At 35.8% G+C, this 72,089-nt stretch overlaps 4 protein-coding genes and 2 pseudogenes across 9 annotated transcripts; 2 read left to right on the top strand and 4 right to left on the bottom strand.

Moving 5' to 3' along the window:
• Window positions 1–7,999: 7,999 nt before the first annotated feature.
• Window positions 8,000–8,999, bottom strand: LOC121238425 (extensin-2-like). Its single transcript, XM_041135275.1, has one exon. It carries the CDS (start codon window positions 8,752–8,754, stop codon window positions 8,008–8,010), a length of 747 nt encoding a protein of 248 aa, XP_040991209.1. The 5' UTR covers window positions 8,755–8,999; the 3' UTR covers window positions 8,000–8,007.
• A 3,206-nt stretch (window positions 9,000–12,205) lies between these two features.
• On the bottom strand, window positions 12,206–15,733 carry LOC121239381 (ADP,ATP carrier protein, mitochondrial). 2 transcript variants are annotated; one of them, XM_041136633.1, is made up of 4 exons: window positions 15,530–15,733; window positions 13,386–13,895; window positions 12,929–13,303; window positions 12,206–12,755 (listed from the first exon to the last, which is right to left on the bottom strand). In XM_041136633.1, exons 2-4 carry the CDS (start codon window positions 13,872–13,874, stop codon window positions 12,459–12,461), a joined length of 1,161 nt encoding a protein of 386 aa, XP_040992567.1. In that variant the 5' UTR covers window positions 13,875–13,895; window positions 15,530–15,733; the 3' UTR covers window positions 12,206–12,458. The 2 variants fall into 2 exon arrangements, with proteins under 2 accessions (XP_040992567.1, XP_040992568.1); XM_041136634.1 differs by lacking the exon at window positions 15,530–15,733 and adding an exon at window positions 15,208–15,415.
• A 2,275-nt stretch (window positions 15,734–18,008) lies between these two features.
• On the bottom strand, window positions 18,009–20,315 carry LOC121239535 (annotated as a pseudogene).
• Window positions 20,316–23,849: 3,534 nt separating this feature from the next.
• LOC121239226 (copper-transporting ATPase HMA4-like) lies at window positions 23,850–32,453 on the bottom strand. Of its 5 annotated transcripts, none has more exons than XM_041136404.1 (9): window positions 32,121–32,453; window positions 31,106–31,389; window positions 29,675–30,420; window positions 29,059–29,530; window positions 28,799–28,966; window positions 27,047–27,301; window positions 26,137–26,259; window positions 25,388–25,873; window positions 23,850–24,623 (listed from the first exon to the last, which is right to left on the bottom strand). In XM_041136404.1, the coding sequence occupies exons 2-9, from the start codon at window positions 31,361–31,363 to the stop codon at window positions 24,201–24,203; spliced, it is 2,931 nt and encodes a 976-aa protein (XP_040992338.1). In that variant the 5' UTR covers window positions 31,364–31,389; window positions 32,121–32,453; the 3' UTR covers window positions 23,850–24,200. The 5 variants fall into 5 exon arrangements, with proteins under 5 accessions (XP_040992338.1, XP_040992337.1, XP_040992341.1 ...); XM_041136403.1 differs by having other exon boundaries at window positions 31,106–31,395; XM_041136407.1 differs by having other exon boundaries at window positions 31,106–31,395; window positions 32,008–32,453.
• Window positions 32,454–45,225: 12,772 nt separating this feature from the next.
• LOC121238230 lies at window positions 45,226–46,383 on the top strand (annotated as a pseudogene).
• A 4,944-nt stretch (window positions 46,384–51,327) lies between these two features.
• LOC121239206 (outer envelope protein 80, chloroplastic) lies at window positions 51,328–61,565 on the top strand. The gene is given in 17 exon segments (XM_041136369.1): window positions 51,328–51,833; window positions 51,836–52,366; window positions 54,233–54,326; window positions 54,475–54,557; window positions 54,731–54,828; window positions 55,034–55,103; window positions 55,810–55,903; window positions 57,313–57,394; window positions 57,522–57,557; window positions 58,655–58,808; window positions 58,926–59,066; window positions 59,320–59,390; window positions 59,526–59,604; window positions 59,680–59,795; window positions 59,915–60,062; window positions 60,539–60,608; window positions 61,181–61,565. Coding segments are annotated over 17 exon segments (2,292 nt in total). The 5' UTR covers window positions 51,328–51,563; the 3' UTR covers window positions 61,336–61,565.
• Window positions 61,566–72,089: the final 10,524 nt, after the last annotated feature.

Consider the following 72,089-nt stretch of genomic DNA (forward strand, 5'->3'; position numbering starts at 1 on the left):
TTTGAGGTAATAAGGCATGAGCCATTAAAGCGAGATCGATTTCAACAATATGCCGGTGTTTTCGTTCCACAGCCCCATTTTGTTGATGGGTGTGGGGACATGAAAGGCGATGATTAATTCCTTGATTTTTATTTAAGTAGGGTGTGTAGAGTTCGATACTCACCACCCCAGTCACTTGGAAGAGATAGAATTTTGGAATTAAATTGCAACTCAACATTTTTTTGGAATTGAACAAAAATAGAAAGAACATTGGATTTTTGTATTAATGGAAACCACCATGTAAATATTGTGAAATCCTCTAAAAAAGCTACATAGTAATGGTAACCTTCACGAGAAGGAACCGAGGCAGGGCCCCATACATCAGAATAAAGAAGCTCTCTTGGCTTGGCAACAGGCAGAACAAAGACTTGGTGGATCACGAACAGAGACTGGAAGAGAATATTGAGAAATAACACAATGAACAAGACGCAGTGAGGGGTGCCCAAGTCGAGAGTGCCACTGAGAAGAAGTGGTACACTCACCAACAAAGGCTTGATGTGTAGTCGTCGTAGATGGAGGTGGAGAAGCTGGAAAAGTGTAGAGATCATTATGAACGAGACCACGAAGAATAGGAGTCCCCGTCCTTGAATCCTTCACAATGAAAAAAGAATCATGAAACTAAAAAAAAACACAATTATCAAAACAAAATTGTCGGACAGAAATCAGATTTTTCGTTATGTTAGGAACATGAAGTAAACGTTTGAGAGTGAAAGAGTGAGAGGAAGAAGTGAACTCAGAATCACCAATGTTTGCAATTGGTAGTGCAGTGCCATCGCCTATACAGATCTGATCTGTACCAGTGTAGGAGTTGGGGTTAATGTTGAGGTGGGTGAGGTCAGAGGTAATATGGTTTGTGGCTGCCGTATCTGGGTACCAAGATTGGTCAGGAGTGGTTGTTGTAGTGGTGAAGTTCGCATTGAAATAACGAGGTGGTTCACTTTGAACTGCATGATCAAACCTATAATAGCATTTGATTGCAGAGTGACCAACATTTCCACATACTTGACAGGTAGGTTTAGAGTGGGGTAAGGAGGAGTTCTGGATGGAGGTATTGGGGGAAAAAGTATTTAACAGGTTGGGGAGTCCCCTGCCGCAGCCTCATTAACCCCCGCGATTATTACCACGAGTGTTACCTCGGCCACGATTTGAGGTAGTGAAGTTGATGGATAAATCTGTGGTGGGAGGTAGGTGAGATGAGTGAGAGAGACAACTCTCATTGGTAAGCAGTAAGCTGTAGATCTCTACAGGAGATAAGGGATCGACACGAGCAGTGACTGAGGTAACAAAGGCATCATAATCACTGCTCAGTCCAACAAGAAGGTAGGAAACAAATTCTGATGAAGATATTGGGGTTCCGGAGGCACTCATGGTATCAGAAAGGTGCTTGACCTTCCGAAAATAGTCAAACACAGATAACGAGCCTTTTTGGACCGTGGCAAGCTGGTAGCGAAGTTGGATGATCCAGGCATGAGATTGAGAGATAAAGAGCTTATCAATGGCTGCCCAGACCTCCCTAGCCATGGATTTACCAACAACTTAAGTAATCAGATTATCTGATAGAGAAGAAATAAGAGTGCTGAGGATGCTTTGCTCAGTTTGAGACCAAGCAAGGTATTCTGGGTTTGGTGTGGTTTGGTCTAGTAAAAAACGAAGGGGTGGCAGACTGGACCCATAGACAAAGTGAAACAATCGCTGGCCTCTCAGATATGGAACCATCTGAGCTCGCCAGAGAATAAAGTTATCAATGGTAAGCTTAACAGAAACAAGATGATAGAGATGGGGTAAAATATGAGAGGGAGGGGGAGGGGGAGGAGTTGGAGTAATAGGAAGGGAGTCATTGTCGGCCATAGAAGATGTTTGTCTATTGATGACTCTAATACCATGTAAATCAAAGATGCTCTGATAATATTCTGCTTCATTCATTTGTTTATGAACAGTGTACAAGACTCTATTTATTGACCAGGATTGCCGACACTTGTTCAGGAAAAATAACAAACACTTGACGTGCATAATTTTAGGGCTAGCTGAATAGAAATCGTTACAACATAAATCTCCTTTTTAGGTACAATCAGAGTAACCAAGGAATATTTACAATGAATCACCAACTGAGAATATTTACAATAAATGATTTCCAAAAGATTCTTCTAGCTTGGATGATTTGGATTCCACATGTGCTGCTGAGTTCGAATTGGAAATAGAATTGGAAGCTTAATCACTAACATTTATATATATTAAAAAAAAAACAAACCACAGGCATGAAATGACTTCGTTTGATGCCTGTGTTTTTTTTACTTAATAACAAATGACGAAACGACGCACGTTTCATCATTTGTTAAGATTTCCCCCCTCCCCGCGAGTTAGCCCCTTCCTTCTCAGTTCTCTGAATCTCTCTCTCTCTGAGTCTCGCTCACTCTAACTCACTACATCTCCGATTCTCCATCGCCATCGTTGTAGCCTTCCATCGTCGAATGTAAGAATCTTGGTTAAAGTTTTGATTTTTTGTTGATTTACGGAATGGAGATTGGATGAAGGATAGGGTTTAATTGGAAATGGAGGATGAGATTGTGTTTGTGCTGTGGAGACTTGATTGTGCATGTGGTTTGATGATTGATGAACTGATGTGTGTGAATATGTCTGTATAATTTTGATTTTTGTGGGTTTGTATTATGTAACGTGTTTTGAATTTTGATGATTGAATACATGATAGCGATTAAGTGGATCAATGATAGTGATTTTGTGGCTAAATTTAGGGTATCTGAAACCCTAAATTAATTTGGATTAAATATCCTAAAGATATTTGGATTAAATTTGAAAACTTTGCTTTAAAAAAAAAAAAAAAAAGGATAACCATACAAGTTGGCCCTTTTATATATATGGTTCAAATGCTAGTTAATATAGGTAATATTTCATATAAGATACACAATATATATTTTGTTCAAAATTTTTTTAAGTTTTTTGAGTTCAACTGGAACAATAATTTCTGGAAACAATAGTATTTTTTCTCTTTATGTTTTTGGATGGTAAATTTTGCAATATGCTTGAATAAGAATCGTAACGAGATAATGGTTGTGATACAAACTTCTGTGAATATAATGGCCACGAATTAATTTGAAATTTTGGAATAAATTATGAATAAATTATTGAAACTTGAAAGCATCAGTGAAAGCTTCTAACTATTTTTTGTTTGTTGATTTTTTTTTCTTTTTTGTTAATTTCATCTTACAACTCAAAATTATCACTTTTCCTTTTTATCAAATTGTTAATACTTTGATGTTAATTGTTTGACATGGTACTATATTTGCTATAATTTTAAATTTGTTGTTTGCTTGAGTTTATGGATATTTCGACAAATTCTAGTGCGAGCTTCCCTTTCCAAGCCCAGGATACCCTTAGCCCTACCACTACTCCTACTCCTACTCAAACTCTTGGCCCAACACCTACCCCTACGGAACCTTGCCCCGCCCCCAAGCCCAACAAGAAACATGCTTCCATAGTTCGGTCTCATTTCACCAAATTAGAGAGTGGTAACCCCAATAACACCAAAACCAAGTGTAACCACTGTGAAAAAATTTTTAAATGTCACTATAGGAAACATGGTACCTCACAATTAAAAGTGCACTTAAAAGAGCAATACAAAAAAAGTCTAATATTAAGATCATTACAAGAGAAGAGCCAATCTATGATATAAATTGGACTTAAAAAAAATGGTGAATGAGAGTAGTGGGGGTGCAACGTTGAGGGGTATACTAAGTACGATCCCGATGAGTGTAGAAAACACCTAACTCGTATGATCGTCATAGAAAAGCTACATTTTCAAGTTGCTGATGAGAAAGGGCTCCAAGCGTATTCTCACTACTTGGAACCAAGGTTTAATCTTCTTTCTCGCTAGACGGTGGAAAATAATGTTATAAAAATATTATTTGTCTGAAAAAAAGAAGTTAAGGGGTCAATTGATGGGTCAATTTATTTGCCTCACCACTGATACTTGGACATCAGTTCAAAATTTTAATTATGTCTTTAACTGTGCATTTTGTTGATGGTGATTGGACATTATACAAGAAAATCATAAAATTTTATCAAATCACCGATCACAAGGGTGAGACGATTGGGAAGGCCTTGGAGGCCGCAATAAAAGTGTGGGGGTTGACACGAGTTGTTATAGTCACAGTTGATAATGTATGGTCCAACGATGTCGCATTGGGACATCTTAAGACCTATCTTAAAGAGACAAATAAAACAATCATGGGTGGTGAGTGTCTGCATATGAAATGTGTGGTACATATTTTGAATTTTATTATCACTGATGGTTTGAAAGATCTTCATGACTCTATTGCTCGGGTTAGGACTACTATGAGATGTGTGAGATCTTCTCCTTCAAGATTGGAAAAATTCAACGTTGCTGCGAGATCTGTGAGCCTAACATTCAATAAGGGTCTTTGTACTGATATGCATACACGCTGGAACTCAACATTTTTTATGTTGGAGGCGGCCCAAGAATATAAGTTAGCATTTGCATTATTGGGTGATGAAGACATCCAATATGTAAAATATTTTGATGATCACAAAGGATTGGGAAAACCCATGGATGATGATTGAGAAGTTGTATCTATTTTCGTAAATTTTTTGAGATTTTTCTATGAAGTCACCACGACACTATCTGGCGCTTTGTACCCTACATCCCATCAATTCTGTTAGCAAATATATAGGGTAAAAGAATAATTAAATAACATGGTCGCATGTGGTCACATTAGACTGCGGGAGATGGTATTGATTATTAGGTTAAAGTACAACAAGTATTAGGGAGATTTCACTGGCTAATATTTTGTTATATGTAGTTGTTGTCTTTGACCCTCGATTTAAGGTGGATGACATGGTATTTGGATTGGAAATTGCATACGGGCAAGCATGGGCGGAGCATATTGCAGTAAGGGTTAGGGAAACCCTTGGTAGATTATTTGATGAGTTTACCATCTTGCGGGGTGGTAATATTGCAGCACCTACACCTACCCCCCACCAGTTCCAGAAGCCGAGGTTGGAAAAAGACTTAGATTGGACTATGGTGAGATGTTGGAGCAAACCCCCTTCATCTGGAGTTCTACAGAGGCTCAGTCAGAAATAGACAGATATTTGACAGTGGAGCTTCTACCACTGTGGATTCATTTCGGAGTTCATTAGCTCCTACCACTGTGGAGGCTTTAATTTTCACGCAGAATTGAATCACATGGACTCCAATTCATATTTCGAATGTTCTTGACTATAAGGAGACCGGCGTCGAGAATGAGAGTGGTGATCAACCTAGATCTGGTAATCGTGAGACTTGAATTTTATTTTCTTATTTTAATTTATTTATTTTCATTTAATCAGTATTAATTTCAAATTTAATTATTATAATGATACATGAGATGACGTCTACAGCTACCTCCGATGCAGTATGACTTTGTGTGTATTGGACCCACCATTGCCATGGTTTGCACAATTTGTCCCTTAATTGTTTTTTGCATTTATAATTTTATATAATATTTTAGTATATAATTATTTTGCTTGTATGTTTTTTAACTTTTATATTATCAATATAAATATGTCGAATCCTAATCTTAAGAACCCAATGATCTATGTTCATCTTGATCCCAATGACCCAATCTCATCTTGGTTGGTACTTTTAATATTTTGTATTTTAAAATTTTGTTTCATGTTTATAACTTTATAATTCTAATTTGTTTTATTTTTAACTTATTAATATTGCAGGATTTATAACTGTTATAATCTCGATTCTCAGTTTCACAGTAGTTGACACAACTTAGACTCAGTGAACTCACCGCCACCCCAAATTGATTAAATTTGAAATGTTATGATTTTGTTAATTTACAATTAATTGTAATGTTGCTACAATAGTTAATAATACAATTTATAATATTTACTGTTTTTAGATGAGTTTATAATATTGTTATAGTTTATTAGTTGTCTTAATTTATATAATTGTAAATTTGTAATAACTTAGTACTTTAGCAATGATTATTAGTTAATACTTGATAGTATTAGTTTAAACTTAGTATATAGTAAATAGTTTTATCTATATAATTTATTTAATTTTTTTCATTTTTAAAATATATTTATTTTTTTAATTAAATTATGGGCCCAAAATGACCCAAAAACAGATTTTGGGCCATTTTGGGCCCAGATAATTGAATTGGGCCGAAAGCCTAGTAGGGGGCGGATGCATGGAGGTCCATCCCTACACCCCGGGCAGCGGACGGGGTACCCTGCCTCCCATGGACAGGGGCGGGGTATGGAAAAAAATTCCCAACCCTTGAAGGTGTGGCCCCGCCCTGTAGGGGGCAGGTAGCACCCCTATTTTATGGACGCACCAAGACAGAATCACAAATTCCTGTTAAAACACTACGGCAAGAATAAAATCGATGCAAATAGAAAATTATTGCAGCAATTCTATTTGTGTCAATAAATAAGTCGCCGTAAAGACCATTTTTCTTGTAGTGACGTATAGTTAAATTTTAGTATTGTAGCCGTTGAGCGATTCTACTCTGTCGCTCAGAGTAGTCCCCTGCAAGTTACTGCTAGGCCAAATTCACCTTTTCATTTTTTTATTCATATTTTTTATCATTTTAAAATATTTTTAAAAAATATAAAATAAATATCAATACATTAATAGTCATTTCCTTAACTATTGAGTAAAGAAAAAAATTTTAAAAAAATTAAAATATATGAGGTGTCAAAATGAGGGAGCAAGTTGAGTAGACAAAGTAGTATTTTTTTTAGCCGTTGGGACTATAGATGCGCTCTGTTATTTCCTTCTGGTAAATAGTCCACATGTGTGTCTCCAAGTGTTTTAGAATCAACATGCTTTGTGTATAACAACAATAATAATAAGAAAACGGCCAAGATCTTTTGAATCAATTGGCAATATATTGATTTCTCACTAAGGGAACCAATGATCGAATCTCTCCTCCCATATATCAAATAATAATAATAATAATAATAAGAAAACCGCTTAAAGAAGTTAAGCATTCAATATATCAAATTATAGGCGTATAATTCCTTTCAGATCGAAATCGAGTATTTTCCAGGCTTACACATTGCTTACATACGAAAATGATACTGTGGATGTTCATACTTATGGATCACAAATTAAGGATATCCATTTCACTCTTATTATACATAAGGATACACTTGTTCATGGAAATTAAATACAATGCTGAGAACTTCAACCATACATAAAATCCAAGGACATTGGTTACTAGTGTAAATCAAACTGATTTAGGGGTTGGATTGAACTTAATGCCACTTTGGCGGTGGTGGTGATTTGTAATAATACGGGGCTGGGGAAGACTTGGATGGCAAAGGAGGTGATTTGCGGACATATGGTGGATATGCCCGAAGAGATGGGAAAGGAGACTTGAATGGTCGAGGAGGTGACTTATGGGAGTAAGGAGGATGTGGCCGATGGGATGGTGGAGGTGACTCGTAGACATATGGATGGCAAGGTACTGGAGATGGTGGTGGTGGTGATTTGTAAATATAAGGAGGTGGAGGAGATGGTGAGGGTGGTGGTGGAGACTTGTAGGCATAAGAAGGAGGTGATGGTGATGGTGATGGAGGTGGTGGCGATTTATAAACATATGGAGGCGGAGGTGATGGAGATGGTGATGGTGGAGATTTATAAATATAGGGAGGTGGAGGAGATGGTGAAGGTGGTGGTGGAGACTTATAAACATACGGAGAAGGAGGTGATAGTGATGGAGGGGGAGGAGACTTGTAAACATATGGTGGCGGAGGTAATGGAGATGGTGGTGGTGGAGATTTATAAACATAGGGAGGTGGAGGAGATGGTGAAGGAGGTGGTGGAGACTTGTATACATACGGAAGAGGAGGTGATGGTGATGGAGGTGAAGGCGACTTGTAAATATATGGAGGCGGAGGTGATGAAGATGGTGGTGGTGGAGATTTATAAACTTAGGAAGCTGGAGGAGATGATGAAGGCGGTGGTGGAGACTTGTAGACATACGGAGGAAGAGGTGATGGTGAAGGCGGTGGAGGCGACTTGTAAACATATGGAGGCGGAGGTGATGGAGATGGTGGTGGTGGGGATTTGTAAATGTAAGGAGGTGGAGGAGATGGTGAGGGTGGTGGTGGAGACTTATAGATATAGGGAGGAGGAGGCGATGGAGATGGTGGTGGTGGTGATTTGTAAATGTAAGGAGGTGGAGGGGACGGTGAGGACGGTGGTGGAGACTTGCAGAGATATGGAGGAGAAGGTGATGGTGATGGTGATGGTGATGGTGATGGTGATGGTGATGGAGGTGGAGGTGATTTGTCGACATATGGAGGAGGAGGTGATGGAGATGGTGGTGGTGGAGATTTATAAACATAGGGAGGTGGAGGAGATGGTGAAGGTGGTGGCGGAGACTTATAAACATATGGAGGAGGTGATGGTGATGGAGGGGGAGGAGACTTGTAAACATATCGAGGCGGAGGTAATGAAGATGGTGGTGGTGGATATTTATAAACATAGGGAGGTGGAGGAGATGGTGAAGGCGGTGGTGGAGACTTGTAGATATACGGAGGAGGAGGTGATGGTGATGGAGGTGGAGGTGACTTGTAAACATATGGAGACGGAGGTGGTGGATATGGTGGTGGTGGTGGTGATGATTTGTAAATATAAGGAGGTGGAGGAGATGAGGAGGGAGGTGGTGGAGACATGTAGACATATGGAGGAGGAGGTGGTGGTGATGGAGGTGGTGGTGACTTGTAGACATATGGAGGAGGAGGTGGGGGAGGTGGGGGAGGTGGAGATTTATAAATATAAGGTGGGGGAGGTGATGGCAACAGTGGAGGAGGAGACTTGTAAATGTAAGGTGGTGGAGGGGATGGTGAAGGAGGTAGCGGCGACTTGGCGACTTGTAGACATAGGGTGGTGGGGGTGACGGCAATGGAGACGGTGGTAATTTATACACATAGGGTGGTGGAGTAGAGGGAGATGGAGGGGGTGGAGACTTGTAAATGTATGGAGGAGGCGGCGATGGAGATGGTGGCGGGGGTGGGGGTGATTTATACACATAAGGATGAGGTGGTGGCAATGGATAAGGAGGCGGGGGAGAAGGTGACTTGTAATGATATGGTGGGTGCCCTTCATGCTTTGGCGGCAATGGCGGCATGTGTTTTGAGTGCGGTGGTGGTGGTGGTGAGGCATAAAGGCAAGGCTCATTTTTGGCAACCACAGTTGTGGCTATGAGGCAAAATGCTACAGCAGAAAGCAGTTGAGGCCAATGCTCCGAGCATCCCATTGTTAGAAGCTTCCAAAACTAATATCTTTTGTTGATGCTCTTATAACTCTCTGTATATACATGCAATCTGTGACTATAGAAGCTTCCAACGAACTATCTCAGTTCTTTTTTCCTTGAAAAAAGTCAATGAGAAGAGTAGGTAAGGTTCTGTGTGGCAAATTTAGAATTTAGAATTTAGAATTTAGAAGCACGTTCTATCAAAATCCAATCTGCATTTTTGTTCCCACTGCATGAGAAAACAGAAGGGATAGAAGGAATGAGAGGCACAAAAAGTCAAGCTGCAAGCTTGCTGTACAGAGACCTGTGTTGTTAAGACTTGGCCCCTTCATGCACACTGCATAGTTTTCCATCTATGCGGTGGAGTGTATGCCAAAAAATATTCCAACACATTTTTTTATGCAATACTTGATTCGCATTTCCCATCACTTCTCTACTTGTCCAGCCTTCGCGTCCATCTATATATATCTGTGTGTGTGTGTGTGGATGAATGTGGAGAAGCGTTTCTTGAAGAAGATCAGGCAGGGGACGAACCTCAGGGTATGTTCGATGAAGTTTCAAGTAGCCGCTTGAGTTGGACGGATGGATAGCACTATGGTTGAAATTGATATCACCAGTAATCTTTTGTAACAAGCTAATTCAGTATCTGGCATTAAATGGCAATCCCTTTTCATAAAAAGAACGGCTATCTCTAGAGGTGCACGTGTACCTTCACACCCTTTTCCAGTGAAGCCTAGTTAACATAATTATTTGAAGATATATTCTTGAAATTTCAAATTTCATGCTCCCCTTCCCTGTAGCTGTTGGGTGTACGATGTTTCTTAATGTACTATTATATTCGAAATTACTCCCTTTGTTTGTAGCTTTTGACCTCAATATGCTTAGTGTTACAACTCTGCAAACTTGAAGCCATAAGCCTGGTGACTGTTGCTGCCATGAGGCAGAGGGAGCACAAACTTGGCAGCTATCTGTTCGCGACTATCGGTCAATCACCGTTCCCGTGTTATAGTCATTTTTTCAAGTTTTTATTGGCTTCTTTAGGATGTTTTCTTGAATGTTCTTGGCTTCTCGTTGGCCTATTGTGTTTATTTGTTTGGGGTAAATCTTTCCTCTCTAGGCATGCATACTGGATCTGATTCAGAAAGATTCTGCAAAGAACTCTAATGCTCCAAGTCTCATACTTGCATTTCTGTACATTTGTAGCTCCCAAATTTCTTGGCTTAATTAAGTGTAATGTGTTTGCAGAGCTGTGGTACTTCAATTGCTTTCCAGGTGCTGTCCATGGTTAAGATTTTCGTCAACGTAAACACGAGGCTAGAGGGTGCAAACACGAGGCTAGAGGGTGCAAAGGCCTTCAGCAGTGAACTATGTGTAACTGCAGCACGGACGCACCTGAAGCTGACTAGCAGTGGTGTGTAATAGGAGCCTTTCTGTACTTTTCATATATGGGTAGAGTTTGTACAGAATTTTGTACCTTTCATACATGTGCCAGAGTATTTCTTTGTGTACATTTCATATTAGTCTTTCTGTAATTTTCATATAGGCAAGTTTTTCTGGGTTCAATGCTGTGCATAAAATAGGTGGCCCCATGGATTCAATACTGCGTAGTTAGTGTCAGTGATAGTTACAGGAACCTTTGTGACCAACTTCCTTTTCTGACTAATACATTTCCCTTATTCCTGCGTCCATATTCTACTTTTTCCTTCCTCCTAGCTTTCTGTCTTTCTGGTTATTTCAGTGCTGACTTGGATGGTAGAGGAGGTGAATATGGAAGTATGGAGGATATGGCTGGGGCAAGGGAGAGGAGGAGACTTGTAGTAGTAGGAAGTAGGTGGGGATGGAAGAAAACAAACAGCTGGAAGAAACGAACTCCCTCATCCAAAACAACAAGAGATCACAATTGACTGTTGGATGATCCAAGAATCAAAATGGAGAGTGATTTCTGCATGCGTGTATACTGTTCCCTGCAATAGACTTTGTTTCGGTCTAGCATTTTGTTTCATATTGCCTATGTATGATGATTGTAACCCAACAAAAATTTTCAGTACTTTGATGTTTTTAGTTAGTTGGATGTAAATGATACAGAGGCTGCTTAGAAGATGTAAGGATCCTTTCTTAATTTCCTGTGATGTTATTTTTTCCTACAATCATATAACATAGGTGGAATTTAAACAACTTATTTCTCAATCTATGCACTGTGATTCTAATGATTAGCAGGTATCTGCTTTTATAAGTTAAAGCTCAAAGCATTACGAACATGAATTAAATGCTGGGAACAAGTGAATGGCCTCTGATGTTTTGCTTCATGTATCCCCCTAATTCCTTCACACTTGTGCAGACATGCATAGACACATGCAAAGAGGGGGGAGGGGGAATTCAGTGAACCTTCAGTACATTGATTATCTGAGGCAATTTATATTTGAAATGTAGGAATATTTTGGCAAGACAACATCAATCCTGTTTACATGACCTGTGAGGTTAGAGCATAAAAGTCATTTTTCTGTTAGCATTGTGCATGTCTTGACGAATTGAAATTTAGTTTTTAATATTAATTAAAACACGTCCATTTCGATTCTAGTCTACTTCAGCAACACAAGGTCTCAACTGTCACACCTGTTCAGACTCTTGTGTCCGTCATTAATTTGAACTTTGTGACGATTCAAATCTGCATTACAATCCATGTGTCCTACTGTTTGACATAAGCATACATATAATTCCAGACCAAATAACCATCTAGGGTCAAACAAAACCTTGGATTGGGTTGCTGGAGTCAATGAAATTTATTCAAATTATGTTTAGTACACAAATGATATGGAGACAATGATCATCAATGTTCAGCAAAAGCTTCTCCCAAATTTGAAACTGGTAAAAATTCGAAAGGGAGCAAATTATAATTGCGTATGAATCAAAAACCAACAAAGTGAAATTGAGACCGCTTTGTCAACCAAGGACAATGGAAACAAAACTCATTCAAGAAGGAAGTAACCTTTAGGAGTAAAACTCCCCTAAAACTAAATTATTCAAGTGAGTGAAAATATGGCTCCTATCAAACTGAAATCAGAAAGATTTTCATCAACATCTATAGCTGCAATATGAGGTGGACATTCTCTTCGTTCACCATAATTATGCCCCACCAGAACCATACTTCTTACCTAAGAGGATCACCTGCAGCTTGTCATAACCTGCAAGCACACCAGCACCAGCAACAGCACGGAGTATATTTGCACCAGCTCCCTTAAAGAGAGATTTGGGACCCTCATTCTTGAGGATTTGAGAGAATGCATCAAAGGAACTCTTATACTTGACGGCTTCACCAGATGTCATCATCATTCTTCTACGGACAGTGTCAATTGGATAGGATGCAAGGCCAGCACCATTCGTGATTACCCAACCAAGAGCAAAGCTAGCGAAGAAACTATCCTGAAATCATCCAGAAAATATATGAGATAAAACTGCTCACCATCAAGTATAAAAATTTAAAGTTGAAAACATGGTAGGATAATGCCAAATCAAATGGTTTGACATAGAATACGATGACTCATTTATGTTACAAGAGCCGTAGTTGCAATGATTCCATAATGTAATCCACTAACCTGCAACTTTCCAGTCAGGATAACTGGCTTCAAAGAGTCATACATTCCAAAGTACAAACCACGGTAGACAATGATGCCTACACAAGAAATGTTGAAGCCACGGTAAAGGCCAGCAATACCATCAGATTGGAGAGTCTTCCTGTAAACATCGACCAAGCCATTGAATTGCCTCCCTCCTCCTCCCTTCTTTGCAGCCTTTGCATCATTTGCAAGACGGGTTCGAGCATAATCCAAAGAGTAGACAAAGAGCAGGGAAGAAGCACCAGCAGCACCACCAGACGCCAAGTTACCTGCGAACCATTTCCAGTACCCATCCTTGTCTTTCTTGAAGTTGAAGAGCTTCTTAAAGTAATCTTTGAAAGCAAAGTTCAAGGCCTGGGTAAGAAAACTATCGAAATAAGCACACTTCAATAGTTATCACTAAACTGAAGTGCTAGCAACATCTGAAATGGCAAACCTGTGTGGGGAAGTAACGGATGACATTAGCTGTGTTCCCTCTCCACAATGATCCAAAACCCTCATCTTTTATTGTTCGGCCAAAACAATCTCCAATTCCCTTGTAGGGTTCAGAGAGCCGACCAGCTTTGATCATCTCATCCTGGTTCTGGATCAAGAGCTTCACTCGCTCAATTGGAGCAGCAGCAGTTTTGGACACCGCAGCGGATACTCCACCCATAAGAAAATCAGTAGCGAAGCTGGCAAAGCCCTTCTCATTTGGGGCTTGGACAAAAACAGGTGAGGCTGCTGGAGAAACCAATGACAAATCGCTGGTAGCCCGGCACGCCTGAGTCATGGGATACTGTAATCCTGCATTGGAGTAATTTCCATATGCAAAATGCCTTTGATACAGTGCAGGCCTTTGAACATCTTGGGAACGACTGGAACTGAGATGGAGCTGACCAGCAAACTTTTGCATGACTGTTGGGTGCTGGTGCCTGTCTGCCATCTCTTCTTACAATTGAAACCACTGCAAGCCATGCCAGCATATAGAGGTCAGAGAGGACGAACATAGAAAACAACCAATCCAGAATGTCTTGACTGCCACAACCCATAAAATGGTTCAAACATTATATGCATAGTCATAAGAGAAGGAAGAAGAGATAATAAAATATACAGCTAAAGACGGTTAGTAGCTCAGCAACAGAAAATTAACAAGTTCTTTCTTTTAGCAGCCTACAGCACCAGCTAGGTTCTCTATTCTGTCCAAACGCTAAACCAAAGTTATCTAACAGCTGTTTCATGCGAAAATGGACACAGAATCTAAATGTTCTGTCATGGGACAAAGCAGCCTTATAGGGTCAATAGACCAACAAAAGCTCTGTTCTTTCATTTATAATTGAAATCTTCTCAAAATGCAAATTGGAAAGCCATGCCACTACTTAAAAAACATGGAGGTCTTCTTCCTCAGTTCATTTTTTTATATATATATAGTACTGTTCCGGTCAACTTTCTTTTTTATTTTCTGAATTTATGGTCAAGTCTCATTTTTGCTTGCTAACCGTTCAAAACAACAACTGTTTTTTGACAAACAAAGAAGATCTGTTAGCCCAACGGCCTAACACCCATAACGCATCAAATCCTGTACTTTCACCTTGAAGGAAAGAAGCACCACTTGATAAGGCAAAGTGATGGGCCACAGAATGCCTATAAACCAACTTTGTATATGAAAATAACTTATTCGTTCATATTGAGCCACTGATAGAAACATTGAGCCTAAACATCACAGAAATCCCAGAAAAGCCAGTTTACAAGGTGCTCTAAATATAAAAATCCGAACTGATTTTTTCTTAGGCCGCACGTCTTAACTATTTGGAAAAGCATAATATAACCCGAATCTTTAAAGAAAGAAACCAAACTAACAGCAATTTGACGTAAAAAATCAATCATCCATATTATTTCATATGCCTACTGTATACTTCAATCAATAAAGAAAAAAAAAAAGGCATTCTCATTCTCATTCTCAATCTCAATCTTACTATAGTAAATCTCTTACATCTATATTCTTAAAAAAAGTTCATTCCGCCATCCACGAAGCTAAAATGCATTACCCATCACACCAGATCGATGTTATACAAGCTAAACTTACTTTCAGAATAAAAAGTCATGGAAGCCATTAAATTCCAAGAAACAAAGAAAATCTCCAATCAAACATTTATCAGAAAGCCACAGCAATGCGATGTCAATAAACCAGTCCAAAGTCTAAAAAAATAAAAATAAAAATGAGCCTCCGATCCACAGCAACAAAAGCAACGATCATACGTAGATCTAATAAAACTAACCTGGGAAAAAGATATTCGAAGACTTGTGAAACCACAAAAAAATTGGAAGAAAAAGGAAGCAACAGATACGAGAAAACTCAGAAGAAAAAATAGAGAGATCCGAATGCCTTTTTCCGGGTTTATAACAAAAACGAAATAAGGATTCTACACGACAACATATAACAACCCGAAACTCCAGCCTCCTAACAAACAGAGACAGCTGCAGGAACAAAGAAAACCACAAATTTTCCATAACACAGACACAATTTCTAACCGACAGATCCGGTCCGTGCAAAAACATGCTAAAATCAGAGAGAGAGAGAGAGAGAGAGAGAGAGAGTACCAGTTCGCCTTCCTTGGATCTCGTAGTGTGAAAGGAAAAGAGGCAACGAAAGATGGTTTGAATGGCCGGGGCGTGCGTTTTATATAGGCTGAGAGACGTAAAATATTTTCATACGTAGAGGAATGATCGGGCGCGACACTGTTCACTGGTTGCGAAAGTGTATGTAAACCATCTACCGTTGTGATGGATCGTACGGTAGTGGATGGATGCTTTGACCATCTGTTTGCTGGTGGCCGTCTGCTTTTTGGAAATGTTTTACGTTTGAAATGTTTTGGGAAAAGAGTTGGCTACGACTTTTATTTGGAAACTTCTTTTTTTTTTTTTTTTTTTAATTTGATTAGCCAACTTTCACTTTAAAAATTACTTCTTCCAGGTTCTTAGGAAATGCTGTAATTTCTTTTCTTTTAATACTTATTACTTTCCATTTCTATTTTCTTTTTTTCTTTTTTTTTGCATATTCTATATTCTATATTTATTATGCATGAAACTCAAAAATAAAATTATATTTGTGCAGTGAATTTTGGAGGAAAAAGTTGATTATTTTTTTTTTTTGCATTTCTGACGTCATCAAATAACCTATGATCCAAAAACATAAATTTAATTAAAGGGAGGTTTAGATAATGAATTGAGATGAAAATTGAACATTAAAGAAAATATTGTTAGAATATTATTTTTTAATATTATTATTATATTGAGATTTGAAAAAGTTGGATTGTTTATTATATTTTGTATGAGAATTTGAGAAAATTATAATGATTAAATGGGATGAATTGAAATGAATTGAGGGACTTTTGTATCCAAACCGAGCAGTTTTATTGCAATACTTTTGACTCCCATGTAGATCAGATTGATATTTAATCAAATGCTGGATGAAACATAGAGTTAGGATTTAAATTGAAAGGACTTCTTGTTCCAAAAAATATAGAGGAAAATCATTCATAAATTTAAAAAGCCTCAAACATCAAGTAGACATGATGGCATCATATTCATGCACAACGTCGGTGAGAGAGAATTGAAAAATTCATGGCCACCATTATTGAGCTTGCCAAAAGAATAATGTTCACGCCATTATTACCTGTACAAACTTGCTGTCCCCACATTTTCCCTACACAGCCATGTTCTTCAAACATTAAATATATACATACATGTATATGTATATTGAATAACGATAGGATTACTACTTATCTATTATTTTTTTTGTATTTATTTATTTTTATTTTTTATTTTATTTAATAATTAAAGAAGTGTGTATTAGTAAAGTTATATATTTTTGTAATTTTTTTTTTTTTTTTGTGATTAAGGATGTTAAAAAAATACTTAAAAGAAAATAAAAAAAAATAAAAAAAAAAAAACTTGAAATGCACTTGGATAGTAGATAGGTAATAACCCTATCACTATCCATATATATTTCTTCTTCTCCTTTGTTCCACGGAGTTGGTGACAGAGCGTAGGCATTCTCCATATACCCTGCTAAACATCCCCTATATTATATATATGTATGTATGTATCTTCCTTAAAATACACCCTTAAGGCTGAGCCTTCCCAGATCGAATGAAATACTTGATCCATACATCATCCCACCGAACTCGCAAAAAGAAATTCTTGGAGATGGAATCATATATATTAGTCCTTGCAAAGATTTATTTTTGTGATTATTGGAGATTTCTCGTCTCTCACTTTGTATTTTTCTTATAATAAGGACCTATGCATTGTATTCATTTCGTTGATGGTAACAAAGATATAGCTATCAAGGCCATGGCATATTAGATGTGGACTCAACAGCCAAAACTTTCAATTCACCGTTGCATTACAAAGTCTTACAATCATTCATCCCAGCAATTTTTTCGAAGTCAGAGATCTCTACAACATCATCCCAGAATTTAGAATTTCTTTGAATGATCACAAACTGGCAAAAAACCTAGATTACCAATTTATGTAGACTCCCTACAAGACAGAAAACTAAAGCAGATATATCAAGGGTACCAAACTGCAATTTAGGTGAGAGGCCATGGCAGTGGGTCGCTGTGCTAGTATCTCCAGGAGTTTAGGTTCCATAGGTGAGTCTTAAGGGCTCTGTCGTAGAGTGGTTCTCCCGTCATTAAAAAAAAAAAAAAAAAATCAAGGGTACCAAACAGGCAATGGAATAAGGGAGGCAAACAACACATGAGTACAAGTTCACCAAATTCAAAAAAAGCAAATACAATAGCAATAGCAATGGTAGTAACAAAACCATGCTTCAAACACATCTCACAAGTAACCAAAAATCTGTAATCATCAAGAGTCACTGGTAAGTTTTTCTCATGATCATATAAAACTCATCCAACAAAAAGATGATAAGGGAACCAATAAATACATATATATATCATCAACAAATCCAATAATTCATCAGATGCCAGGTGTTCCTCTAACTTTTGAAATGGAATAAAAAGAGGAAGACTCAGGGGCGGGGCAGAAGTTACCTCATTCAAAAGTAGAAAACTGGAACCCAAAAGTTTAAAATCATATTACAACATCAATGTACATGAAGCTACATGGTCTAAACATGAGAAATCCAGTGGGAAAAAAAGGCTACGTGATTTAATAACAACTGCATAGCCAAAAGCTTCACATAAAGCATGATATCACTTATTTCTAAAATTTACCCAAAGCGATACAAGTGGCTCATAAGGTTAGTGTGCCTATGACGCTCTTAAGGGTTTAGCAGGATGTTGTTATACATGATTTCTAGCCCTTTTGCAAGAAGCTATTGACGCCTGCTCAAGTCAATGTGATCTCTTCCTTGCAGCCTGTCAATACCAACAGAAGTAGGGCCAATGGAGGCTTCTGACCTTCTGAGATCTATCTCCAGTTCCTTCTGTCTCAGTTGCAATACACTGCGCTCATTCTCTAGTTTCATCCTCTCATTTTCCAGCCTCAACCTTTCCAGCTCCCTATCTTTCTTGCTGCAGTATCTAAGCCACTTGAAACGTTGTTTCTCAAGCTCAAAAGCTTCTGCCTGGAAGCGGACTCTTTGTTCTTCGAGCTGCAACATCTGTCTCTTAATCCACTCTCTGCGCTCCCATAATGACTTTGTGGGGTCTTCAAAAATCTCAGCTATTTCGGCTTCAAAACTATCCAGCGCAACAGATTGTGACCAGAAATGGCCATCCTCTTCACTTACTTTTTCCCTCCCACTGAACTCCCCCATCCTCTCCACATCCCCCTCAGCATTGTTATCATCTTCATTATCTATTTCATCATCCTCGCTGTCATTATTTTCCTCAGCTTCTTCCACCTCTGACCCAGTATTGTCTTTTGAACACCTCCCAAGAGGTAAAGAATGGCCTTGTAGATCAAGATCCTGGCAATTGGGTATCCTTTGCTCATTATGGTAAGCACACATTTCTTTGTAAAACAAGTGTTTCGAGCTCAGTATCTTTTTAACATCATCCTTTGCCTTAGCTGAGAGCTGGGGCATTGAGTCCATAAGAGCAGGGTTCTCAACCACTCTACAGCTAGTTCCTCTGCCAAGAATATCATTCAACCTCTTGTATCTCTTGTTCAAGTCATTAAACTTGTCCTCACACTGCTGCGGTGAAACATGACAACCCTTGCTCATCATTATCTTGGATACTGTTTTCCACTTACCCTTCTTTTGTAAAATACCAGATTTCCTCTTGAGCCCCTCCCCACCCTCAAGCGTGCCATCATCACCCACACAAGAAACCACTGCTATAAGAAGCCTAACCACATCATCTGTCCATTTCATTCGCTGCCATGGAGACCCTCTCTTCCCCCCATCAACATTGTCCCCATATCCATCTTCTGTAAAACTCGGCTCATCTTCTTCACTCATATTGTTACTGTTGGGAGCATTAGCGGGGGCAATTGCCTTCCCTTTACTGAAATTCATCGACATGCATTTCATGACTGTGCCTTTCTCTTCCATAAGTCCAACGGGGGGTGGTGATCACTTTCAAGGCCACTCATCAGATTCATATGATGTTGATGTCTTAACGAGGGATGACCCAACTGGGTCTGTTGGTGCCTATGAATCGACGATTCAAGGTCTAATATTGCCCCATTTGGACTCGACATAAACCCACCTCCCAAACCTGAACTATCCATTCGTTGACACGATCTGAACACTTTTTAACTTTTAAGGCCCTCGTCTAGTGCTCATGGAAGGAAGGACCCGGAAAAAAATATTATGGATTATCAAGGAAACGATAACTGATACTTCACTAAGCCTGACAGAGTTATTTCGCTATTACAAGTTCATTCTTCCTTGATCAAAAACAAAAACAACCAGAAATCACAAAAACCAATATCCTATTTTCCTACATTTTATTAGCAATCAAACAAAGGGTCGCCACAGAAGTACCAATTCCATGAAACCCATAACAGATTGAACTCTATCATAACCACTCCACGCTTCCTCCAGCATCCATATTTAATATCAGCCAAAGTTAAAACCCCGAAACCAGATTTACAACTTTGAAACCAAATCAGAAAACAAGATTCAAACTTTGTATTTCTCCAAACTCCAAAGTCACAAATTTATCTTGAATACTACACAAGGAGTTATTAAGGAATTGGACCAAAGTTTCAGGAGAAAAAATAACTAACAACTAAGAATAAATGAAAGAGCATTAGATCTTTCAAGCCTACCTTTTGATGATCTACCAAAGGAAGTTCAATCAGAAAAGAGAGTTTTGTGTGAACTGTGAAATTGGTTAGAGGGAGACCAGGAAGTTGGGAACTAGGGACTGCGTCCTATGTTTTCAGATTGAACAAGGTTGGTGCTCGAAACAATAGATAAGCAACGTGTCGGGGTGCTGTTGGGCGGTGATGCGTGTCCGTGTCCTAAGAGTGGCGAACACACACTTTACTCGATAATAACTTTATTTTCTCTTTTTTTACTTTCCTTCTTTTTGGCAATGTTTCTTTCTTGAGTTCCTCGACAGACCGGGTATTGTAGTCCGTTTAACACCCACCAATCCAAACACGCCACGTTATCGCATTACAAGTTAAAGAAATGAGATCGGTCACATGGGATTGCTACTGAGAAATCAAAGTGTGAAACCTACGAATTTCATCTTCTGTTTTTCCCTTCACTCATCTAATATTAGAAATTTTCCTTGCCGCCAGTCGCAGTCAGACACCGTCGAGCCACGCCCAAACACCGTCGAGCTCCTGTTGAGTCCCTATCCAGACGCCGTTGAGTCCCTTCCCTCTCGATCATTCCCCCTCGATGATCATGCCTTGTACCATCATTTTATCTACTCTAGAGTCACGATCATTCAGACACGCATGAACAACATATACTATCCGTGTAGGCTGCTATTCAGATTTCAAGCTTTACTTCGGTTGTTGAGATAAAATGAATTCAAATCTAAGCATGTCAACCACATGTTCAAGTCATTTCCTAACAACAGCCACATCTAGGGGTGCAATTCGATCCAATTCGATCTGGTCCGCCAATCCAGGGAAAGGGGGGTGATGGATCGAAATTTTCAGTCCATCATTTTTTTTGGACCAGACTGGTAGCCATCGGTCTGGTCCGGTCAGTCCATTTTATCCAACCTATTTATTTTTTTATTCTTTTGTTTTTAAATAAAAAAAAATTATTTAAAATACTAAATTAAAATTAAGTGAATTATTAATTTAGATTATGTAACTAATTTAATAAAAAAATATTTTATATAGTCAATGATAATAAATTAGATGAAAATTACATTATTAACTTATATAATTACTATATATAGTTAATTGATATTATACATTAGTTAATTGATAGATTTTTATTTTTTATTTTATAAGTAGTTAATTAATAGAATATTAATTTGTTAATAACATATTTAAAATTTTATATTTTTAATAGTGATAAGTTAGATGAAAATTACATAATAAATTATACAATTATTATATAAATAATATTTTTTTTTAATTCAGTCCAGGTTGGTCTGGGGTGGGACACCCCTAAACGGGGACCGGACCAGACCTGACCAACTTCGGTTCGATCTTGATCGAACCGGTCAATCCGGTCAATTTCTCCAATCCAAACCAATCGGCTAACACCCCTACCCACATCAAATATAACTAGGATGGTCAAAATTTTGAGGTTACATCACTTACAGAGTTTCAACTTCTTGAAAAATGATGAGACTAGGATAGGGCTTCGTAGCAAGGCATGTTGGAATTTTCATAGGTTGTTCTAGACACAGCTTGTGAGTTATGCCAGCAGTTGTTAGCTGTTCCAAAGAGGGTCATGGGGTCAAAGCGTCGAGGAGAGATGGGATAGTCGAGAGAGGGTCACAAGGTCGAGGTGTGGAGGAGAGATGGGGTAGTCAAGGTTCCCGGTAGCCGATGGGAGGGAGGAACATGGGTTGGGTAGGGGTTTTACGGTCGATAGGAGAGAGTAGGAATATAAAAATTAATATAAAAATCGGCCCGAATCGGTGGAACTAATCCGGTCGGTTCTGAATCTCGATTCTATACTTTTTAGGACCGGACTAGACCGGTTCACTATATTATATATTTTTTAATTATTTTTAATATTATATATTTTTATATATAATAATATAAATTATAATTATATATAAGATAATGTTATTATAATTTGTAACATAAAGTTTTAATCTTAAACATGAAAATTTATTTGATTGTATCTTTTCAACATAATATATATATATAAATAACATTTTATGATCTAATAAATTCTCAATATATTCATTTTGATAAATACATAATACATTAGTAATACTAATATACATTAGTATATTAATTACATTTCTCTTTAATTAATTAATATACATTAGTATACTAATGTATGTTAGTATATTAATTACATTTATGCCTTAATATTAATACTATTAAAATCGAAAAATTAGACCAAATCGGTTTGGAAGGATAATCGGTACATAATCAATTTTTAAAAATACAAAATCGATACATACTAATTTAATCTTAAAATTTGTCTAAAACCATATCAAAACGGGCCGGTTATACCCATAAGAGAGAGGATGAAGAGAGAGGGTCAAGTGTAGGAGAGGACTGATAGGTAGTGATTCCCTTTTGCGTGTATGTGTCGCGTTCCCACGGTTAGTCTCATGGGTTGCTTACATGTCAATACACTATTAGAGGGTGTTATTTGGCCTGTAACGCTCATTCCTGCTAGAAGATTTTCTTTCCTGTTTTTGGGTAATATGTAAAGATTAATAAATGAGGAGTAAAACAAGAGGTTGGTAGCGAATTCCGGTTAAAATATCAATAAAAAAAAATAAAAAATAAAATTGTTTGGTTTTCTCAGTTTTTTAGTATGAACCAATGCATCAAAACAACTGATTCTCCATGAACAAGAACAATATGTACAAAAAAAAAAAAAAAAAAAAAAAAAGAAAAGGGATTGTTATCGAGAGTAGGGACCGAGCTGTAGTACTAAAATTACTGACCTTATCGATTGTAAATTTCGATTGTTGGTTGTCATTACAATCGACGAAAGAGACGAAACTGGCCAAGGTGGACACAGCAGGGACTAATTTAATGCTGATTTGTTTTGTTTCTTTTTTCTTTTCTTTTTTTGTTTCGTTTTCATCTGCCATACAGAAATAGATGATAACTATTTTCTTGCCTGTAAATCTGTATTAAGAATGGATAGAAAGTAGAAACCCTCCTAGTGGTACCTGCCTTGTTTATCTTTTTCCTCGTATCTCGTTTAGATTTAGAGATGAATTGAAATAATTTTAGATGAATTTAATAAAATATTATTTTTAATATTATTATTATTTTAAGATTTGAAAAAATTAAATAATTTATTATATTTTATGGAGTAATTTATAAAAATTATAATAATGAGATGAGATTAGTTAAAAATTATATCATATTTTCTTCTATCATTATTTTCCTCTTCCTAAAATTTCACACTCAGGTGCCTTCCATTCCCCAAACCTTCTTGACGTTTTTCAATCTTTTTTTCAGAAGGGAGTAATCATGAAATTTACATAAAAAAATTAATTTTTAATAGTAAATCTCACAAATTTTTTCAAAATAATTGAACGACACTTACACAACTCATGACTGCATCTAACATTACTCTTACAAAACTCGATTCCCAAACTCTGTCTAGGTTCTTTAGCTTTTTGTATATTTGTAGAATATTGTTTCAATTTTGTGAGAGGAGGTCCAGAGGATAACCACTTTGCTTTTAAAATTGAATATTGATTATTTATTCTTATACTCCAACTAGATTTTTTAATTTTAACAACTAAATAATCATATAAAATAGGTCATAGCTTACTTTATGATCAACATAAACTACATAAACTGATACTCCATGTACTTGATCACCACTAAACACAATTCATTGTAACATACCTTGACTCCTAAATAACTATATATATAGTTCACATCAACAAACTACCAGAATATAACTAATCTGTTGTCTGGACAATGCAGCGGTCTCTCGGTGCCAGATAATGCAGATACCATCCTCCACAACATACTAAGTTAGGAGCAATTTCAAGAGATTAGCCCACCTACTGAAAGAAATGCATAATATGGTGGGAAGAATAACTAGGACCTTATGCTTTTCTATTTACAAGTCCGGTTCATATCCAATGATCCAATATTGCAGCAGCAATGAGAAGTAAAGCTAAACATTCAGGCTGAAAAATAGCAAAAATGTGGATTTTCATGCAGACTTGGCATAGTGAGATTCCCCTTGAGTGTTCTGAAAATGTAAAGGCTTCTTATAAGACTGCAACAATAGAGAAGAACAAACCACACTAATGGATGAAGCAGCCATGCAAGCACCCGCAAGCCAAGGAGGTAACCGAATTCCAGTGAAGGGGAATAAGATTCCAGCAGCAATTGGCACGCCAAGGATGTTGTAGCCAAGGGCCCAAACATAGTTGAGCCGGATGCGAGACATCGTCTTTCGGGAGAGATCAATGGCCGTAGCTACATCTTCCAAGTTGCTCTTGATGAGAACTATATCAGCAGCTTCTATAGCCACGTCAGTGCCAGCACCAATTGCCATGCCAACATCAGCAGCCACTAAGGCTGGTGAGTCATTTATTCCATCCCCAACCATTGCCACATTCATTCCTTTCATCTGCATCCAATTCCAGTTCAACATGTCAAACAAGGTCATATTAGGCTCACCTTTCTAGAAAGTAACCAACTAGGCATGGGTAGGTTAGTAAGATCAGTCCAAACACGAGGCATTGATTCAAACCAAATCCCCTCACTTTTTCAATCATCTCGCATAAATTTACCAAACCTCTACAAACCACTTCAAGAACCACAGTAATTAAACTTTGGCTGATGGGTTTTACTAATCCATAATGAATGTTATCATGCCTCAACTCAAAATCATGAAAAAAAAAAAAAAAAAACCTTCTTTAACCATCTTCTTGGAAAATTTTGAAATTTATCAAGTAACCGAATTATCACAAATTTGTAAAATTGTAGCCAAAAGCGTATGGTGATATACTTGGAGAGAGTTCAGACAGTCAGACAGAAACTCTCTGCTTTCAAAATTAATTTATATACACTATCAAATTATGCAAATTCTTGTGTGGGTTAAATAAGTAATTAACTGGATAAAAACCATATTGGTAAAAAAAAAAACTTGAGGCAACAGGATCGATTATGCAAATGTTGAGGTAAAATTACTAACTGTCATCCACCCTGATCAACTCGGTCTCTTTTCAGTTTGGGACAGCTATCTCTTCTCATGTCCCGGCTATCTATTCACTATTAGGCCTTAGATCTCTACCATCTTGTAACCTTACTACTCCTAAATGCCTCATCGAGAACAGAATTTCAAAAGAGACATATATTCACATATCACACCAAGGCATCAACTAAACTCACCTGTAATTCTTTGATCTTATCAGCTTTTCCCATTGGATCTATCTCAGCGAAAACCTTATCAATTCCAACCTCCTTTGCAATGGCAGTTGCTGTAGCCCGGTTATCACCAGTCACCATGATGCTTGAGATGCCCATTGAGCGGAGGAAAGAGACAACACACCTAGCCTCTGGCTTCACTGGATCAGTTACAGCAAAAGCTCCAGCAACCTTTCCATCAATGGCAACTAATACACATGTTCGAGCAAGTTGTTCATTTTTCAAAATATAATCCTCAACCTCGGGACCAACTGGAATGCTACAAGCCCGCATCAGTCTTTTGTTCCCAACTAAAACCGTTGCTTCACCAACTTTTCCACTAACTCCAGCTCCAGTATGCACCTCAAAGTCCTTGACCTCTGTGACATGTTCAGTGTAAGAGCCATTCTTCAGGCGCAACCTCTTAGCATGTTCCATCACAGCCTTTGCAAGAGGGTGTTCACTATTCGCCTAGACATTTGTTGGAAATAAGTCATGAAATTAGCTCATACTTTATACGCATCTTAGTAAAGCAGGTATCATAGTGGCTGTGCTGTCATGCCAACATGGAATTTACCATAAAAATTATGTCAGGGGTTGTTCCTGACAATCAGAAACATCGCACATGCTTCCAACATTATTTAAGAAACTCCTAGAACTAGATATCTTTCAAAAATGCGTACCAACCAAAATTTCTTTCACACAAGAACAGCATCCAAGCTATAAACACTAACCTCTGCAGCAGTAGCCATATCACATAAGTCCTCCATTGAATAACTGGAAAAGAGAACATCACTGACTACTTCTGGTTTTCCAAGTGTCAGTGTCCCTGTTTTATCAAAGACAACTAATTTCACCTGCAGGCAAAATAGGAAAATGAGTCTTGAGTTAAATAATCCTTTCACCTGCAAAGCGACAAATGACAATGAGATTATTTTGAGATTATTTTCTTTTTTTTTTGGATAAATAACAACCAGATGAGTTCAAACTGGCAAGACTTGGGTTTCATTAATAACGTCACACGAAATAAACACAAGGGAGAAAGCAATATGTTTAAATGAGATTCTCCATCTAGCCGAATTTGAAAGATAATAATCAGGTGCTGGTAGACTAGTGCTAATAATATTTTTCTAAATATCACATGAAAAAAGGTGCATACGCCCAGCTATTTTCTGTAGCAAAATCCCACTATAAGACATAGAAGTCAACCATTCCCATCAATTTGAAATGTAGAAATTGCATTGTCAAAGGAAACTATTTACTTCAAGGGAAAATGAAATTTTAGATGATATTCCACACAAAAGATAGAGAAAGCACTACCCTACATTCTGCAAAATAATGAAATTGTATCAAATATGATATACTAATTAAGATATATTTCAACAGACTACAAGGGAAAAGGAACATGAACACAACTCCCAGCATGAAAGGTTTATAGTATTTGATATTACAACACTAATATGACTGGTAATTGATTTTTCAGAAACGATTTCTCAAACTTAATTCAGATAATACAAATGATTCACAAGGTTTCCACCCTATCAAGAGCTAGAGCTAGGGGTAAGTATATTCACACAATATATAAAAAATAAAATCAAAGCGTTTGTCCACAACAACAGCTGTTTTTGAACAGTGTCAACTTACCTTGTGTGCCTTTTCAAGTGCATTTCCACCCTTGATAAGCACACCTTGTGAAGCACCCTTCCCCGTGGCAACCATTACAGCTGTAGGAGTTGCTAGTCCCAAAGCACAAGGACAAGCAACCACCAGTACTGAAATACCAAACTGCAAAGCAAGCTCGAACTTATTAATTGCTTGTGGCATCCAATGTTCGGGGTACAGACGAGCTTGTCCAGCAATAAACCATCCCAGCCATGTCATAAATGCAGCAACAACAACCTGAAATAGGTTGAACCAACATTATCATATTTCCTTCAACAGTTGTCATAGAACATACTTCTGTAACAGACAGTACAGTAACCTAAGAAATGCCTTGATATCTCCTCTATTAGACATTTGCTATCAATCAAAGATCAAATTAACAGTAGAAAAGGTGTAAAAATAAAATTAATTTAAAAAAATAGGATTTACAAAAAAAAATTTGGATCAATCTCATAATAAAAGTTGTAAAAAAAACCCAATGCAAAAAGTTACAGAGAACCAATGGAATTATTCTGCCCAGCAACCATCAAGGTCAAATCATCATAGATGATTAGTTTCCAATCCGTGTGAGAACAAAGTCCCAGATCATATAGCAAATGGAGTTCCACTTTCCTTGATAGGCATCCATAAGCTCGTCCTCCTAAATCCAATTATTTGCCTATGTTAGGATTGAAGTTTTAAAAAATCCTTTTAAAAAGATTAAACATAGGCAAAAAAATCCTTTTGCCTATGTTTCGAAAATCCAAACATCTAATCACGCCTATGTTTCACAAAAAACACCCTCACAAAAAAAATTATCCAAACAACTTTTCAATTCTACCAACCCACTTTCACAAACTCCAATACAAAATGCATCTAAAAAAATGTTATCCAGATAACTTCTCGTTTTACCTACCTTCACAAAACCCAATACAAAAAACTTCCCAAAAAAATTTTCGAAAATTCTCAAAAGTTGAAGAAATTTTCGCTTGCTAAACATGCCCTTAGTGCTTTCCTTTTATACCTCTCAGCAAGAACATGTGACTGTAGTTCTGGTTTAAACTAGTAAATTCATTAAATAGAATGGAAAAGAAAGAAGTAAAAGAAGTGGAATAGAAATGGGGTAATGTTTTAAGCAAGAACAAGAAAGACAAAAAAGGAAGGAAAGAAGAAAAGTGTCATCTACATAATCTGCAGCTAACCATCAAACCAAGAATTTGTTTCCATAAAAGAGAAAACTATCTCCTGTTGATAGCAGAGTGACTGCCACTATAGAGGTCTACTGTGGATTCAAATCAAATCATGACACCCATACACACAAGCCAATGATAATCTTATTCATGAACCAACCGCAAGCTTCAAATTACTTAATTTGGATCCATTTCCCTAGTACAAGCCTTTCTCATCTTCCTAATGTGTGTGTGTGTGTGTGTGTTTTGGCAGGGGAACCAACCGCAAGCTTCAAATATTTAATTTGGATCCATTTCCCTAGTACAAACCTTTCTCATCGTCCCAATGTGTGTGTCTTTTGGCAGGGCAAGCAGGCTCAAGATATTTTTTTTATATAGTAAAATCAATTTGGTTGAAAGGAAACATAGGCGTAGCCCAAGTACACAGGAGATATACAATGAAAACACTTAATTACAAGTTAAGGACTAGAAATGGATACAAGAAAGTCATGAAAACTATTTCCGTTAAGTACAATGACAGAGGCCCATAAATACAAGTTTCAAGATCTTAGGACCATTGACTCACCATAGGAACAAAAAACTTGGATATCTTGTCAGCCAGTTTCTGTACAGGTGCTCTGGCAAGCTGAGCAGCTTCAACAAGTTGAACAATTTGGGAAAGTGCAGTCTCTGATCCAACATGAGTGGCCTTAACAAGTATGCATCCATTCTCGTTCATAGTCCCACCAATAACCTATTTTTGGCATTAGAAACAGAAATCATTCGCAATTCAGATTGTCCTTATTAAATATCACTCAGAGAATGTAAGAGCCAAAGATGTAGAACCTTGTCACCAGGTCGTTTGGCAATAGGTATTGCCTCTCCTGTGATCATACTCTCATTGACATGGCTTTGACCATTGATCACTATGCCATCAACGGGAACTTTTGCCCCAGGAACAATCTTAAGTATGTCATTTTTTTGTAACAATTGAGTGCTAACTTCCATCTCTGAAACAAGATTTCCATCATTATCTAATGTTAATAGATGAGCCGTTTCAGGAGCAAGTTCAGTCAATTTCGATAAAGCGTCTGATGTCTTTCCTTTAGCCAGTACTTCCAGATATTTCCCCAAGAGTATAAAGGATATCAACATGGCACTGGTCTCAAAAAAGTCTTGCCCTTCAAATTTGTTAGAAGTCAATGCTTTTATCACTACATAAATAGAGTAAAAATAAGCAGCATTGGTGCCTAGAGCAACCAGAACATCCATGTTAGCGGACAATCGTCTCAGCGAATGATATGATCCCACATAAAACCTGGCAAGGAGATACCAACCCAAAAATTACTTTCACAATATTATTAGCATATTTATGCTACTCAGAGACAGAGATTCTCAAGTTAATAATACAAAGCTTGAAACAATTGCAAGGACCAATATTAAAGGAACACGAATTGAGTACCTTCGACCAACAATGAACTGTACTGGTGTACAAAAGATCCACCTTAGAAGCATACCAACAGAAAGCATGTTGTGAATCTTGCAGTCTAGCCAGTTCCCATAAGGAGGAAGCATTGGTAGCACCATGGAGAAGATGAACAATGGAACTGAAAACAGGGCACTCAAGAGAAACTGGTTTCTATACCTCTGAATTTCCTGCAGCTGCTCAGTTTCCCTTCGTCTTGGAGCAACATACAATTGTGCATTGTAGGATTTTGAGCCACGGCCAGCCTCTTGGATGCAACTTATAATAGATCTTGGACCAGTGAGGTCTGGGTTATAAGAAACACTTACCTTTTTTTCTCCCGAGTCCATTTCAACACCAGTCACACCTATAGCTGACTCAAGAGATGACCGAACGATAATCACATCTTCATCTGAATTAACTCCTTCAACTGTTAGATGTACTTTATTTAAATCATTCCCGGAGCTGATGAGATCAGCTCCAAAGCCAGCATCTTCTATTGCTTCGATGATGTTGTAAGTATCAGTAACATTTGGATCAAAGTGGACCTTTGCTTCTTCAAGAGCTATCCCGACCACTGCCGTTTTCACTCCATCAGCCATTAGAAGGGCACGTTCAACAGACTCAGAGCAGCTGGTGCACATCATTCCTTTAATCTTGAGCCGGCATACTGCTATATCTTGTTCTGTAAATTCATAAACTGGGAAGCCTGCGTCTTCTATGGTTTCCTTAATTTCTTTTGCCTAAAATAAAGGCATATTGCCATGTTTCCGGTTACCAAGATAGAAAATTCACATTTCGAATTATAAACAGCCAGATATGAACCATAATGCATTCTGCTATATTATGAAATTTGGAGATGACTATAAAATAAACTCAATATAGTTTTTTCCAGTACAAATCAAAAACTTTCCGGAATGTATCTTTTGTATAAAATTGTTTATGATGACAATATCTAGGGTTCGCATCCACACAAATACCATCACAAGTACACCCATGCTTATAAATGTCCATACACACAAAAACTGAGAAACAGTTGTAATATTCAACACCCTGCATTGCAATATTTCTAGTTATCCTATCTTTTCCGTAAACCTCAGCAGCCAAGTGGAAAAAATATATCTTCTCTTTAATATAAAGAGGAGGAACAAAATCGAAATTTCTGGTCACAAAAATATAAATTTGTTTGGGAAATTTATAAAATAACAAAATCATGCACATCTACCATCTATCTTCTGCATCACATAGGTCAAGAGAATTATAAGAATGCAAAGATTGACATTTCATTGAAAATAAATTTGCGACAACAAAGAACGAAATGAGCTCTGAAGTTTATATACTTAGTTTCTAAAAGCAGACTTTTTTATCGTAACTTCTCAAAGCACACGTACTTATCCAAAAAAAAAAACCTTCTCAAAGCACACTTACATTGATAAGCTCAGGTATGTAAGTAATTGCGGCCTCGCCTTGAAGGGCCGAAACCACGGCATTCTCAACCCCATTAAGCTTTCCCAGCACAGACTCTATAGAAGTTGCACATGACGCACACTTGATATCCCCTATTCTGAACTTAGCCGTCCTATGCTTCTTCTCCCTCTTGTTATTTGTTTCAGATATAGTAATTGCAACACTGTCTGAAGGCTGCAATAGAGGCGCTTGGAGATCATCGCGCCCATTAACGTCCATTACTCAAATCCAAGAGTTCAAGCTCACTGCTCCTAAATAAGAGGTGAAAAAGAAAACAACGTCAAGCACTCCATATTTTGCATTACGAACTGCAAGCCAACTCAAACACAAAGTTTTCAGGCGTTAACAATGCAAACACAGCCCATGTAGCACTGAGTCAATTTATTAAGTTCAGATATTTCACCCATTTTAACTATATTGTGGCTCATAATTTTCAGCGATTTGAACCATAATTCTAGAATTTTTTGCCAGGCTACATCGTCGACGCATCGTTAACAATACAAATCTTTTCTCTTCTTGCCTTTATAGTTATCTTGAATTTCTTATTCTTGTAAAGTTGACTTTGTACAAATCTGTTCTCTTCTTGTCTATAAAACTACCTTGAATTTCTTGTTCTGGTGAAGTTGACTTTGTAAAACAAAAAACAAACAAACGAGGAACTTTTCCATTCCAATACGATCAGACTTACTAAGCCACAAAAACTTTGAAAGAAATCGTAGTTTGACAAACACTTCAGAAATGAAACGATAAGCAAATTTCTACTTCAAAAAAATAGAAATCAAATTTGAGGGAAAAAAACCTCCCATAAGAAACATCGAACGCCTAAATAAACAAGCGAGAGAGTAATTCGACCAAGAGTATACGAAATCAAAACGTTTCAAGTAATCCCAATACTGATCAGAGCACCATTTTCCATTTCCCCCAAAAATGAACGTTTCAAAATAAGGAAGAAAAACCAAATAAGCAAAACTACAACCTGCTATGAAAGAAACCCAAACCAAACAACACAGAGATATATAGGAGTACGCTCTGTGTGAATTCGCTTTCGGTGGCACGGGCGAGTGGACCAAGGGGAAAAAAGGGGTTAAGTATTGCGCTCGAAAAGGGAAAAGTTTAGGGCTTTTGTATCAGAGATGGAAACGGTCGTGCTGTGGGGGCGAGAAGAGATGGGAAGAGAAATTTTAGGGCTTTTTCCGATAATTGTTATGGCTGCCGAAGAGAGAGGTCAAGGTCAGGTAAGTGGTAACCGCACGCAGACAGAGTGCGCCAGAAAGTTCTGTGCGCGTGATACGTCGAGGCTTGTCCTTTTATATGCTTTGCTGCCCTTTTGAAATTTTGAAATCTTCCAACGTCTTTGTACTATCCCCACCTCCTCAAGGATGATGCTATTTCTTCTCTCTCTTTTCCTTTTTTTTTTTTTTTTTAAATTTTTCTTAGGTGAAGATAAAATGGATTAAGGAGATTAATAAATACTAACACCATGAAAAATAATGGTAAAAAATAACATTAAAAATATTTTTCATTTTATTTACGGACAAAGGTATGAAAATATATTTTCTCTAATATACAGCAGACAACCATTGATAAGTGTGTAAATTAGTAGAGTTCGAGAGCCAGTCATGGCCAAGACCTGTTCATTTAATTTTTATTCGAATATGGGTTAAGCTTAACTTATCAACAAATTACATTTTATATCCACAAATAACTCGTTTATTATTTGAAAAATGTTACTAATTATCTACATATCACACACTAATATATAATTTGTCATTTTTATCTTTATATTTAAATACACGTATTTACACATCAATATATGTATGTTTAAATAGAATAATAATTATATGTATTATCCTCACACTTTACACATCATACTTATTTTAATTTTTTTTTCTTATAAAAAGTATGTGGTGTACGGATAATGAGTAGAAAAATTCAATTAGTTTAACAAGAATAAAATAAAATAAAATTTTAAAAAATAACAAGTAATAAAAATTAATTTTAAAATATGTAAAATGTGTGGTGTGGGGGTGATGAGTAACATTCCTTTAAATAGAATGACAAAAATGATAAATTATATATTAGTGTTGGTGTAGAAGATATTAAAGTCATACTTACTCTAGAATCCCTAAAAATCTAAATCTTTTATTGAGTAGCCTTATATAAATAACACTGAAAAAGATAAATGAAATTAGGTTTATATTACCTTATTGATTGATATCTGCCTTAAAGACTTCGCTAAAACACTTACTAAAATCTAACAGCAACCATCTACACGTACTAAAAACATCTCAAAAAAATAAAAAATACTAAAAACATCTCAAATGAGAATTAAAAGAGATAATGACCATAGGAAAAAGCTCTTATGCCCACTAAACTTGACCGCTTGGGAAATTATATTTGTTTACTTAATAATTAAGAAAATAATTTTAAGTGTATTTGTATATTTTTATATTTTTTAAAAATATTTAAATAAAGTACAAAAATATAAATAGAAAAATAAAATAAAAAATTTAGTATTACAAAGTGGTACAGCAGCACCGCTCAATGAAACATAGCATGGTCTCAGGAAGCTCTAATGGAAAGAAACAGTACTTCACGCTTATTTATGGTAAGTGCATTCAATTTGACGCTCAATTTATTTTCTTTATTTTTGTGTGTGAATCCTAAATAGTTTAGAGCATCTAGTCATTATCAAGTCTAAAATTTAATTAGAATGTTATCTTTCGGCCATAACATGGACTTCTAGCTAGATTAGTTCACATTGGACTAGCTATCCCAAAGTCTAAATAATAATAAAGTATTATATATTTTAATATTAATTTTTTAAAATTTTTTAATATTTTACAAACACACATTTAATCTCCACAAAAAGCTTGTCACAGATCAAATTCAGCAACATTTCTACCAACATTTAATCCAAAAGTTGAGAAATCGACCAACATCAGCAACTACCAAACCAACAAAACAAAACCTGTTGCTATCCAGCCATAAAAACAGTTCATAAATCAGTTGCTGCCCAACATTAAATTTCACCAATAAAACAAAACATCTGTACAGGTTTTCACCAACTTCAGTAGCAGCAGCTAGTCAATTACTAATTAAAGTTTTAAAAAGAACTTAATAAAGCCATGAAGAAATTGTGGAGTAATCTATCCAAGCTAAAAACACAGTCTAGCACACACATTAAGAACGATATCTGTCCATTGCCAATAATTTCAAAATACAACACTTTCAACAATACAGTATATACCAACACCAACACTTTAATGAATCAACACACATTAAATCGGGACATCCTATGCTCAAATGAGAGCTCTAATCCAAAAAAAATGCAATATTGTTGTGCCATCGAATAAACACATTCGAACAAATATGAGATAACAATAATCTTTGATCTTTCATCACTATTCTCTTATTAGTAAAAAATCAACAATTCGAACAAATAAACAAAACCCACAAATGTTTTAAAATTTAACACACACTCATACTAGTATTTCTAAGGAAAAATTGAGATATACGTTGATTTTGATAGTCTAGGGCAAAAATCAAGTCCTCAAAATTCAGATACTCTGTGTTGCTGAAAGAATCGACGGGTTCTCTGCAAATGGTTGAAGCCGAGTATGGAAAGAAAAAAAATGGGACGGGGGGAAGGGAGTCGAGGGTGTAGAGAAAAGATGAAAATGAGAAAAAATGGAAAGGAAAAAAAACACAAATAGGGGAGGGAGGTGGTGTTCGGCGAGGGTGTAGAAAGAAGACGAAAATGGAAGGGAGAAAGATGAGGGTGCGAGTTCAGTATTCGGCGTGAGAGAAATGGAAGAGAGAAATAAGGAAAGGGATTTAATCACTCGATGAAGGTAAAGTGAGAATCAGAGAATAGGGAGAGAAAAGCGAGGAAGAGAGACTTACGTTGAAGACCACGAAGACAACGACGACAACCGCTGGAAATTGCGACTGCTGGAGAGAAGGAAAAGCTTGCGGGCTGGGGAAGAATGGGGCTGAAGAAAAGAAAATGGCTTGCGGGTTGAAGAAGAAAGGGGTGAAGATAGAAAAGAGTTTCGGGAGAAAGAAAGAAAAGATATATGAAATGAAGGGTTTTGGAGATGAATGCAGAAAAAAACCAAGGGAAAGAATGAGCGGGAGGTAGAGAAATGATAAAAAAATAATTTGGTCTGTGTACAATCCCTTGCCAGGTATGGAAAGCTGCTAACATTTATTGTAGCATAAATGTTAAATTTGAGATGTTTAGCTAGGCCAATGCATGAGTTTTTTCTCACATTTCCTTCTAATTTAGACTTAAATTGGCAAATGATTAGACCATTACCAATGTTCTTAGAGGCCGAGCACATGGATTATGGATTTATTGGGTATGAAATTGCTTTTATGGGCGTAAAGCTCTCCTTCTCCATAAGCCATGAATATGAAAATATCGTATTTCGTTTTCATTTAAAGGTTAAGGATTTGCGCGAGGCTTTTGCTCCGGTTTGGAGGCAAACTCATTCTGGCAATTTGGCAAATGTGATGTCAGATAATTACATAAGAAAAAATTTATTCATCATTTATTCCCATACAACACACACCATATTTTGTTTTCTTATCAAATATTTGGTATATGGATGATAAATAGAAAATTTTAATAAGTTTAAAAAGAATAAAATAAAAATAAAAATAAAAAAAATAAAAAAATATAGTGTGTGGTGTGTGGAAATGAAGAGTAGTAAAGCTCCCGTCACAATACCATTAAGAGCGCGTGAGACCCACACACTGGTTAGATAAGGAGGATTGTTCGGCCAAATGGGAAGAACTGATGAAGGGTTGACCTAAAGCCCCCCCTTCCGGCAAAACAAGCGATTACAATCTCGTATTGTATGCATGGGTTCAATTAGCTCGACCGAATTTGAATTTCTAAATCTTAACATCTCAGTTCCTAGCTCCTAGCATAACTAATTGTCACTCACTACTCCATTGTCTTGCCCTTCTTTTGTATATGCACATGGATCAAAGTGACAAAACCAAATACTAGATCACCATTCACACATGACCCTAAGAGTGATTCTAAAGAGATTATTTTACACAAGCGGGTTTTTGAACAATGGCTTAATTTAGTAACGTTGATTTCTGCCACAATCCAAGTAAGAAACGCACATTAATAATGGCAAATGAAATTATGAATACTAATTTTCTCCATATATGTAAATACATTAAAATAGTCAAAAGAACTAAAAAGAAAGATGGCTAATCTTTGAAGAGATCAGAGTGGAAGTCCCGTTTAGATTCAAAGATGAGTAGAGATGGTTTTAGATGAATTGAATAAAATATTATTAAAATATTATTTTTTAATATTATTATTATTTTGAGATTTGAAAAAGTTGAATTTTTTATTATATTTAATTTAGAAATTTAGAAAAATTGTAATAATGAGATGAGATGAGTTGATGTGAGTTTTAAATCCAAACCGGGACTTAATGAGGTACCATGTAAGAAGGATAAGATAAGTTTTAAGACAAAAAAAAAAAAAAAAATGTTGCATAAAATGATGGAAAAAGGAAGAGAAATTAAGAAAAAAAATAGAAATTGTGTAGAAGGAATAAAGTGGAGGTGGATGGTCCATGTTTGATTGTGCAACAAACGTGTTTGGGTTAGGAACCACATGAATATAATGTTGGTTTCCAAGGCATGTGGGGGACGTACTACAAAACAAGGTACCGTTACTTTTTAAGGTATGAGGTGCCCTCACATCACTTTCAGTTTCTCGTGAAGGAGTGAACACCCATATTGGCCATGGCAGCTTGGTTCCATTGAAAACTCAGAGATCAGAGATCAATCAAAAAGGCTGCCAATTGCTATATTAATATGCCATTATTTCTCTCTTTTTTGGCTTGGCCATGTTCCCACTACCTTTGAGATAAGCAACTCTTTTCTATGCTTTTTCACTTTCTCCTCCACTCTTATCAATTATCATGTTTGCTGTGATGTCTGTCTGTTGCAGCCCTTACTTGCTTTGTTTCGTTGTTGATGAAGGCTAACCATGTGAAGGTTTCCAAAGTTGAAAAAAATGGTTACTTTAACCTTACAAATTTATCAATACAAAAATAGTAGAAGAATAATATGAAACTTACCATTCAGATAATCCTCTCGAGATGGCACTACCATATGATATCTAGTAGTTTATTAAAAAAACTAAAAACACAAACATAAAACGACTAGAGGGAATCTAGAGTTTCAATTTTCATCTTTTTATATTTTCATATGTATTTTTAGTCTGTGGTGTGTGGTGTATAGATATGATGAGTATTATTTTTTCTTTATTTAGGTGCCGTTTGGATAGTGAGTTAAAATGTGATGAGTTGAGATGAAAATTGAATAAAATATTGTTGTAATATTATTTTTTAATATTATTATTATTTTAAAATTTTAAAATTTTTATTATATTTTGTATGAAAATTTAAAAAAATTATAATAATAAAATTAAATGAAAAGAAAGGAGATAGAACGCTTTTTGATACAAACCAGGCCTTATACTTTCGTGCATACCGTCGGCGTTTGTAAGCTCTTTAGAAATAAACGGTGGTAAAAGGTAAAATTACTAAATTAGTCCTTGGATTCTCAGTCCCTCTATCCAACTCCCTTTAGATCTATTAACCGCGCGGTTGACGCACGGCATTATTGCTAGATGTCAACTATTTAAGGCATAAAAATACAACAAAAACACTATATGTTTTATTAAAAAATATAAAAAAATTCCTATAAAAAAATAAAAAATATATTTATATATATATATATATATAAATAGTTTGGGTTAAAGATAAAAACAACGCCACAGTTTTCATGCGTGTGCAAAATATACACTCTTTCCAGTTTTAATATTTAACTCTCGATTTGAGACTCTTTGTAATTAGCTTCATCCATTTAACTTTTGTTAGAGCATTCTTATCCGATTTTTTAAATTTTAGTTAAAAGGGACATATTCTATAATTTTATCTTATATTTTATTTATCTTTAAAAAATATTATACATTTCATTCTCTATTATTTCTATATTCTATTAAAATAATATTCTTATATTCTTTATTTATTTTTTTTTCTCTTACTTTTATTTACAAACTTAACTACTCAATATTTTTTCTTGTGTATTGAACTATTACTCTAATTAACATTTTAAACAAAAATTTAAATTATGTTTTTGCAGATATGATAATATTTTTAAAATTAATTTTTTTCTATTTTAGTAATTATTTAAATTATTTTAAAAATTATTATTTAAAACTATAATAAATATGAGTATGAAAGAAAATACAGATGATTGGAAGAATAATTTATTTTATTTATTAGAATAAAATATTAATAAAATATTATTTAAGAGATGAATAATAATTTCTTATATTTGAGAAATTACTGTTCATCCTATAAATTAAAACTCTAAAATAGGGAATGAGATGAGAGAGAATTTTTCAGCTCCTCCCTAATTTTTTTTTTTTCTATAATTTAAGATAACAGCGAAATAGGACATCATATGTGAATGCTCTTTGATTTTTCAGCTCCTCCCTAAGAGCATTAACATCTGGTTGAAGTTGCCATCTGACATTATTAACCATTTCAAAATATAACAATCTAAAAGATATTAAAAAATTAAGAAAAATCTGAGAAAAAACAAATATAAAAATATAAAAAAATATTAACTAAATTATTTGTTAAAATGCTAAAATTTGAAAAGCCAGAGATATTTTTGCAAAGGTGTGAAAACTCAAAATCTAATTTTGACTTTATTCTATTTTTATAACTTTCTTTTAATAAGGTAGTTGGCGCACATACGTACCAAGTATTAATGCCATGTCGTGTGTGAGGTCAATGGATGTAGCGAAAATTGAATTGATGAAGTTAACTGCAAAAACTTCCAAATCGTACTAAAATTAGAAACCAAATCCAAGTTCTTATCCGTTTATTATTGTTGATATCGTATTTTACAGGCCCAGATAAATTCACACCCTGATACTATAATGCGAATTATTTGGAGCCTTCGACATTGTTTCGATGCGACTGTACCGTGACGTTTCATACGTTCATGACGGTGAATAGAAAATAAATACTGTGAAAGTAAAAATAGACGACACCAAGATTTACGTGATTCGGCAATATGCCTATGTTCACGAAAGTTTGGGGAGGAAAATCTCCAATATAATATATTAGTTTACAATCACTCATGGATCTTCATATCTCACTATATAGAGAAGGTTGAAGCTCTTCTTGTCAAGGGCGATGTCTTCCTCGAAGGGTTGCTTGAAGAATAAGATTTTATTAAGGAAGAGCTCGGTCCCTCTGAAAAGTAGAAGTCCTTCATTATTCTATTTATTTTCATCTGGTTATATGCTTCATATATGTACTCATTTGTTACGTGTACCAGTCAAAGTTTTAAATTTCGTACCGTACCGGCCGGTACAGGTACTATACCTGTTCCGTACCGGCCAAAATACCGACCGTACCGGCCTGTACCGGTTATACCGGCCTCAATTTTGGCCTGTACCGGCCTATATTTCGGCCGGTACCGGCCGATATTTCGGCCTGTGTTTTTTTTTTTTCATTTTTTCAAACTACAAACTTATTTTTTAACCCTCAATTCAGACTAGACTATTTATAATTATATATATATGTATTTGTATATAATTTATTTATATATAGACTATTATTTTAGAATATAATTTTTATATATATTTATATATATAATTTATTTATAGATCGACTATCCCGAAACATTATCCCGAAACGATACCGGTACCGAAATATTTCATTCCAATGCCTTGACCGGTACGCTGTCCGGTACGGTATTCAAAACATTGGTACCAGCTTCCTTCCTTGACTTATTTTCTTTTTGGCATGCTCTGAAGCTTCTTACCATGATATAATTTCTCCCCTTAGCATGTCTGATTTGTTCTCCTTGATCCCTTCTTATCCCCCTCTGACGTTCACAATCCTTATATCTCTTTTATCCTCCTCTTTTATCTCTAGTGATATCTGGATGGGTTAGACCCAATTTATGGGCTAGTGTATTTTTTTCCCCTCACAATTATATTTCCAAGCTTTTTTTTCGATTTAGTCTGATTTTGTGTTTAATAAAATTATCACGGAATCCTTTGTCCTGTAAGTGCACTCTAATGGTTCCTTTAAAATTCATCTAAATATATAGAGTTTTGTCTAAAAATTAGACCCAATAGATCATGTAAAACTCATCTATTTTACATCCATCTACAATAAACCCGATATATGTAGCAGGTGCTGTACATCTTGTAAACATTTTTTGTTATTATTTATATTTTAATTTTGATTTTCACCGACTAAACAATTTCTTTTTACTTTTCATTATTTAAAACACATATATTTCATTTTCTTCCAAAAAATATTTGGAAATATTTTTTGGTCCAAATGTTTTCATTTTTGTTTTTATATTGTCTACAGGATTATATTACATTGTATATAAAAATATATTGCAAGTATAAAAGAAAAACATATGGACATTGCAAATTTATTGATAGTTAGAGGAACTATTTAAAAAGAATAAAAAAATATTATTTAAATGATATAAAAAAATAAATTGATGTATGATATATTGTAAAAGTTATTACGTAAAATAAATTAAAAAAAAATTAATTTTAGTGATATATTTTAAAAGATATGGTAAATGAATCATTGTGAATATTTGATTTTATTTTTCCATACTTTGATAATTCGAAATCACAGTCTGCTCGGAGTTATCTTCCGAACTCTTGATCTACCAACTCGCTACATGCCTCTCACCATCGGAAGAATCAACATCCATCTGTTGGGCCCGTATGTGTGGAGTTTGGTTGTGTTTGTGATGGTCTGGTTTGATAATTCGATCCGAGAATGATCCATTACAGTTTTTGGTGAATTTTCAATGGACATTAGGCCATGGAGTGGAGGCGTAGAGTAATAGGCTCTTAATTTGAGTAGATCCATTAGGATTTATTATAGAGTAGTGCTAGAGACCATCTACTATAGCGGTATATACAATGTACACACTACGTTTGTTTTTGTTATTTTTTTTTTCAAATGCATATGGCTTCACTCATCAACTCTCTCTCTCTCTCCTCAGTGTCTCTCTCTCCTCGACTCTCTTTCTCATTGTCTCTCTCTCATCTCAATTTTCTCTCTCATCTCGGTCTCTCTCTCATCGTCTCTCCCTCGTCGTCACTCTCTCTCTCATCTTGGTCTCTCACTCTCATCTCTACTCTCTTTCTCATCTTGGTCTCTCTCTCATCGTCTGCTCTCTCTCTCATCGTCTCTCCCTCTCCTCGACTCTCTCTCTCTCATCCCTCATCGTCTCTCTCATCTCGGTCTCTCTTATTTCTGCTCTCTCTCATCAGCTCTCTTTCATCTCTCTCTAATTTTAAATTTAAGAGATATGTGGTGTAGATTATGTCACATAATATGTGCAAAGATGGCTACTCTCAACAGTGACTTCTCCTAATAATATTTTTTTATTATATATTGTATTAAATTCTTATATTAACACTGTACTTTATTTTTTATTATCATTTAAATAAATTTATCTGAAATTTCGTGAATTTGGATATGTTATCGGATTACATAAATTTTATATGCATTATTTTTTTTATTTTTTATTTTTTTACTTTTTCTCTTATACTTTTTAATACCATCGTCGGCCATCTACCCCTTTTGACACGTGGCCGCCATGCGCCATCTCCAACGTACCATTTCTCGCCTAATTACCTCGAGTTTTGGTTTTTTATATTAGGTCAGTGACTTCTAGCTGGCTGCCATTTGGCTTACCAGTTCTTAATTCATATATATATATATATATACTAGCAGTTGTATAACGTGCAAAGTACGTTTGTCCATTTTCCTAAATGAAATTATGTGTCTAAACAAATAAAATTGTTGAAAATAATGTTAAAACTGTATAGAAGTTTCAGTCCTACACAATAATCATATTTGACGACAGAGATCAATGTCTTAAAAATATTTAACAAAATTTTATAAAAGATTAATATTTTATAAATTAAAATTAATTTTAAGTATATGATACAGTATTTATATTTTAAATATCTATTTTAAATTAATTTAAATTAATATTTAAACTTCTATAGTTGGATGAATCATTTTACACCATAATTGGCTCATTGTATTTTTATACGAAGCTTTTATTTTGTAGGATTTTAGATCTATACGGTGTGTGTCAGGGGTTTTTTTATCTTTTATTTTTTTCTGTTTAAAGTATGTTCATTTAGGGGGCAGGATATGTGTTGGGTTATTTTTATGCAAAGTGTCAAAGACATAAATGAATTATATAAAAATAAATTTATAAAGTAATATCACTTTATTTAATCTGTTTTATTTATTTTATAATAAAATTAATTTTATAATTTAATATATGATATCATTTATTAATTTATTTTTATATAATTTTTTTATGACTAAAATATTTTTATATTTTTATTTCTAGCCCTTGTTAGTCAACTAAAGCCGTTTCACATAGCGAAGATGTCATGACCTGGCCGATGGCCCGATTATACACCCAAGTCAAACCAGTAACCACTAACCAGTGTCCTTTAACCCAATCGAGCTCCTTTTTATTAAAAAAAAAAAACTCCAGAACTACGTCGTTTTGGAACTTAACCTAAAACCCAATTTTATTTTACTTTTTTTACCTCTGTTCCTTCTTCCCAGCCCCCATCTCCTAAACACCCCCTCCCCAACTCTGCACTGCAGAACACCCCCACGCGTCTCCCTCTCCCTCTCTCCCTCTCTCAGTCTTCCCGCTCATCCCTCTCTCTTTCAGGCGCCCTCTCTCTCCGTCCGTCCCGATCTCTCATTCTCTTTGAGTTTCTGGCTTCTGCCGCCCAAGCTCAACGCCACGCCCCCGCCGTTTCCCCGATGTCCTACCAAAAGTCCACATCGGTAAGCCTCTCCGACCACCACTCTCCCTCCCTCGGCCTCTTTCTCTCTCTCGTTGCCGCCCACCTCGCTCTCTCCCCCTGAAATTCTCAGTCGCCGCTCACCACTGGGCTACCGCCAACACTGCCGCTCGCGACTCAACCCTCTTCAGCCTTGCCCACTCCAAAGCCATACCTCACGCCACTCTAGCCCGTCCTCCACTGTCCCCTCCGTCATCTGCTGCAGCGCCCCGCCACAGGTAAATCTCCGTCCGTGCCTGTTCTCTCTCTCTCTCTCTCTCTCTCCGTCACTCTCTCGCCCTCTAGACTGTTTTCTCCGTCGCTCGCTCTCTCATCTCTGCATCCTCTCAGCCGCGCCACCCACCACACATGCAACGGGCCACCGTTGCGCCACCGCAGCTCAGCCCCAGCTCCACCAAGGACCACCACTGAGTTCCCCTCACGCTGTGGATCACTTCAACCCACCACCCGTAGCGCCTCCCTAGCCCCACGCATGCAGCCCCCTAACCCACGAACCCAACACACCACTCTATTGTGTGGTGATTAATTCTCTTTTGTGAGGAAGGTAATTGTTGTGAGGATGCAGAGGGATGGAGGAGGAAAATGTAACTGTTTATTACTGTTTATAATGAGATAGGCTCTTTTAAGTTATAATTACTGTTTATAACGAGATAGGCTCCTTTCTTTTTTGAAAGGAAGATATTATTTTTTCCTCAAGGAATTTTAACATCACATAAATGTGTAACTTGATACCACACTCGCAGTCCGCTAGTGTTCTCTCGATGCTGGTTCTCATGTGTCATTCATTACCTTGTGTTGTCATATGTTATTTTGTTATTTGATAGTTGTATATTTCTTTTATGGGATGATATATTTGGTATTAATATAATCTAATTAGCCAAAAAAATGGACAGCTACTTGAAATTAGAACAGCTTAATGACTTTAACTAAGGCTAAAATTGCGGTTTAAAATCAAATCAAATCAAATGATGGAAACTTCAAAAGAAAATAATTTGTACAGATTAGGGTTTGCAGGTCTTTTTTCAAAAAAAGTGGAATATACCCAAAAAACAATCAACTTCTTTATAATCAATCGTACTTCTTTTCAATTAGTTTTGCATAAGAGAGTTGCTGTAGGCACCGAAAATGTGTTGCGAATAGGGTCATCGAATAGTGTATTTCAATTTTTTATTTTTCTTCTCTTTTTTTATTTTTCATGTATTTTTTTAATCATCATAAATATTTAAAAAAAATCACAACATCATTAAAAATACTTTCTTAATCATTAAGTAAAAAAAAAAACTCATTCGAGACACTATTTGAGATCCAAAGCATTTCTGTTTGCATAAAACTTGCATGGAGTTTAACTCAACTTCAAAATACACACATATGCATGCATGCATAAATATATATATATATATATATATATATATATATATTTGGAGTTCGAATCGAATACCTTGAGAAGCATACGTGCATATAAGAGCATCCCTATTCGGTTTTTCATAAAATTTTCTATAATTTAATTAAGAAGTACATTCTCTAAAACTTTTCTCTAAATTTTACTCATCTTTCAAAAATTTTATATATCTCATTCTTCATCTCCATCTCTATTCTATTAAATAATATTTCTTTATTATTCATTTCTCTCACTTCCATTTACAATTTTAACTACTAATTATTTTGTCTTATTATCTTCCTTCTTTTCAAATTTCACATTCTACTAAATACCTATACGATTTTGACTACCGAATACAGTATTATTTTTCAAACCGAAATCCATATTACAAAAATAATAAATTTGTTTTAATATGTGCATTTTCTAACGGTAACATTTTGAATGCCTACCTCAAACGGTAACATCTTGAAGTCCTGCCTCCAACGGTAATATTTTTTGTCTTTTCTCAAACGATAACTTTTTTTGTCCTCTTAAATGGTAACATTTTTTGTCCTATATGTAACAATAATTTTTTCCTCTATAAATACGCATTTTGCTTGCATTCTCATTCTCACAAACTCAAATCTCATTTCATCTAAAGAACTGAAATTCAACAGTCTCCCTTGATATCTCACTCGCTTTATCAAATGGCTTGTACATTCTTTCGCAAATTACTCACATACTTATCCTCTGAAGATGAGTTGGATGTTGTTCTTAATGACGAGGTCGATGGACAGTCATCGAGGCATCGTGCCAATCACCAACGTCGTAAGTTTATTCTGCGTGATCATATTCAAGGGCACGAGCGCCTATTTCGCAGAAAATCCAATATATCTCTCGAATCTATTTCGAAGGAGATTTCGGATGAGCTGCCCCCTATTTCTCCATATTCTAAATGAGATTGAGTCTTACGAGTCATACTTCGTCCAGAGAAGAGATAATGCCGGAAGACTCGGTTTATTTTCTATGCAAAAGATAACCGCAACACTTAGAATGCTGGCATATGTGGTTACTGGAGATTTTATGGATGAATACATACGTATTGGTGAAAGCACCGCAATTGAGAGCCTTAAAAAATTTTCTGAGACAATAGTAAGTGTTTTTTCAGATGAACATTTGCGGTCTTCAAATGTCAATGATATTGCTCGATTGCTTGCGGTTGGTGAACAACGGGGATTCCCAAGAATGTTGGGAAGCATTGACAGCATGCATTGGAAGTGAAAAAATTATCCCGCAGCTTGGAAATGTATGTACTCTGGCCACATTCGTGAACCAACTATTGTTTTAGAAGCAGTTGCTTCATATGATCTTTGGATATGGCATGCATTTTTTGGTATGCCCGGTTCACATAACGACATTAACGTGCTAGAGAGATCTTTTATCACGGAACTTGCCCAAGGGCGTGCTCCTCCAGTGAATTACACAATCAATGGCAATCCCTACGAGATGGGGTATTACCTTACGGATGGTATTTATCCCAAGTTGCAAACTTTTGTCAAGACAATTCCATCACCACAAGGGAATAAGAAATTTTTTTTTGTGAAAGCACAATAATCCACAAGAAAAGATGTCTAGCGTGCATTCGGGGTACTTCAACAATGATTTGCAATCATTCGTGAACCTTCTCGAATGTTCAAAGTCAAGGAACCAACAAATATAATAAAGACATGTGTTATTCTACATAATATGATCATTGAAGACGAGCGTGATGATAGTGAGGAATCGAACATTGAGTATGATCAACTTGATGATGAAGTCTCCCAATTCTCACGCAATCATACAACTGAGCTTACAGACTTCATCCAACGTCATCATAATATTAGAGACACATCGGCACATTATCAACTCCAAATAGATCTAATTGAGCATCAGTAGCAAAAATATTCCCAACATTAGACATGTCGAAAAATTGATTGGTATTTCCTTCATGTGATAGTGACTATATTTGATTTCTCTGTTTTAATTCGTAGTTCTTTTATGTTAGTAGTGATTATATTTTAGGTAATCTATAATAGTTTCTGAAATTATAATAGACAATTTCCTTGTTTCAAAAACTCAATAAATAAAGAAATAAATTATCTTAATATTGTCATCCATTATTGTCTGAAACAAAAAATGAATAAATAAATAAACTTTTTTACATAAAAAAATAAATCCAAATGTCCTGCATCATTGCGTCTCGCCATGATGTTTCTCTGCAATTGCTCGAAATATAACCGTTGCATTCCTGGCATGGCACTCACGTCCATCATCATAATGCGCTGATCTGCATCCTTCTTAGCGAGCTCTACTTTCTCCGCCTCCAACCTCAGTCTTTCGTCCTCTTGACAGATTTTATTTAACTCTTTTTCCTTCTCATTTTCCATCTTCTTGGCCTCCTACCTCAGTCTTTCATCCTCGAGACGGATGAAATTTAGCTCTTTCTCCTTGTCATACTTCATTTTTTCGGTCTTGAGACGAAAATACTCTTTCTCTTGAGCACGTGACTCCTCCAAAAGCATATACTTCAGCTTGCTGAGTCCAACAATATCCTGTGCTGACGAGGCTTGGGCCTTTCGTTTTCCTTTCTCAGCTTTCCTTTCCATTGGTCGGTCCAATTCAACCACTTCATTATCTACCACATTATCCACTTCTAGATCAAAAACTGAATACATCGTAGCACCTCAACATCGAGTCGGGGTCGGGGACGGGGACATCGTCTTCCTTCACTTTGGATCTAGATTTGTAGAACGCCAAATCTATTTAGGTTGGTCCTTTAACAGGTGTCAACAATGCTCGAACTGGAAGGATGATTTCTCTAATGATGCGTACATAATCTTCGCATTGTCAAACTTGCATGTAAACAAAAAAGTTTATGTTAAACCAATGTATAAAAAAATTAAATATTCATAAAATAAATAAGAGTATGGATATTCTACCTTGTCTTGCTTGGTCATGCCACTTTGATTCAACCCTTCAACTTGCGCTAGTTTCGCACAAAATTTGTTTGTGGCCTTTTGAATAACCGACCACCGATGTATTAAAGACTTGATGGTTCGGTCAATTGTAGTTTCTTTAAATTGCTGGAAGTATTCATAAATTTTTTCCCAAAGTTAAAAGTGTTTTTAGTCTATTCCCTGGACGGTATCAATGCTACAATTAAGCCATGCAGAGACAAGTAACTTGTCTTTCTCGGGGGTAAAGTTCGCACTCTTGACTGATTTCCTAATGCAGATAAGATCGTTATGGGGTAGGGGTGGAGAGTCATCAACAGTCATAGAAGAGTTTCCACTTTGCCCACCATATGTGGGGTCTAGTTGAGGATCTTCACTCAGGAGGTTGGTGAAATACATATGTCCAGGGTCTTGTGAATCAATCTCTAAAAATGCATTGAAATGTTAGACACTTAAGTATGAAGTTTGGGATTTTTCCAAGAGCCAGCTCAAGAACCAAATTGTGACATCTACGAAATTTGGCCACCCTTTCATGGCTGCAACAATCGGTTGCCACTACTTGTTGGCCGTCTAGATTACCTAGCCATTGAGGAAATGACCATAAATTTCCTGTATCCCACCAGGCTTTGTCATCATCATAGCTGATGGTGTTTAATTTACACATAATTTTTTTATTACAACATAACTTTCTCAAATAATGACACATCAAAAAACTAATCGAACAGAACTGACCAATTTACATATTCACACAAAACAACAACCAAACAACAATGTAAATCACAATAATACTAAATAAGAGCATTCCCATCAAGTTCATTCATGTCGAATTTATAAATAAATGGGGCTCAGAATGGTGGAAATATTGACAACATGCGTAAGCAAGGAGCCATTCACATCTAATGGCTGCAAAACCCCACCCGAACATCTATTGCCTTTTCTGGAAAGTACCAGAAACTACAATATGTCAATCCAGGTGATGATTACCCCGCCATATTGATGATGTCCTATTAACACTTGTGAATTAACCGTATCACTATAATACCATCATCACAGCCTAATAACAGTCCATTCCCCGAGAGATACGAAACACTGCAAAGGACCCAACAAAATAACAAATTAATGAATGAATAACCACAAAAAAATGATAAATCACATTCCATAGTGATTTCAAACTCCACCAAAATGGTCTTAAAACCAATAACCCCACAAATTCTATAACCATTTCATCCATCAAATTCTCATCAAAACCAATAATCCCACAAATTCCATAACCACAAACTCCATCAAATTCTCATCAAAACCAATAACCCCACAAATTTCATAACTAAAAACTCCACCAAATTCTCCTCAACACCAAAAACCCCACACATTCCATAATCACAAACTCCACCAAATTTTTCTCAAAACTAAAAACGCATAAAATCTGTGTGAATTTTTTCTTGAAATTCTCGGCATTTCAACAGTCAACACAACCAACAGTCAACACAGCAATGAGAGAGATAGAATAATTAAAAAAAAAAACAGAAACTAATTTCCCATTACTTTCTTGGCAGCCAAACAACTCAATAGAGCCAAAATAATACAGAGAAATCAATGGCAACACATGTCATAGGCAATTTCAATTGGTTTCCTCAACAAAGCCCAAAATCTCAATCTAAACAAGAGTGACTACCAAGAAAAATTACAAATCAAACAGTAGGTTTTTTTCCATGGTGTTTCTCGACAGCCAAACAGTGAAGAGAGCCAAAATAACACAGAGAAATCAATGGCAACACAAAAATAAAATTGATGAAGCGGTTTCCTCTAAAAACTCCAAAATCATAAACTGAATCCGAGTGGCAAAAATCAAAACCAAAATGCATAACAATGAAAGTGAGCTCGGCACTTTCTCGACAGCCAAACAGCAAAAAATTCACCGAGCCAAAGACATAGTTGCTCTCCATCGGTATGCTTACCTTGATCATGGCGTCAGGAGGAAGAAAAATGAGAAGAGGGAAACATAGAAGGAGAGAGATATTCTAAGAAAATGAGAGAAAATGAGGAAAAATTAGAAACGGTTTTGATTTCTTGAAACCGAAGTAAAAAACTTACAGGAATGCCGATGGAGGTGTGTACTGCGTTCGTTAGTGTTGCGAGGGAGGGGCACACCGATGTAGAGGGTTTTTGCGGGACGAAAAACAACCAAGTGGAGATGCAGATGTACAATTGTTTCCCATATATGGAGAACGACTGTAGAGACCGTATAAACAAACCGCAAAATGGGGATTGGGATGGAGATGGTTTTTCTCCAAAACCCTAAAATAATCCCTAAATTATGGGGATGGAGAAGAGATGCAGAACCGGATGGAGATGCTCTAAGACTATAAATAAAAAGATTACTTGACAAATTGCTCAAGATTAGTTTGGTCAATATGGCTCAATTCGTTTATTAAATGAGTCATTCATAAACACAAAATTATGACCAATTATTAAGCCATATAATTCGTATAAAACTCGGATCGATTTGTATAAGCTTGAATAACTTACAAATTTATTAGTTTTTATATTATTATCTCTATATCTATAATTATAATATTTCTACTATCTAACGAGATTAGAAGAAATCATATTTTTAATAGTAAATATGTTATTTAAATCCTTCTAAATATAATTATTGATACATGCATATATATGATTAATAACTATATTATAAAAAATGTCAAAATTGTTCCTTAAAATTTATACATAAAATTATAAAATATAATATAAATAATTTGTTTTATCAAAATAAGCAACTTGTGAATAAATTTAAATTCGGTCAAATATTAAATCAGCTTTTTATAAATATAAAACTCAACTCCATAATCAATTGGGGGGCTTGGAACAGTGCTTTTATCTCTTACTATTTGCTCCACAGCTTTTGAGTAACAGAGGTGAATTTTGGGTTCAGTTGCGTGGTGTTAAGTTATAAACATTTGATTATATAAATCAATCTAAATCTAATTTATTAAGTTAAATGTGTCAAACTTTCAAATCATAATCCAATTAATTTAGTTAATAGGTTGTGTCGTGTCATTCATTTTAATAATTAATTAGAAATAAGTCAACACGATACTACTCATTTAAATCTATTTCATGTAAATGAATTGAACTAATAAGCACAACCCATTTGATATAATTAACATAATTTCACATAAAAATTAAAATCTATATTTATTAATAGTCACAATATCTTCACATATATATCAATATTTTTCAAATTTTAACTTATAATAAAATTAATATTACAAAACTTACATATAAACGAGTCAAAACGGATTATTTTGGATTAAACATGTTGACCCGTTACTATCCCGTTTATAAATAGTGTTTTAACAGGTTAACCTGTTAACATCAAACCTAAACTTACTAATTTAGGCCTTGTTTATTTTCACAACTATTCTCATCCAATCTCATCTAATCATTATAACTTTTTCAAATTATTATATAAAATAAAATAAACAATTCAACTTTTTCAAATCTAAAAACAAAAATAATATTAAAAAAATATATTTTAACAATATTTTACTTAACTTTCAACTTTTATATAATCTTATCTCATTTCATCTGTAAAAATTATGTTTTGTTTGGTTATATAGTTCAGATGAGACGAGATGTTTTGTTGAAAATTGAATAAAATATTATTATAATATAAATTTTTTATATTATTTTTATTTTAAGATTTAAAAAAATTGAATTGTTTATTATATTTTATGTAAAAATTTCAAAAAATTATAATAATTATAGCAAATAAAATAAAATAAGATGAGATAATTTGATTTTGTCCTAACTTAATCTCGTATTCTTAATCAATTCACGGATTGGACGTCGTCCTAGTTTCTTGCCCACCCGAATTATTTAAACCCGTTTCAGATCCAGCCGAATCCGATACAAATCGATTCGGTTCAACTTGCCATCTCGTACTCTCTCAGTTTCACTAGGCTAGGGTTTATCTCCTGTCCTTTCAAATCCAAAGCTCTCTCTCTCCCCCCCCCCCCGGGGTTCTTAAAACCCTAGACCTCCAAATGAGCTTCTGCTGGGATCATTAACGAGCTTCACCTTTTTCACTCAAATTATTTTCCGGTCGCTCTCTGATCAATAACGATGCGGCAAAACGACAACGTGCGGTTCACTTCATCTTCTCTCAAAATCCCTCTTCCTCAACAGCCATCACCCTTCAATTTCGCATTCCGTTCCTTAGCACTAGCTTCTCAACTGGAAAATACCAGAAACTCGCTCGCTCAGTTCATCGACGCGGTCAAGGCTCGTTCCGATTTCAGACAATTCAGTCCCGGATTATCTCTTTTCTGGAGTCGGTCAACTGGGTCGACTCAGTTCACGTCGGTAACTCGGAATGGGCGCTCTGACAGTCGAATGAAGAATGTGGGTGGCGTTGGGGGTTATTGATCGGAAAATCTTCTCTTCTGTGTTCGGCCTCATTGTCTCTGATTGGGTTTGACGAGTCGACCCGGGAAGATTCCTTGGGAACTCATATATCGCCTTCTACAAGTCAAAAAGGGACGAAGAAGAAAGGATTTTTGATACCAAAATCTCCGCTTCTCTGTTCGGCTTCGTTGGCTCTGACTCGGCCCGAAGAGCCGACGACTCAGGCCGCCGACACATCAGGGAGGGAGACCTTGCAGAAGGGGCACTCTGCGGGTCGAGTGTATGAAGAGGAGAGAGTGCTGATCAGTGAAGTGCTGGTGAAGAACAAGGATGGCGAGGAACTTGAGAGGAAGGATTTGGAAATGGAGGCATTGCAGGCGCTGAAGGCAAGCAGAGCCAATTCGGCGTTGACGGTGCGTGAGGTTCAAGAGGATGTGCATAGGATCATCCATAGTGGCTACTTTTCCTCTTGCATGCCTGTTGCTGTCGACACGCGGGACGGAATCAGATTAATGTTTCAGGTATTATTATTGGTTCAGCATAATGTTCAATGTGATATAGAGAGAGTTATTCATTTATTTATTTTTATAAGTGATGTAGAAAGAGTTTGTTTTTATGAATTAATATTAAATGATGTGGCAATCGAGGCTTTCCTGTTAATGCAGTGCTTGCGAAGTTTCTAAGGCAGAATTTTGTAGTATTTTTGGAAGCAAATAAAAGACTACAGAAAGTTAGATGATGCATATGATGAAGGAATGTATATCCAAAGAATGAACCGTCGGTTTTAGGAGATTGGTATTGTCTTTTAAACGCACTGGCTTATTAGCTTCTATTTTTATCTTGTCCATCTCCATCTTTCTTGAAAGAAGAAAATTAAATCCCACTTTATGTGGGGAGTGTTCCTCTAAGAAGTGTTTTATCTCATCTCATCGTTACAGTTTTTTCAAATTTCTACACAAAATATAATAAACAATAAGCGGTGCTACTCTCGTTTATACCGCTTCTTATTTTTTAATTTTTTTAATATATTTAAATATTTTTTAAAAATAATGAAAATACACCAATACACTTAAAATCACTTGCTTAATCACTAAGTAAAAAAAATATAAAAAAAAAATTTTCTGCAGCGTTACACTAGAGCGGTACATTTTGGGCGGCATACAAGCTTTTCTGATAAACAATTCAACTTTTTCAAGTCCCAAAACAATAATGATATTAAAAAATAATATTCTAACAATATTTTATTCGACTTTCATCTCAACTTATCTCATCTCAACTCCAAACGGCACCTTGACTTTGGGTTGCTTGATATAGTTGTAGAGTTGAACTCATTTGCTAGTCCTTACGCCCCTCTATTAGAAGCTTGTACCTATCCCCACTTCAAAAAAATTATTAATTTTCCCTTTTATTTTTGCGAAACTTGCTTACTTTAGATTGCTGGAGATTATCAAAAGGACGTGTTCCATTTTTACCTCCTCAGTGGAGGTGGTGTGCGTAAAATCCCTGACATTATGAAAATATTGCCTTTTATAGGTAAACTGTAGGAGTAGCCTAAGTAGACATGAAGTCTACGAAATAGAACACCTAATTATAAGTTAGGAGGAAAAGGAGTAGAATGTTGCTTTCTAGTTCTCCATTAGGTATCATGCGGACGCCTTATGATGCAGGACACCTCAAAGCTTTGCTGCAAAAAAGAAAGAACCAGAATAGCTTTTACCCATCCAAAAATAGATATGGGAGAGAATCTAGTTTCAGCATCCTAATTTTAACTATTTAGGGTTGCTGTGTACTTATTGGAACCCAGAGCTTGCAAGAAGGTTATAAAACTTGGAGAGAGATAGGATCACTTTAATCAAGAGCAACAGGTGAAGAGAAGGGAATAAGAAACCTAGGCATCATAGCTATGGATCCTAGGCATCTACCTGAGAGATGCCGTGTAATGCTGCTCATGTATTATATTAATATAATACTTTTAGGGATATTTGTAGTCTTGTAGACATTTGAAGCAACCTTGTTATTGAAGCATAAGACCTGGTAGATATTGTGGTGATAGTGCTTTGTCAATGACCAGGATGTCCTTCATGATATGCATTCAGAAGGTGTTGGGAAGATTGTGAATTGACATCCAATTCACATGCACGTGTTGAAATTTTCTCCAAATCTCTGTCTTATTATTTGTAAATTGGCAAGAAACATTTTGATATTTTTTGGGTAATTTCCTGTGCAAAATTTGAAAAGAGTATCAGTTTTTGCCTGTGATTAAATAGAAAGGAGGATCAGTTCAGGCCTACTCTTGAAAAACTCATGCGAAGCATTTTTAGCAAGAAGTGTTTTGTTTGGTTTTGCATGAAATAGAATTTTAATATTGATTTTTATTCTGGCATAAGGTAGAACCAAACCAGGAATTCCAAGGATTGGTTTGTGAAGGAGCTAATGTTCTTCCTGCGAAGTTTCTAGAGGATTCTTTCCGTGATGGATATGGTAGGTTTTCTTTGGTCTTCTTATGTGTATAGGTCTGTGCATATGCTTGCATTTATGCGCTACTATTTTTCTTCTTAGGTTAGCCAGTTTTGAAAAGTGCTCATGGGACACCTTTATTGTTTTTGAATTTTGGTGTCAAGTTGTGCAGGAAAAGTGATTAATCTCAGGCGTTTAGATGAAGTTATATCTTCCATCAATGGATGGTACATGGAACGGGGCCTTTTTGCCTTGGTTAGTGCTTGAGCTGTGAAAATTTATCATGTTTACGCTGTGTGGAAATATAAAATTATTTTTCTATGGTCTGATCACCTTGCCAATTTATTATTATAACTTGAGGTTAGCCTTGGTCTGCGAAGACAATTATTCATATTAATGATTATTTTCTTTTTTAATCATTGTCAAAGGTTTCAGCTGTTGAGATTCTCTCAGGGGGTATTCTCCGGTTACAAGTTTCTGAAGCTGAGGTCAATAACATCTCCATTCGATTCCTTGACAGAAAGACGTAAGAGTTGCCTATTTGATTTACTTGCATGCATGACTACCACACTCAAAATATGCAATAAAAAGCTTCTAGCAACAACAATAGTGGTAGGACTTCATGGGCTATGCCTGTTATCCTCATCAACATAGTCCTTTGTTACCTATAAAAAAAAAGCAGTAGTGATAGGATTTCGTGACTAATTTATTTTTTATTGCTACATCTTCAGTGGTGAGCCAACTACAGGGAAGACAAAACCTGAAACAATACTTCGGCAACTTACAACCAAGAAGGGACAGGTAGTTCATTTATCAATATTTTACTTTTTGCTTGTAGGCTCAAATATCTCTTCTGGCTGTCCTCCTTGTCACCATTCTGATTTATCCGCCTCTTCCTTAGTGCAAACGCCTGGTTTGAGTTGTTTGACTGGTAGATAATTTGACAAGCCAATAATAATAATAATAATAATAATAATAATATTAATAATAATTTGACAAGCCAATGAATTCTATTATGATTATTATTTACAAGAAAATAATATTTCTATTGTTATTATTATTATTATTATCAGAATTATTATTATTATTCATTGGCTTGTCAAATTATTATTATTATTATTATTATTATTATTATTATTATTATTATTGTGTTTTCTGTACTTCTATAGATAATTTTACTCGTAGTAACTTCTGTGGAACATGTGTTTTTACTTTTAGAGGAACCAATGATTGGTTGTGTATCGGCTAAAGAAAAATGCTTTCCTGTATTTTTGCATTAAAAGTTTCTCTTCTGTCTATTTTTTCCTTTTTTAACTATTATCATTTCTTAGAAGGAAAATATATCCTTGTTTTCTGTTCATTATTCAATGTTTTTTGAGTGACAAACATTGACCAAATTGGAATATGAACTTCAATAATTGCCCTTTGCCATAAATGGGTCTTGCTTACAGATATGCACAAGGTTTAGTTACACATAAACTGATCACTTTGAATGATCCTTCTTCAGGTCTACAGCATGCTTCAGGGAAAAAGAGATGTGGAGACTGTATTAACTATGGGAGTCATGGAAGATGTTAGCATTATTCCCCAACCTGCTGGTGGTGAGTAAAATATTTTTCTTACAAATGGATCCACACCGAAATATATTTATTGTTAAGAGTATTATATAAAAGGTATACTATTCGGAATTGGCTTTCTTATGAGTTAACAAATCACTGTTAAACAATTGTCAATGACTACTACTACAAACCATATTTTGATGAAATAGGATGTTACACTAGTACACAGGAAGTATACAAGAGAATTAAAAATTAAAAATTATAATGAATAGGATATTTTATCTATTAAAAAAAATAATGGATAGGAGATTTTGAAGGGTTGGTATTTGTTAGATTAGATGCCTTTTCATGTGATTCTTTGTTACCTATGTAGCATCTTCCACTCAAGCCATGCCTTTCCTCACTTTACTCTTTACTATATCTTGTAGAAGTGTTCTTGCATTTGGACTCCTTCCTTCACGTCAAACCACAACATTCGCCCCTAGTGTTGCTTACTGACCTACACAAGGTTATCTCCCTTTATATAATGCACATATAGCTAATTTATGATGTAATGACTAAGGAAGGCCAGAGCCACACCTGAGCTCATATTCCAAAAGGATTAATCAAGGTTATAAGTGGAGCCCTTGGAATCAATATAAAGGGCTTAAAATTCTCTCTCCCACACTTCTGGTTGGGATTGGCTCTTATACCGTTTGTAACGATTCAAGGAAGGTGTAAATCACATCTAGGCCCATACTCCAAATAGGAATAGTCAAGGTCACAATTGGAGCCCCTTGGAATCATTATAAAGGACTTGAGCTCGTCCCTCTAAAAAATTGGTAGCTGTCACTCTTGTATATGTGCCATGTACTTGGGCTATATAAGCCCTAGGGGTTGGTCCAAGTGTTCAGGCCTTGGTCTTAGTGGTATGCTCCCACTAGGTCTAAGGTTTGAATCCTCTTGAGTGCAAACAATTTCTAGGGGTCATCGGACTGGGGGAACTTCCCCTTGAACTACCCGAGGTGTACTTGCGGGAAACTGTTTGTTGGAGGGCCTATGCACCCCTAGGATTAGTCGAGACTTTGTTCTCGGACACCTGTTACCAATAAAAAAAAAGAGTACTTGGGCTATGCCTATAATCATCAATAAATTTCTTATTTACTGATAAAAAAAAGCCCTTGATCATGTTACTGGCCCATATGATGCCTCGCCCCCTTCTCTCTAAAAGTAAATGCACATCATAAACATCCATATTGTACAACCTATTGATCTGATATTTTGTCATTGAACTTTTTTTTTAACCGGAAAACAACTTTTTTGGATTGTTTTTCTTAGGCTTAGATTTTTTTCAGGTTGAAAGCTGACAATTATTGGCACTCACCTCCTAATAATGTTTCTTTGCTGGTTCTATTTTTATGTCCAATATAATAATTTCATGTTTTTGCTATTTTTTGTTTTCACTATGGTAGATACTGGTAAGGTTGATATGGTAATGAATGTTGTCGAGCGTCCAAGTGGTGGTTTTTCTGCTGGTGGCGGAATATCAAGTGGGTAAGTGTGTTGGTTTGAAGGACAATATCACGCATACAATCTGACTAAAAATGGACTCTTTTTCTGGATGATATCTACTTAGTGATATAAAAATATGATATTTACTTGGTGATATTTCAATTTATAGGATTACAAGTGGCCCTCTATCAGGACTCATTGGAAGGTATGGTTACAGACAACATTATCTGTTCGGTATATTTTCCAGTTCTAATTATTCTTCCTTCTTCATCACACGTGATAATGTAGATTTTTTTTTTTTTTTTTTAAAGTAACCTTTCCTATATCTAAAGGAGTGCTTGCTTTGTTGTGAGGCAATGGGTTGTTTCCATGCATCCATAACTCAAGATAGAAATGGCCAGTTTTAAGTAATCTATCTTTAAACCAAGAAATGAATCAGCTGTCGAATTTATTTGAGCCAGGAGTGTTACCTTGCATATTTTACTCTTGAAGAGTGCTTATCTTGACAAGATAACACGGTGAAGCCAGTTCTCATACTTGCATGAATGCCAACTCCTGCATGGGTTCATATAACACAGGAGCCAACATAAGTTGAAGTTTGGTGGGTTAAGTCTATTCTTAGTTAAGAGATTATGATCAACACTTCAATTTGTTAGTCTTGGTTTTATTATGTGCCAATGACGGATATGAACAGAGTGTAGCATGTTTGGCTTTTGCAATTTATATCACAGATTGCTAGGGGACTAGTACCATGGCATTACTTGAAATAATTATGATTATGGTTATTTTTGAGAAGCGGGTTGATTTCATTGTTGTAAAAGAGTTATCTCCTGGATTTTTGCTTCACATTTTAATATTATGTCTTCTTAGTTTATGCGTAGATGGGTGTTTCTCTTGAGTACGCCCGGTGTACTTGGGTTTTGCCTTTTGTTTTCAATTAATTAAACATTTTTTTTGTTACAAAAAATAAATTTGTTAATTGAAAACAATAGGCATAACCCAAGTACAGGGGACACTTTCAATTAATAAAACTTGTTGATTACTTTTGAGTGTTTTCTTAGTTAATAAAGCTTTTTTTTTTTAGTTGCACATTTTCTGATCTTGTAAAAACTTCATTGTTTGTTTATTTTCATTGTTGGAAAGCTAAAACTGCTTATGTATCCAAACATTGATTTGATGTGGATTAGTGTTATTTTGGAGAAACACATGCAATTTCTGGTCATAGTAACTAGTGCACACTAGATTCTTGTGACTTTTCATAATTATGCCGTCTCTCTTATTGTAATTTTATATGAATTGCAGCTTTGCATACTCTCATAGAAATGTTTTCGGAAGAAACCAGAAGCTCAATATCTCCTTAGAGCGAGGCCAAATTGACTCGATATTCCGCATAAACTACACAGATCCATGGATTGAAGGAGATGACAAACGGACGTCCAGGACAATAATGGTTCAGGTAATCTCATTTTTTTAATGCCCTGATGAATACCTTTTTTGATAAGTGAATATGACGAATATCTTGATGATGGGAAGCTGATTACTGCACATTTCTTTTTGATATTTTTGTTTTTAGAATTCAAGAACCCCTGGAACACTGGTTCATGCCCAAGGTGGAAATAATGGTAGCCTGACAATTGGCCGCGTGACGGCAGGTATTGAATTCAGCCAACCATTCAGGCCAAAGTGGAGTGGAACGGCAGGACTTATTTTTCAGGTACTTGCACTAAAAATCACCATCAGTGATGCCTAGCTTACACCAAATAGAATGAGTTTCTTTTTAAAAGAAAAACTGGGCTGATGCTAGTGATGTTTTGATATTGAAATGGGATTGCAGTTTTTATGCTGTCAGAAATCCATGGTGAAAAGACTAGTATTTATTTCTTGTCTGTATAATTATCTTTTCTTTTTGTTACTCCCATTTATTAATCTGCATTGTTACTTATCAAAATTAATCCTCACTGTTTTAGCATGCTGGTGTTCGTGGTGATAAAGGAGATCCTGTTATCAAGGATTGTTTTGGCAGTCCTCTTACTGCAAGGTATCCATTTAGAAGTGGATACTACTATTCTCTTATGAGTTTGTTTCCCAGGTGTTAGGTGTTAATTTATAAAGAAGAGGTCCAGTACACTTGGTTTGGATCTAATGATCTTCATTTTTTTATTCGGTTGTGCAGTGGAAAAATCCATGACGATATGCTACTTGCTAAGTTTGAGATTGTCTACACTGGTTCTGGGGACCAAGGCTCCTCGATGGTTAGACCTATGACAGTGTTTATAAAGCTATAATTCTTCTTATATCTATGACACTCGTACCTGTTTCCCTTGCAGTTTGTAGTTAACACGGAACAGGGACTTCCTGTTTTACCTGAGTGGTTGTCTTTCAACAGAGTGAATGCTCGTGCTAGGAAGGGTGTAGAAATTGGTCCTGCTCGCGTTCTTTTAAGGCATGGTGCCTACAACACCCCCCCCCCCCCCCTCTCTCTCTCTCTTCCCTGTATTCATCGTAATAGAAGCAAATGTTGATCTGTTTAGTTTGCTGACATGCTTTGTTTTTCATTGCTAGTTTGTCTGGTGGCCATGTGGTTGGCAATTTCCCTCCGCATGAAGCATTTGCCATTGGTGGAACAAACAGTGTGAGAGGTTACGAAGAAGGTGCAGTGGGCTCTGGCCGATCTTATGCTGTTGGTTCTGGAGAAATCTCTTTCCCCTTGGTAAGGGGTACCTTTTTATTTTTGGTTGGAACTTTTTGTACATTTAAACAACTAAAATAGGCCTTTTACGCAAAATGTAAGATTTTAAGCATTTTAAGAGTACATTGTTTTATTGGCAGAATTTGGGAAGGGGGGTGGGGTTCACTTTTAGAACTATAGCATTATCGAAATGATAAGAAATTGTTACACACAAGATTCATTTATATGTTTGATATAATCCGTGCATACACCAATAGTTATTACTGTCCCTGGTATTTCGTGTCATTTCTTGTAGGGTTGGGGGTACTTCAAAATGTTTCAGATATATTTTGGTCATTGCATTTGTCCTTATTCATGTATTAAGATCACCAACAAGGCAAACTTCTTCACTTTGACCAACACAACTCTGCTAATGCTAAGAGTATCTGAGAGATTTGACCCTTTGATTGCAGCTTTACTTGGAAACTGTAATTTTGATTGGCCTACATGTTTTGCAGTTGGGCCCAGTAGAGGGAGCTATTTTTGCTGACTATGGAACTGATCTTGCATCGGGCCCTACTGTGCTTGGTACGTATTTTTGTCTTTCTCATATACTCTCTAAATTTGTTTTCCTTCTTGGTGATTGTCAGATTTCTGGTCATTATTTGGGGTTGTATTTGCTATTATACATGATGGTGGTGGTTATGAGATGACTGGTTGTGAAGGTTAGAAAAGGACAGTTTAGAAGAGCCAGCTGCATTTTCTGTACGCTCGACAGGCTCAGCCATTCTGCGGGATTTCTTTAAAGCTTAATGGTCTGGCATAAAGCCTCACTGTCGAGCAGAAAACAATGGTTGTCTTCTAATGCAAGCAGGGATCTTTGAACAATAATTTAGGCAATGAAGCTTTATTAACATTCTGGCAGATGGTTAGTTAAACATTTTACCTGGAAAGGAATACAAGTTGGCAGCAATCTAGACATGCTCCAGTTTCTGAATAAGTGCGGCTAGATCGATGACTCTCGAACTCAATTAATTTATTTGGACATTTTTAATTGCTCAGATGTTTTCCTCTTAATGCATTTTTAGTTCCCGTTTCTTCTTTTCTTCTCATCTTTCAGCTCGAGCTACATTTTCAAAATATTCGTGCTTCTTTACCAGGTGATCCGGCTGGAGCAAGGCTGAAGCCCGGAAGTGGATATGGATACGGGTTTGGCATCCGAGTCGACTCACCATTGGGCCCTTTGCGTCTCGAATATGCATTCAGTGATAAGCATGCCAAGAGGTTTCATTTTGGGGTTGGTCATCGGAACTGAAGTTCTTTTTATATCCTAATATACTATGGATGCTAGTTGTTATGGTCCTTATCTGTACCATTACCTTTTTTTTTTTTTTTTTTTTTCCTTTTTTGGCAGAGGTCTAGCATTTCTAGGGAATTTATTTATTTATTTATTTTAGGTTTTTGACTGTATAATTGTGGCTATTACCAGATTCAGTGATGCTGTACGTTTTATATATAGTCTCCCCCGATCTTGGCAATCACAAAGATCACATTTGCGTTTTGTAGAATATAAATTGCTTCGATTTCAACCAAACTATTCTTTGATGCTTATTCCCATGCATGCATGCAATTCTGTGTGCGTCTATGCGTATTTCCACATGAGCAATGCTCGGTAAAATTCGAAAGGATCATGAACAGAAGATATATAAGGTTGCTTACAAGCTATATGTATACGACTTAATTTCTTGAGTTATTGGCCTAATAATCATATAATCATATAATTATAGCTAGGCTTATCTTAAGACTAGATGTTATATTCTCAAAATTGCTTATCCATAACTACTAGTTTTTATTAATTAGGAATATTACATAACTGATAGAACCTCCATGTTACTCAAGCCCACCGTTTTACTACTATTTGACCACTACATCCGTTTTATTTTCTTTTTCGATTTTTTTTTTAGACTTTTCAAGTTGTTTATGAATATTAAAAATCCATGTGATAACTTATTTTTCTTCATAAACAATATGAAAAGTAAAAAACAAGAAAAGGAAAAAAAGAAAAGAAAAGAAAAGAAATTGGACAGTCAAAATTAGGTGGTTCTAATATTTTCCTAATTGATATAATGAGTATCATGTATTATTTAATATTTACTGATCTCAAAGCATTGCAAGGGGTGTGATAATAATATTATTTATTTTTTCTAAAGCTGTTTGTAAAATATATTTCTCATCCCCTCACTGATTAATTATAAGTGTTTACACTTCATTAATTGTATCTCAAACTTTCAATACTAACATTGTATCCTCAAATCATGAAAAAAAAAAATCATAATGTGCACCATTTGTTAAAATTTGACAATAAAGATGGTGCTATAGTATCACTTATTTTAATTTATTTTTCACTCATCTCAACAATCCGAATTGGCCGATCGATAACAATGTTACATTTATATCAGTATTTTTGGAGTTTGAAGGATGCAAAATGTTTTATTTTTAGGAAGAGCGATGGAACTTCTGTTCTTCTACTTTATTATTAATAGTCTTCACTTTTAACGAAAGAATACTATGTACAAAATAAGAACTTGCATGGGGTTACAAAATGTTAGTGTTGGTAGTGTTATAAAATTAATTGGAGGCATTATTTGTATTTTTTCTGTAAACACAATCCAATCAAACTGTGTTCTTTTCTTCATTAAAAGAAAGTGACAACCTAATCCATGATCGATACCTAATTAATTTGCTCGAAAGAAGAAAAAGAGGCAGCAATATTTTTTTTTTCTTCTGAAATATTATTTCAATATTCTTATTTATGCTCATAAATTTTCAGCGAGTACAATCCAAACCGTACGTAGTTTGAATTTTAGGAAGCTCCTCATTAATTTCAGATGTACCTTTCATACACTTTTGAAAGACTTGGTTTTAAGTTTTCGTTTGATTACTTAACTAATCTCAACTCATTTCAATTTATTATTATAATTTTTTTAAATTTTAATATAAAATATAATAAATAATACAATTTTTTTAAATTTTAAAATAATAATAATATTAAAAAATAATATTCTAACAATATTTTATCATCTCAACTCAACTCAGTTTAACATCTAAACGCGTATAAACTGATGAATATGTTGTGTGCGTCGTATAATTACTTTGAAAAAAAAGTAAAATTTACTATTAAAAAATTAACTTTTTTCAAATAAATTTCATACTTATTTACTTTTTTTAAAATAATTATATAATATTTACGTATTTACAATCGTAACTATCATTTTTTAAGATGGTATGCTTAATTTTTGTAATTATTTTCTCTGTGGATCAGAAACTGATACTGACAGATCAACATGGGATTCGAACTTCGGAGTTGTCAAGATTTGTGCAAATAAAATGTGTTTCGAATTATTGCGTCAAAATTTACGCATATCAAGGAGAAGAACTAGCTAGGCTGTAATTACAAATGAAAAAAAATAGAAGACTGAAACTGAAAGGGATATATAATATAGGAAGGGATATCATAATTAAAGATCAGGGCAGAGTGCAGAGACGTTTATCATTTATTATTTGGAAGCAACAGACAAAACAAGTTTAATTGCGTTTGGTTATCAAATTTACTTTAATTTATTTTAATTTATCATTATAATTTTTTTAAATTTTAATATAAAATATAATAAATAATTTAATTTTTTTAAATTTCAAAATAATAATAATATTAAAAAATAATATTCTAACAATATTTTATTCTCACAACTCAACTCAACTCAACTCAACTCACTTCAACGTACAAACACACGATAAAAATGTTGCAGAAAGACTAGGTTTCAGCCATTGGCATGCATATGAGAGGAAGATGGATGCAGCAGATCAGGAAGAAGAATGACCACAATTTCTGTAAATCACTCAGAACTGCACGCATGTACTGTACGTGTGCGAGGGACGACAGAGATGATGGAGATCAGTGCTGCGAAAGCCTTGAAAATGATGTCATCCCTGCAGCCTCAAACAGTGGCTCTAAATTTAACCTTTGTTCTCTGAACACAGCTAGGCTACTCTTTACCATGCATGCCTTTTCCTCTATTTTCTTTTTCTTTTTCCTCTGGCATTCCCTTACATGTCGAACTCAAAGGACATCCACGTGGTGCACTCACATGTTTGATGATCAGCTAGCATGCATGCAACTCGATATATATATATTTATATATATATATATATGTATAATTTTTGTTGCTTTACCCTAATATTCACCTGCTTTTTCTAACTTGTAATTTCTTGGTCCAGTGGCATGGATTCCTTCTGCAATTTGCAGGCTATATCCATCATTGTCTTACTAAAGCGATTCGCTGTCTGCAACCTCTGTTTTAAACCTTTTAACCAGGAGCCAACTAACTAGTAGGTAATGGACTATTTTGTTTTTGCATTTCAATCTATACAAACCAGATTTATTATATAGTCCCCTTCATTATTGCATTTAGAGTTACATTTTTGAGTTATTTCTCTTGAATCTGGTACGTGAATTATTAATATAGGGTCACAATCGACTCCATCATTATAAAAACATGCATATTTGCCGATCTTGAAAAGGGGCATTTTGTAATTGTTTGCATGGTAGTTTGGGGCAAGGTACCATAGTTTAGCTAGCTTGAACGTTTGAAGAAAATTGTAAATTGCATGGTATTTGTATTTTTCCTTTAAAAAAAAAAAAAAAAAAGACCAATTGATCACTGAAATATATGTGGACTTATAAACAATGTGCCTAGCCTTCTCAACAATAGGTGTCAAACACATCGGTTGAAATTAAAGGACGAGAAGGAGCAAATGAGGCCTTCGGTGCTGGACATATATAGCTAATAAAATATTGCCGCTCTGAGACGGAGAAGACAGTCGAGAGGTCGGGGAGAGAGACGTAGATGGAGAAGGGGGCGGCAAATGAAAATGATGGGGTCGAAGCGTGAGAAAAACAAAGAGAGATGAAACGTTTCGTCAAACGTTGCTGTTTAAAGTTGCTTTTTAACCAAACAACATAGACTTCGTTTCTTAGAGTTAAAGCCTGAAAATCAACCATTTCAAATTTAAAAAAAAAAAAAAAAAAAAAGTAGACAAGCTAGCTAGCTGCCGTACTTATGAGTCCCTTTTAAATCTTATTATCTTTAATCACATTAATTTATTCATATGATACATTTTTAAATAATTTTACGAGTCAACTACTTAAATGACAACTAATTAAAATACGTAGCATTTATGGTAGGGGTAACTTAATAAGATATAAAAAAAAGCATGAAAACGAAAAGGTCATGAAAATAAAAGAAGACTAGAAAGCCGACCCTTCACTACTGTCTTTCTCTCGTCTGTGAGGCGAAAGTATATTCCTTCCTGTGAAGCGAAGGGGAATGTCTACTGCATGCAATTTTAATCTAGTTCTTTGGTGATTTGGATCTTACTTGCAAATTGTTGAAACACCATTCTGTCCTCTGATGGCAGAGGATATATATTATTACTTTATGGGAAAAATTGTCTCTTACGGAGGAGGAGACTAAGGATGTGCTTGTCGAGGATGATGCCATTCATGCAACGTTGGAAAGGGGTAGATTATGTTTGCTTGGAAAAGTTGTATTAGAAAATAGGGTTAATCGTGAAGCATTTAAGTCTACTATGATGAAAGTCTGGAAACTTGATACAACTGTCAATATTATTGAAGTGGGACTGAATCTGTTTCTCTTTGAATTTGCCTCTGAGATTGCACTCCAACGTGTATGGGATGGACAACCTTGGTTGTTTGACCAATGCCTTCTTTGTTTTAAATATTTTGATGCTAGCTCTTACTCCACCCTCAGATCTATCCTTTACGCATACTTATTTATGGGTCCAACTTATAATTTACCTTTTGGGTGCATGAATGCTGAGGTTGGTTTACAATTGGGTGGTTCAATTGGAAGAGTGTTTCATGTGGAGGTTGATGTTATGGGTACAAGGTGGGGAATTAGGTTTTTAGGTGTTCTTATTGAACTTGACTTTACTAATCCTTTGTTTCGTGGTAAGATGATTAATGTACAAGGGAAAAGGGTCTTCATCCAATTTAAGTATGAAAGGCTTCCAAGATTCTGTTTTAGCTGTGGTATGATATCCCATGCAACTATAGGCTGTCCTCGGAAAAACATTGCTGGTTCTGAAGCAAGTATATCCATTCTACGATATGGGGGTTGGTTAAGGGCTTCTAGTTCAGTTTCATTCATGAGACTTAGTCGATTTATTCTTGTTCTTCCACTAGGGATTGTTTCCTCTTTTGATGACGGGAAGAAGGCCGTTTCTGAGGGTCAGCCTGGAAGTGATAATTGCTCTGAGGAGTTACTTGGTGAATCTGAGATGTCTCAACATGGATTGGTTGGTCTGATAATTAATTCCACACGTCTAAAAAATAAACAGACACATTCATCAAAGGTGGTAATTGACAAAATTGTCACCACGAATCTCCCTAGTCCCAATGTTGCGAATCTGCCTTTGTTTATGACATGGTACAAGTAATGATTTGTTGAGGGAGAGGGAGGTGCTGTTTTCGATCCATTAACTTTGATGGAAAATGTGGTTCATGGAAACTCTGGTCCTGAAGGAGATTTGTATAGTTCTTTGGTGAAGTGGAAGAGGTAGATAAGGGGTGGGGTAGGATAGATGTTGCTGATTCCTTACTACATGCGGGAGGTCGTACGAGGAAGACTTCTATAAAAGGTTCTGACTTGCCTATGATTTTCCTTTCAAAACCTATAGGAAAACTAGATCACATAGTCAGAATGATAATATATTGGTGGAGGCTGTGATACAGCCCATCCGGGAGGAATGAAACTTCTAAGTTGGAACTGTTGAGAGATTGGCAACCCTTGAACAATTTGTGATCTTGATTGTATGATCAAGATCCACAAGCCATCTATTGTGTTCTTAATGGAAACTAGAGTATTGAAGTCTTAGTTGGATAATTTGAAGGCTCGATTGGGATTTCAATGTTTATTTATAGTAGATGGGATTGGTCAAGGTGAGGGATTAGCACTATTTTGGAAGAATGATGTGTCTCTTACTTTCCAAAGTTATTCACATAGGCACATTAATGCTTAATTGGGTGACATAAGAGGGTGCTACAAATTGGATGTTGACTTGTTTTTATGGCCATCTAGAGACTAATCAAAGGTTTGTTGGTTACAATATACTAAGATCTTTAAAGCAGTTGAATTCTCAAATGTGGCTTTGCATTGGTGATTTTAATGAGTTTTTGTATAATTATGAAAAAAGTGATGGGGCTGGGAGGCATCATAAACAAATGTAACTTTTCCATCAGGCTTTACAGGATTGCCAATTGATTAATTTGGAATTTAGCAATGGTTTTTTTAGTTGGTCCAATAGCAGAAAGGATGATAGTTTTACTTAGGAGAAATTGGATCGTGCATTTGCTTCAAAGCACTGGTGTGAGGCATTTGGAGATGGTGATATTCAAGTGTTGCCTACTTTATTATCAGATCATTGCCCCCTTGTGATAACCATATTGCTACAACAATAGCAAAATGTGCCTCACTGTAGAATTCACAGATATGAACCTATTTAATCCTCTTATGAAGACTGTAGAGATGTGGTTAAACATATGTGGCATTCCAATAGTGCTTCCAAGGGTTATTTCTCTTCAATCATGAATAAACTTCGACAGGACATGCACACTTTAAGGAGGTGGAGTAAATGTAAAGAGCCTATCTGTGATTCATTTCTGCAATCAAAGTTGGATAGGTTACATTTCCTGCAGCAATCCATGTCTGCTGCTTTTGTTGGGGAAATAGCACAGTTGTATAAATATATTGACGTATTACTGGAGAGACTTAACATAAAGTGGAAGCAAAGAGCTAAGGTTCATTGGCTTCAAAAAGGTAATATAAATACAAAGTATTTTCATTTCTATGCTACACAAAGGAAAAAAAGGAATTATATTCAGAGTATTACTGATGATGAAGGTGCAGTGTATACCAATTCTAAGGATATTGATAATGCTTTCACTACATATTATCAGTCTCTTTTTACCTCATCCAATCCCTCAAATATTGATTTGTGTCTTGCTCATTTATCAGAAAAGTAACTCCTAAGATGAATGTAGATTTAATTCAGCCTTTTATTGAAGTAGAAGTTGAGTGTGCTCTATTTCAAATGGGTCCCCTTAAAGCTCCTGGACTTGATGGGTATGGATCATGTTTCTACCAAGACTATTGGAAAATTGTAAAGGAAGAGGTTTGTCAGGCTGTGTTTTATTTCTTAAATTCAAAGAATTCTTTTGCTAAGATTAATTTTACTGATCATCTTGTTCTGATACCAAAGAAGCTTAATCCTCAGTTCATTACTGAATATGGTTGAGTTGTATAACTTGGTTGGTTCAAGTTATGCATCGGAATGGATGGTTTGGTAGAAAGAATGTGGCGAATGTGATAGTGTGTCTTAACATTTAAAGTGAATCATGGAGGTTTACTTCAAAGGTTAAGAACATGAAGTTGAATGCTATGTGTTGAGAATGTGGCCTCAATTGGGTCCTGACTCCTGAGCTATAACTTGAGAATTAGAAAATGGTGATAAAAGAATTTATAGAAGATGGATTGGATAATAGAGTATGTCAAGTGAAGGAAGTTTAAGTAAATGGTGGTATGATGTAAGTTCTAAGTTTAATTTACATGTGCACTTGAAAAGGGAATGATATTAAGTTGTAAATGCATGTATGTTGCCATTTGCCATGCATATGAATGGACTGCATAAAATGAAAATAGCATGGAGTTCAAGTAAGTATTATGTTCATACTCTTCTAGAGTTTTCTAAATGATATGAAATGAAAAATAAAAAACTTTTATGAAAAATATTCTTTTATGTAATGAAGGAAATGAAATGATGTTATATGAAAGTATGCTAAGTATTAATGTTTAAAAGTATATTTATGTGTTGACCTTCTTTGGCAGCCCCTATTGATACACCTCAAAGAATAGTTGTATGCATGTGAATGGATGTTATATGTAGTACTTATTGTATTTATGTTTCATGAAATGATTTGTTATGGTTTATGCTTGATGCTTAGAAATGATGTTTAAATAATTAAATGAAAGGGTATTTAAATGAGGCTATGAAATTATATTTGAATGTCACTATGAAAGGATATTTAAATGATGTTATGAAATGGAATTTAAATGATGCTATGAAAAGATGTTTAATGGATGCTATGAAATGATGTTTACTGGAATGATAATGTTTAATGCTTATGCTTTGAAATGATGTTTATTGGACTGATAATGTTTATGCTTATACATTGAAATGATATTTATGAAATGAAATAGATTGATAATTGAAGAGAATGAAAAGGAAATTACTGAAATAAATGAAAAGAAATGAAAGAAAAGGAAATGAATGAATGTTTTAATGTATGAAGCTACGTAATGGCCATGACTGAATGATGGTACCAATGTACTGGGTAGATTACAATGCCGAGTAAGTAGTACTGGTAGTGCACCTAGTGCTGCCCCCTAACTGAAAGGGATTCCTAGTTTGTTGCCACTGGCGAAATTTGGGTCTAAAAGATTGCTAACCCCAACACACGGGGTGTATCAGTGTATACCGGCTAAAAGAAAAGTGATAACAGTTAAATTGAATGTTGTGTAATCATTTAGCTTTTTATGAATGAATGTACGAGGTGTGGGAAATGTAATGTTGTTTTATGAGAAATGAAAACATTTTTAAAGAAAAACCTATCTTGTAATGTTTTCAAAGGAAATGACTTTGAAATGAATGTTTTATTTAAAGTATGTAGAAGAATGACAAATGCATGAATGAAAACTTATGTTATTATATTTTTATAGTATGAAGTAATGCCTACTGAGTATTTGACTCATTTTATTTTTATGTATGTCCCTTCCCCTCCCCCCCCCCCAAGGAACAAAATGAGGATGAAGCGTCATGACAAACATGATCCAAGGAAAATGTGATAGAAGCCTAGACACGTTTTATGTAATGTATGAAAATAAATTTTTGTAAAAGACCTTTTAATTTAATTTAATGATTTTCGCTGTAAACTCTCTTTTAATTTGTAGAAAATGTTTTAATTTTAAATATAGAATATTAGTTGGAGGGGCGCCCACGTGGGGCTGACCCCTCCTGCTGGTAACGCATGGCTTTAAGCCATGCGTTACTTGTAACGTATGTAACGCATGGCTTAAAGCCATGCGTTACACAAGAATATTGAAGGCTGGCCTTTAAGGCCAGCCGTGCATAGGAGGACTATATATAGTCCTCCTCAATTGTGTTTTGTGTACACCTATCAAAAAAAAAAAAAAAATAGAAAAAAGACTCTCTCTCTTTTTGTTCTCTCTTGATAAAATACTTAGGCTGTGGATTTGTAAGTGTTACTCTAGTTCCATACTACGTAGTACACTTTCGCCACTAAGAGGAAACGCTTGGAGTTTATCAATCTGGAAAAACTCGTGGAGCAATTCTTGAAGCTGAGCTTGAGGTACTTTTTCCGCTGTGCATTCTAACATTGGTATCAGAGCTATTTTATGAATTGCTTCCAGTTTTTTTTTTTTTTTCTCGCATATGCTTGAGATTTGTATGGTGTTTTTTTTTATCCTCTCTTTTTTTCCTGTTAAAAAAAAAAAAAAAAAAAAAAAAAAAAAAAAAAAAAAACGCAGCAGGTGGTGCTGCGAGCACCAACGCAGTGGTGCTGCGCGCACCACCGCCAGGCGCTGCTCGCACCACAGTGGTGCAGCGCGCACCAGCGCGCGGTGCTGCGAGCACCAGCGCGGTGCTGCGCGCACCTGCGCGGTGCTGCGAGCACCAGCGCGGTGCAGCGCGCACCAGCGCGGTGCTGCGAGCACCAGCGCGGTGCAGCGCGCACCAGCGAGGTGCTGCGCGCACCCCCGCGGTGCTGCGCGCACCCCCGCGGTGCTGCCCGCACCACGGAGGCGCAGCGCGCACCGGCGAGGTGGTCGGCAGCACCCTGCTGCTTGGACCGATCACTTCCGCCGCCTGCGGTGCTGCGTGGGAGGCTCCAGGGTGCTGCTTCGAACGGCTACTGTTCACGTGAACAGTAGCCGAAGGGGGGAAGAAGATGACCATTAGGTCATCTGATTTCCATGGGCTTGGGCCTCATGGCCCGGCCCACTCTCTTTTTTTTTTTTTTTTCTTTTTCCTTCTTTTTAAATATGGGCTGGGCTTGGCCCAACATTTTTACTGGGCATTTTTTTTAAAACCCACCTTTGTTCAAGCCCATTTTTTTTTAAAAAAAACAGAAAATAAAATGAGGGGATGAAATTTGCTCTAAGATATATTGTTATATTAAATGTGATTTTTTATTTAATTGTTTTTAGATTAAATGTGATCACATGTGAATATATAGTTATATTCATGCTATTTTTTTTCCATTATGTTATATTACATGTGATCTTTTTATTTAATTTGTTATATTAAATGTGATAACATGTATATGTGAATTGAACATGTGGATATGTGATTATTTTTATCATCTATGAATGTTAGGCTTGAATGTTTATACATTAGTCTTTATTGATAAAAAATAGAAAAATTCCCACTAAGTAGTCTTAGTTAGAAATGTCAGTGTAGATGATAGACTGAAAAAAAATTGCAGTGACCCCAGTAAGAACTGTAAATGCACTGTATAGCCAAAAGACCACAGTGACCCCAGTAAGAACTGTAAATGCACTGATGGAACAAGAAAAATGGACTGTAATGGTCTTATATGAACCATCTTTGTAGACTGGCCCAACAGGTTACTGTGGTTGAAGTAGCTGTCCTTGTAGACTGGCCCAAAAGGTTACTGCGATTTTAGTAGGTTATGTCTTTACATGTGACTAGGACTAGATGACTACTTAAGATAGTGGGAGTATGGTTGAGAATTATGATTAATTCTCCCATATTTTTTTTGAATTTGCGCGGGAATTAAGTTAAAAATTTAATAATTGGATATTGTGGCGCAAGAGATGATTCTGAAGCCTAGCGATTTTTCGATCTTGCGACATGTCTAAATTATTTTTTTTTTTTCTAACTTGGATGGACGCG

Source organism: Juglans microcarpa x Juglans regia, chromosome 7D (genome assembly GCF_004785595.1).
Source record: "Juglans microcarpa x Juglans regia isolate MS1-56 chromosome 7D, Jm3101_v1.0, whole genome shotgun sequence".
In the NCBI taxonomy this organism is placed as follows: Eukaryota; Viridiplantae; Streptophyta; class Magnoliopsida; order Fagales; family Juglandaceae; genus Juglans; species Juglans microcarpa x Juglans regia.

Bases quoted from the DNA above. Each gene is read 5' to 3' on its own strand.
- LOC121238425 (XM_041135275.1), bottom strand. From the start codon at position 8,754: ATGTCTCCACCACCTCCCTCCTCATCTCCTCCACCTCCTTATATTTAC.
- LOC121239381 (XM_041136633.1), bottom strand. From the start codon at position 13,874: ATGGCAGACAGGCACCAGCACCCAACAGTCATGCAAAAGTTTGCTGGT. The intron at 13,304-13,385 runs GTTTGCCATTTC...TTTCTTACCCAG, and splicing joins TCCGTTACTTCCCCACACAG to GCCTTGAACTTTGCTTTCAA. The intron at 12,756-12,928 runs GTTAGTGGATTA...GGATGATTTCAG, and splicing joins TCCTGACTGGAAAGTTGCAG to GATAGTTTCTTCGCTAGCTT.
- LOC121239226 (XM_041136404.1), bottom strand. From the start codon at position 31,363: ATGGACGTTAATGGGCGCGATGATCTCCAAGCGCCTCTATTGCAGCCT. The intron at 26,260-27,046 runs GTAAGTTGACAC...TTTTGCCTGCAG, and splicing joins CACTTGAAAAGGCACACAAG to GTGAAATTAGTTGTCTTTGA. The intron at 25,874-26,136 runs GTTAGTGTTTAT...ACAAATGTCTAG, and splicing joins ATATGGCTACTGCTGCAGAG to GCGAATAGTGAACACCCTCT.